This window comes from Giraffa tippelskirchi, chromosome 5 (genome assembly GCF_054371585.1).
Source record: "Giraffa tippelskirchi isolate mGirTip1 chromosome 5, T2T-mGirTip1v1.2.pri, whole genome shotgun sequence".
Lineage (NCBI taxonomy): Eukaryota > Metazoa > Chordata > Mammalia > Artiodactyla > Giraffidae > Giraffa > Giraffa tippelskirchi.
The window spans coordinates 73571228-73632727 of NC_137279.1; the positions used below are offsets into that span (position 1 = coordinate 73571228).

Sequence of the window (61500 nt, forward strand, 5' to 3'; positions counted from 1 at the left end):
ATCTTTTGATTTCATGGCTGAAATCACCATCTGCAGTGATTTTGGAGCCCAAAAAAATAAAGTCTGACACTGTTTCTACTGTTTCCCCATCTATTTTGAATAAAGTGATGGGACCAGATGCCATAATCTTAGTTTTCTGAATGTTGAGCTTTAAGCCAACTTTTTCACTCTCCTCTTGCACTTTCATCAAGAGGCTCTTTAGTTCTTCTTCACTTTCTGCCATAAGGGTGGTGTCATCTGCATATCTGAGGTTATTGATATTTCTCCCGGCAATCTTGATTCCAGCTTGTGTTTCTTCCAGCCCAGCGTTTCTCATGATGTACTCTGCATATAAGTTAAATAAGCTGGGTGACAGTATACAGCCTTGACGTACTCTGTTTCCTATTTGGAACCAGTCTGTTGTTCCATGTCCAGTTCTAACTGTTGCTTCCTGACCTGCATACAGGTTTCTCAAGAGACAGGTCAGATGGTCTGGTATTCCCGTCTCTTTCAGAATTTTCCACACTTTATTGTGATCCACACAGTCAAAGGCTTTGGCATAGTCAATAAAGCAGAAATAGATGTTTTTCTGGAACTCTCTTGCTTTTTCAATGATTCAGTGGATGTTGGCAATTTGATCTCTGGTTCCTCTGCCTTTTCTAAATCCAGCTTGAACATCTGGAAGTTCACGGTTCACACATTGTTGAAGCCTGGCTTGGAGAATTTTGAGCATTTCTTTACTAGTATGTGAGATGAGTGCAATTGTGCAGTAGTTTGAGCATTCTTTGAAATTGCCTTTCTTTGGGATTGGAATGAAAACTGACCTTTTCCAGTCCTGTGGCCACTGTTGAATTTTCCAGATTTGCTGGCATATTGAGTGCATCATTTTCACAGCATCATCTTTCAGGATTTGAAATAGCTCAACTAGAATTTCATCACCTCCACTAGCTTTGTTCATAGTGATGCTTTCTAAGGCCCACTTGACTTCACATTCCAGAATGTCTGGCTCTAGGTGAGTGATCACACCATTGTGATTATTTAGGTCATGAAGATCTTTTTTGTACAGCTCTTCTGTGTATTCTTGCCACCCTTCTTAATATCTTCTGCTTCTGTTAGGTCCATTCCATTTCTCTCCTTTATCGACCCTATCTTTGCATGAAATGTTCCTTTGGTATCTCTCATTTTCTTGAAGAAATCTCTAGTCTTTCCCATTCTGTTGTTTCCTCTATTTCTTTGCATTGATCGCTGAGGAAGGCTTTCTTATCTCTCCTTGCTATTCTTTGGAATTCTGCATTCAGATAGGAATATCTTTCCTTTTCTCCTTTGCTTTTCACTTCTCTTCTTTTCACAGCTATTTGTAAGGCCTCCTCAGAAAGCCGTTTTGCTTTTTTGCATTTCTTTTCCATGGGGATGGTCTTGATCCCTGTCTCCTGTACAATGTCACAAACCTCTGTCCATAGTTCATTAGGCACTCTATCAGATCTAGTCCCTTAAATCTATTTGTCACTTCCACTGTATAATCATAAGGGATGTGATTTAGGTCATACCTGAAAGGTCTAGTGGTTTTCCCTACTTTCTTCAATTTAAGTCTGAATTTGGCAATAACGAGTTCATGATCTGAGCCACAGTCTGCTCCCGGTCTTGTTTTTGCTGACTGTATAGAGCTTCTCCATCTTTGTCTGCAAAGAATATAATCAGTCTGATTTCATTGTTGACCATCTGGTGATGTTCATGTGTAGTCTTCTTTTGTGTTGTTGGAAGAGGGTGTTTGCTATGACAAGTGCGTTCTCTTGGCAAAACTCTATTAGCCTTTGCCCTGCTTCATTCTGTACTCCAAGGCCAAATTTGCCTGTTACGCCAGGTGATTCCTGACTTCCTACTTTTGCATTCCACTCCCCTATAATGAAAAAGGCATCTTTTTTGGGTGTTAGTTCTAATAGGTCTTGTAGGTCTTCATAGAGCTGTTCAAGTTCAGCTTCTTCAGCGTACTGGTCGGGGCATAGACTCCAGCCACTCAGCTTGTGATATTTTACAACAGCCCTAGAAAATTTTTTTTTCACTCACTGATCCCAATGATTAGCATCAATTGCTGAATAATCATACTACCGTACAGTTAGATAAAACAGCACAATTTATTTTCTCATGGTTTCCTTGGGTCAAGAGCCCCAGCAGGGGTTAGCTGAGATCTCTGCAAGGCTGCAGTCAAGGCATCAGCCAAGGCTGCGTTCTCATCTGAGAGCTCAGTTAGGGAAGAATCCACTTCCATGTTTGCCTAATTACTGGTATGATTCAGGTCCTTGAGGGTGCTGAACTGAGAGCCTCAGTTTCTTGCTGGCTGGAGGCCAAGTGAAAGTGTTAACCGCTCAGTCGTGTCCGACTCTCTGTGACCCCGTGGACTATAGCTTTCCAGTCTCCTCTGTCTGTGGAATTCTCCAGGCAAGAATACTGGACCAGGTAGCCATTCCCTTCTCCAGAGGATCTTTCTGACCCAGGGATCAAACCTGGGTCTTCTGCATTTTGCAGGCAGATTCTTTACCATTTGAGCCAAGGCTGCCCTCATTTCCTTGCCCCAACACCCTTTCCTCAGAGCAGCTCACAATAGGGCAACTGCCTTCAGCAAAGCCCTCAAAGAAAAAAGTCTCCTTACAGTCTTATGCATCTTAATCATAAAAGTGACCTCTCATCACCTATGTTCTTGGTTTAGGTAAGTCACAGACTACACTCACATTTGAGGAAAAATCATGAGCACCAGGAGGCAGGGATCTGGAAGCCACCTTTTAGTAAGACTGTGGACAACAAATTACTTGTAGATAAAATTTCCAGGCCAAACATCCAGGGTGTGAGTCCCTATAGCTCTCCCTAGCCCCTACCTTCCCAAAGTTCAGTTAAGTAACTCATTTGTGTCCAACTCTTTGTGACCCCATGGACTGCAGCACACCAGGCTTTTCTGTCCATCACCAGCACCCAGAGCTTGCTCAAACTCATGTCCATTGAGTTGCTGATGCCATCCAACCATCTCATCCTCTGTCGTCCCCTTCTCCTCCTGCCCTCAATCTTTCCCAGCATCAAGGTCTTTTCCAATGAGTCAGTTCTTCACATCAGGTGGCCAAAGTATTGGAGTTTCGACTTCAGCATCAGTCCTTCCAATTAATTTCAGGACTTATTTCCTTTAGGATGGACTGGTTGTATCGCCTTTCAGGCCAAGGGACTCTCAAGAGTCTTCTCTAACACCACAGCTCAAAAGCATCAGTTCTTCAGTGCTCAACCTTCTTTATGGTCCAACTCTCACATCTACACATGACTACTGGAAAAACCATAGCTTTGATTAGACAGACCTTTTTTGACAAAGTAATGTCTCTGCTTTTTAATATGCTGTCTAGGTTGGTCATAGCTTTTCTTCCAAGGAGCAAGCGTCTTTTAATTTCATGGCTTCAGTCACCATCTGCAGTGATTTGGAGCCCAAGAAAATAAAGTCTGTCACTGTTTCCATTGTTTCTCCATCTATTTGCCATGAAGTAATGGGGCCGGATGCCATGATCTTAGTTTTCTGAATGTTGAGCTTTAAGCCAGCTTTGTCACTCTCCTCTTTCACTTTCATCAAGAGGCTCTTTAGTTCCTCTTCACTTTCTGCCATAAGGTTGGTGTCATCTGCATATCTGAGGTTATTGGTATTTCTCCTGGCAATCTTGATTCCAGCTTGTGCTTCATCCAGCCCTAGCATTTTTCATGATGTACTCTGCATATAAGTTAAATAAGCAAGGTGACAATATACAGCCTTGATGTACTCCTTTCCCAATTTAGAACCAGTCTGTTGTTCCATCTCTGGTTCTAACTGTTGCTTCTTGACCTGCATATAGGTTTCTCAGGAGGCAGGTCAGGTGGTCTGGTATTTCCTTCTCTTTAAGACATGTGGGATACCTTCCCACATATCCAAACAATAAAGTGATTTTTCCCTCCCCATTCCCAAATTGAAAGCAACTTCTCACTGGTCTTTGGGGTGACTCCCTTCCCACACTTTCCGCTTCCTCTCTGCTGCCAACTGAACATGTCACAGGAGGCCCTTAAATCCTGGGACGGGGCAGAGATTGAAAGTGGAAAACAGTCTGATGCAAGGCAAGGAGAGACTGCATTCTCCCTGAGGCCAGTGGCTACTATCCTCTTTCAAGGATGAGTGAGCCCTGCTCACCCTCACTCGCTTCTGCCTTGCCTCCGGCTGGGCATGGGGTCAGTCCCACCTTATGGCAGAGACAGCATGTGCTCAGTGGTCCATGGCCTTATGCTTTCCCGTACTTCTTTGCCATTAGGCAGGGGCCATGTGACCGGCGCAGGCCCTGTATGTTTGGAGGGACACTCTTGTATGAAGAAATTTAAATCCAGTGTGTCTCCTCCATCCCTTTCTCCCTGGACTCAGCAAGCTTGGAGGCCTAGTGCTGAGAAGATGATGCCAAAAGATGGAGGGAGCTTAGTTCCTGAGACAGGGTTCTCCCTGCGGGAAAGCCCATGCTAACCCACTTGGGTATCACTTGATTGAGAAGTGAGGTTCGTTGCATTAAGCCACTTAGGTTTTGAAATTTGTCTATCACATCAGCTTAGTGATAAGTACCCTTCCTGATCACCTTCACTGGGGCTTCTTTATCAGCCTCAGGCAAAACAGTGCAAAAAGAAGCTCAGCCAGCCGTTCTGAAACCTCCAGAACCAGCGCCGGGCTTGACAGATCTGCCAGGGCCACTTGGGTAGTAACACTGACAACTGATTCTGTTCTATGCCACTTACAAGCTATGTGATTTTGGGCAAATTGCATAATCTCTGTGCATCTGTTTCCACACCTGTAAAATAGGCTCTACTCTCAAGGCTTTGGTAAAGAGTAAATAAATAAACATGCAAAGCAGGGGAGCAGCTCCAGGCTTATCATCTGTTCTACTGGCAGGGATACAGGTGTGCGCTCTGGGGCACCAAGGTGGTACTCGCTTTAACCTTATCCTCAACCTGCCAGCGCAGGTCCCTGGGGACATCTCCTTGGCCTAGGAAAAGGACTGGGCCTCCCATCTCCAAAGCAAGTCCTCACTTAAAATCTTTCTCCCTTCCCCAGCTCCCTCTCTCTCAGGCTATTACCTTCCTTTCCTTGACACTAGAAGGTTCTTCATGACTAGCACCATCCAAATCTCCAGTTCAGATCCTCACATAGTCCAGACAGCAACTGGCCAGGGCCAGACTTGACATTGGAGTACATCACTTTGAGCAAAAAGATGGGCTTCTCGTTCATCAGAGGGGCCAGCCGTCCTAAATGCTGCTAGTATGTAACTACAGGTGTTATAATTCTATAACATCCACTCCTCTCCAGACCTGTCCTGGACCACTTTCTTAGAGCCCTGTTCTTTTCCTTCTTAATGGTCATTCACATTTGTAATTATGTACTTGCTTCTATGCTGATGCTGATGGGTACCATGCCCTCCTCCCCAGACTCCGCTCTTTGAAGGAAGAGGCATACCTGCTTTTTCAGCTCTATTTCCAGCCCCCAGTGTAGTGTACTTGAGGAATCATTAAATTAATCCCCCTGTCTCTCCTCGTACTCTCCATCTGTCCACCTCCCCCCACATCACTGGATATCAACATAACCCCATGTGACTCATCACTGCCATCCCAACCTCATCACCTTTGATTTTACCAGACTTCCTAACAGGCTTTCATTTTTCCAAATATTTGCTCTCCAATACATTTTAAAAAATGCATTTCCATGTATTTATTTTCTTGGCCACCCCACACGGCTCGTGGGACCTTAGTTCCCTACCAACAATCGAATCCAGGCCCCCTGAAGTGAAAGCACCATGTTCTAACCACTGGACCATCAGGAAATTCCTTCCAGTACATTTTGTCCTCTCCTCTACCCTGCTCGAAAGACCATTATCCACAGGGTCAATTTCCAACTGCTTTCAAGACATACTAAAAAACATATCTAGAAAGGAGCAGTTTTGATAGTTGGCTTGGGAAGTAGAATGCTGAAATTCTCTGAATCTAAAAACTCTTGTCTATGTAGTGCAGATAGTAATACTGCCTTAAGGGTCACTGCAGCACTTAAATGAGACTGTGGTAGGCATGAGCACAAGCAGAAAATAGATATTTAATGAAGGATGCATTTTTGCATTGATAATATTCTATGATTTTAGTTCAAAGGAATGAGGACTGTTCAGGTGAGCAGACAGAAGACTCTAGTGGATGAGTTCAAAGGTTACTAAGGGAAGAGGAAGTAGATTTAATCTTATATTCCTCTTTCCAGAAGGTATAAGCATTACCAATAGGTAGGAATTAAAAGCAGTTAGAGTTTTCCCAATTAGAATTTCCTAAAAATTAGAGACATTTGAAAATGTGATGGCTTTGTGTGAGTTTCCTGTCACTGGGAGTAATCAAACTGAGGTGGAACGCCTCATTTTAAAATATGCCTTTGCAACTGAGTAGATGTTTTTTCAAAGAGGAAATGTAGATGGCCAACAGGTATATGAAAATGTGCTCAGCATCACTAATCATCAGGGAAATGCAAGACAAAACAATGAGTCAACCTCATACCTGTCAGCATGGCTATCATCAGAAAGAACACGACAAATATTTGGCAAGGATGTGGAGAAAAGGAAACCCTCATACATAGTTGATGGGAATGTAAACTGGTGCAGCCACTATGGAAAACAGCATGGAGATTTCTCAAAATACTAAAAATAAATGTGACCAACAATTCCACTCTTGGGTATATATCTGGAAAAAAAAAAACGCTAATTCAAAAAAATACATGCACCCCAATGTTCATAGCAGCACTATTTACAATTGTCAAGATGTGGAAACAACCTAAGTGTCCATGAACAGATAAATGGGTAAAGGTATGGTACATATATACTATAAAATATTACTCAGCCATAAAAAAGAATGAAATAGTGTCATTTGCAACAATATGAATGAACTTAGAGGAGCATACTAAGTGAAGTAAATCAGAAAGAGAAAGTCAATACCATCTGATATCACTTACATGTGGAATCTGAAAAATACAACAAACGAGTGAATATAACAAAAAAGAAGCAGACTCATAGATACAGAGAACAGGTGAGTGGTCACCAGTAGGGGGAGGCAATATAAGGGTGGGAGAGTGAGAGGTGCAAATTACTGGGATTCAGTAGAAGCAGTGCTAAGGGGAAGGTTCATAGCAATACAAGCTTACCTCAAAAAATAAGAGAAAAATCAAATAAATAACCTAACTTTACACCTAAAGCAACTAGAAAAAGAAGAAATGAAGAACCCCAGAGTTAGTAGAGGGAAAGAAATCATAAAAACTAGGGCAGAAATAAATGAAAAAGAAACAAAAGTGACTATAGCAAAAATCAACAAAACTAAAAGCTGGTTCTTTGAGAAGACAAATAAAATAGACAAACCATTAGCCAGACTCATCAAGAAAAAAAGGGAGAAGAATCAAATCAACAAAATTCAAGCTGAAAATGGAGAGATCACAAAAGACAGCACAGAAATACAAAGGATCATAAGAGACTACTATCAGCAACTATATGCCACTAAAATGGACAGCTTGGAAGAAATGGATGAATTATTAGAAAAGTATAACCTTCCAAAACTGAACCAGGAAGAAATAGAAAATCTTAACAGACCCATCACAAGCACGGGAATCAAAACTATAATAAAAAAATCTTCCAACAAACAAAAGCCCAAGACCAGATGGCTTCACAGGTGAATTCTACCAAAAATTTAGAGAAAAGCTAACACCTATCCTACTGAAACTCTTCCAGAAAATTGCAGAGGAAGGTAAACTGCCAAACTCATTTTATGAGGCCACCATCACCCTAATACCAAAACCAGACAAAGATGCCACAAAAAAAGAAAACTACAGACCAATATCACTGATGAACATAGATGCAAAAATCCTCAACAAAATTCTAGCAACCAGTCTTGCTTTTAGAGAGCAATGCTTCCAGGCTGAAGTAGAAGGGGCTGCAGGATTCCAGCCCCTTCTCTCCTTCAAGATAAATCTCAGCCTCAAAAATTGAACAGTTAGAAAGGAGACAACCTCAGGAACATTGAGGATCCTAAGTATCAGCTTCTGAAATGAAGACTGAGGCTTCAACATTTCCTTAGGCATCTTTGTAGAAGCCATTAAAAAAATTAAAAGGTTTTTAAAAGATGGAGGATTAAGGGCAATGATCTCTGAAGATAATCTCCCTTCTCAGATTAAGACATTTCGTTACTGTGGCGCTTACCAGATGAGAATGTGAACAAATAGGCTTTATTTAGCACTTAGAACTGAATGAATTGTTAATTACCAATCATTATGGAGCCTGCCCCATTGTAGCAAATCTGGATATGCTTCCATCTGCTGGTTTCAATAATTGGTGGGGAAACGGCCCTCAAGATCCTCCTATTATCAGCTGCTGTCGAATTTCAGAGCAAGTTGGGCAAGTAACATAGCATTCTCTCTGTAAAGGAAAGCTGAACCTGCCCTTTCTGTTCCCTACACTGAAGTCTAGAGAAGGGAGACATCTGCTAGGGAGATGGGGTCCTGGAGCTTGGGGTGGGACATCTGGTGCATGCTGCTGCTGCTGCTGCTAAGTCACTTCAGTCGTGTCCAACTCTGTTCAACCCCATAGACAGCAGCCCACCAGGCTCCCCTATCCCTGGGATTCTCCAGGCAAGAACACTGGAGTGGGTTGCCATTTCCTTCTCCAATGCATGCAAGTGAAAAGGGAAAGTGAAGTCGCTCAGTCATGTCCGACTCTTGGCGACCCCATGGACAGAAAATCCTCTGTCCATGGGATTTTCCAGGCAAGAGTACTGGAGTGGGGTGCCATTGCCTTCTCTGGTGCATGACACTTCCAAAATTTTAAGTCCCAGCTTCTTCTAAACTCTCAGAGCCTGCATAATTGGCCCACCTCTCCCTATGAAGAACAAGCACCACTCTCTCTAACCCCTGAACCCCACCACCCCATCTTGCTTGAAGACCCTGTAGAGACCTCTCCCCACCATCTACCTTCCTAGTAACTAAGCTTATGAAGTAGAAGTAAGTCCCAACAGCACCCAGTTGGTATGTGCTGGTCCTGATAATGGAAGAAAAGGAATAGACCTCAAATGAGCTGCAAGCTCTAGTCAGCGTGACTCAGCCAAAGTCAGAGGCGTTCATGTCAGAATAGATTCAGAAGGTCTGGACCAAGGAGGCTGAAATAGAAGATAGTGCCGGGAAGAGCTTTCCAAGGATATAAGATTTAACACCCTGGCAGGGACTTCAAGAAGTCCTCGCTATTCCCATGACTACTAGAAGCATGGAGAAAGTGATGGCCCAAGCTAGAGGCAAATGAAATGCCAGTGCTCCTCCAGCAGGCAGTGGAGGAAGAAATAAAAGGATTCAGGAAGGGATCATGCTAGAATGAATGTTCCATACATTTGGAACACCTACAAGATGATTTTGTTCCATGACAAAGCCTGGGGAATATATATTTACAAAAACTACAGGAAATGAGCCAGTATTACTAAAAAAGATAGACGGGGGCTCTCCATAAGCCAGGCTGCTGGTAGGAGAGGTAGGTGGAGAATTTGGCTCAGTGATACCACCAGTGATGAGAGGCCCAGAACCAGAGAGGCCAAGTGGATCCAATTATTCGATGACTAACAGGATTGGAGTGCAGACAAGGGCCCTGACTCCAGAGAGTTATAGAGATGGTTAAAAGAATCTGGTGTTCTTATAGGCAAAATAAATGGGGCTTCCCAGGTGGCACAGTGGTAAAAAAAAAAAAATCCACTTGCTGACACAGGAGATGTGAGTTTGATCCCTGGGTCGGGAAGATTCCCTGGAGAAAGAAATGGCAACCCACTCCAGTATTCTTGCAGGAAAAATCTCATGGACAGAGGAGCCTGGCAGGCTACAGTCTATAGGGTTGCAAAGTTGAACATGACTGAGGGACTGAGCACATACACACAGGCAAAATAAAAACCAACAAGATCATTTCTTAGATTCTACTATTAAAAGAAGTCAATGATGGATGGCAGTCTAAGGGCAGCAACCCCAATAAAATGTCAGACTCAGATTCAGCCAGGACCCAAAAAGAAAAGAAAAGAAAAGCCTACAACACCACACCTAACATACAGAGTCGTGATTCCATAAGTCCTTCCCAAAGGGACCCACAGTTGTTTGATTGGGTAACTGGGGGAAGAGGACCCCCAGTTGTTCTGAGGACTATTGGACACAGAATCTGAGCTGACATGATACCTAGAGAACCAGAGCATCACTCTGGTCCCTTGTTCTAACCAGTGGGGCATATGGGGGCCAGGTAATGACTAAAGTCCCTGCCAAGGTCTGGTTTACTGTGTGCCCACTGGGTCTACAGATATACCCAGTGGTAATTCCTCCAGACCCTGAAGGTGTAACTGGGCCTGACCTGCTTATTAGTTGAATCACTGGGTCTTAGGCTTGTGGGTAAGAGCTATCATAGTGAGGAAAGCCAGGTGGAAGCTTGTGAAAGTGCCCCATCTCCAGCAAAGATCGTAAATACAAAACAGTATCTCATGGTAGGGAGGAACTGTTAATATTTGCATCACCCCTAAGGATCTAAAGGATTCAAAGTGGCAATTCCCATAACGTGTCTATTCAACTCAACAGTTGGCCCCTACAGAAACCTAGTGGACTCCCAGTTCAGTTCAGTCGCTCAGTCGTGTCCGACTCTTTGCGACCCCATGAATTGCAGCACGCCAGGCCTCTCTGTCCATCACCAACTCCCGGAGTCTACCCAAACCCATGTTCATCAAGTCAGTGATGCCATCCAACCATCTCATCCTCTGTCATCCCCTTCTCCTCCCGCCCCCAATCCTACCCAGCATTAGGGTCTTTTCCAATGAGTCAACCCTTCCCATGAGGTGGCCAAAGTATTGGAGTTTCAGCTTCAACATCAGACCTTCCAATGAACACCCAGGATTGATCTCTTTTAGGATGGATTGATTGGATCTCCTTGCAGTCCACGGGACTCTCAAGAGTCTTCTCCAACACCACAGCTCAAAAGCATCAATTCTTCGGCGCTCAGCTTTCTTCACCGTCCAACTCTCACATCCATACATGACCACTGGAAAAACCATAGCCTTGACTAGACGGACTTTTTTGGCAAAGTAATGTCTCTGCTTTTAAATATGCTATCTAGGTTGGCCATAACCTTCCTTCCAAGGAGTAAGCGTCTCTTAATTTCATGGCTGCAGTCACCATCAGCAGTGATTCTGGAGCCCAAAAAAATAAAGTCTGACACTGTTACCACTGTTTCCCCATCTATTTCGCATGGAGTGATGGGACGAGATGCCTTGATCTTAGTTTTCTGAATGTTGAGCTTTAAGCCAACTTTTTCACTCTCCTCCTTCGCCTTCATCAAGAGGCTCTTTAGTTCTTCTTCACTCTCTGCCATAAGGGTGGTGTCATCCGCATATCTGAGGTTATTGATATTTCTCCCGGCAATCTTGATTCCAGCTTGTGTTTCTTCCAGCCCAGCGTTTCTCATGATGTACTCTGCATATAAGTTAAATAAGCAGGGTGACAATATACAGCCTTGACGTACTCCTTTTCCTATTTGGAACCAGTCTGTTTTTCCATGGCCAGTTCTAACCTTTGCTTCCTGACCTGCATACAGGTTTCTCAAGAGACAGGTCAGATGGTCTGGTATTCCCATCTCTTTAAGAATTTTCCACAGTTTATTGTGATCCACACAGTCAAAGGCTTTGGCATAGTCAATAAAGCAGAAATAGATGTTTTTCTGGAACTCTCTTGCTTTTTCGGTGATCCAGCGGATATTGGCAATTTGATCTCTGGTTCCTCTGCCTTTTCTAAAACCAGCTTGAACATCTGGAAGTTCATGGTTCACGTATTGCTGAAGCCTGGCTTGGAGAATTTTGAGCATTACTTTACTAGCATGTGAGATGAATGCTATTGTGCGGTAGTTTGAGCATTCTTTGGCATTGCCTTTCTTTGGGATTGGAACGAAAACTGACCTTTTCCAGTCCTGTGGCCACTGCTGAGTTTTCCAAATTTGCTGGCATATCGAGTGCAGCACTTTCACAGCATCACCTTTGAGGATTTGGAATAGCTCAACTGGAATTCCATCACTTCCACTAGCTTTGTTCGTAGTGATGCTTTCCAAGGCCCACTTGACTTCACATTCCAGGATGTCTGGCTCTAGGTGAGTGATCACACCATCGTGATTATCTGGGTCGTGAAGATCTTTTTTGTACAGTTCTTCTGTGTATTCTTGCCATCTCTTCTTAATATCTTCTGCTTCTGTTAGGTCCATACCATTTCTGTCCTTTATCGAGCCCATCTTTGTATGAAATGTTCCTTTGGTATCTCTCATTTTCTTGAAGAGATCTCTAGTCTTTCCCAATCTGTTGTTTTCCTCTATTTCTTTGCACTGATCGCTGAGGAAGGCTTTCTTATCTCTCCTTGCTATTCTTTGGAAATCTGCATTGAGATGGGAATATCTTTCCTTTTCTCCTTTGCTTTTTGCTTCTCTTCTCTTCCCAGCTATCTGTAAGGCCTCCTCAGACAGCCATTTTGCTTTCTTGCATTTCTTTTCCATGGGGATTTTCTTTATCCCTGTCTCTTGTACAATGTCACGAACCTCTGTCCATAGTTCGTCAGGCACTCTGTCTATCAGGTCTAGTCCCTTAAATCTATTTGTCACTTCCACTGTGTACTCATAAGGGATTTGATCTAGGTCATACCTGAATGGCCTAGTGGTTTTCCCTACTTTCTTCAATTTAAGTCTGAATTTGGCAACAAGCAGTTCATGATCTGAGCCACAGTCTGCTCCTGGTCTTGTTTTTGCTGACTGTATAGAGCTTCTCCATCTTTGGCTGCAAAGAATATAATCAATCTGATTTCGGTGTTGACCATCTGGTGATGTCCACATGTAGAGTCTTCTCTTGTGTTGTTGGAATAAGGTGTTTGCTATTACCAGTGCGTTCTCGTGGCAAAACTCTATTAGCCTTTGCCCTGCTTCATTCTGTACTCCAAGGCCAAACTTGCCTGTTACGCCAGGTGTTTCTTGACTTCCTACTTTTGCATTCCAGTCCCCTATAATGAAAAGGACATCTTTTTTGGGTGTTAGTTCTAGGAGGTCTTGTAGGTCTTCATAGAACCGTTCAAGTTCAACTTCTTCAGCGTTACTGGTCGGGGCATAGACTTGGATTACTGTGATATTGAATGGTTTGCCTTGGAAACGAACAGAGATCATTCTGTCGTTTTTGAGATTGCGTCCAAGTACTGCATTTCGGACTCTTTTGTTGACCATGATGGCTACTCCATTTCTTCTAAGGGATCTAGAGGATGACAGTAAACTACTGCAAACTCAACCAATTATTAACCCCTATTCTAGCTACCATATCTGTTTATCTACTATAGCAGATTTGACATGAGGCACATAATATGAAGCTTTAGTTTGGTGAATGCATTCTTTACTATTCCCTTCATTTGCATTTGTGTGGGTAAATAACAACATTTACTTACAATTTGGTCCCAAGGCTATGTTAACTCCCCTGCCCTATGTCACAATGCAGTCCAAAAGTATCTGACCATCTGGACACCCTGGAGAATGTTATATGGATCCATTATTTATTGATGGTATTATGCTAATCAGGCCATGTGCCCAAGAAGCAGTTAGCATGTTGGAGGCCCCAGTAAGACACACACAACTCAGAGGAAAACTTCATGGAAATTCTGGGGAGTGGTCACATCAGCAATATTTTTAGGGGTTCAGTGATCAGGGACCTGCCAGGGACTCTCATCTCAAGTGAAGAGCAAGACATCATATCCTGTATCTTCCACCCCAATGAAGAAAGCAGCATATTTGACAAGTCTCTGGCTCTGGAAGCAAGCGCATGGGAAACCTGCTCTAGGCCAGGCAGCAAGTGTCATGAAATGTTCTTCCCTTTGAGTGGGGCCCAGGTAAGGAAAAGGTTCAGCAGCAGGTCCAGGCTGAGATGGAAGCAGTCCTGCCACTTAATATGAGAAGCACAGGTGTTGGCAAAAGATGCTATGTGGAGCTTATGGTCGCACAGACCCCTGTGGTTCTTTGGAAAGGCCATACCATCGGCAAGGAAGAATCATGTGTCCTTTGAAAAACAACTGCTAGTGTGATACTGGGTCTGGTAGACGTAACACCTGAACACAGGACCCCAGATGAGTATGCATCTGGAGCTGCCCATCGTGAACTGAGAGCTACTAAACCTACGAAGTCATAAGGTCAAGTAGGCCAGCAGCAACTCAGCAGAAGTGGGACGTGCTGGGATTGAGGGCACACACAGGCTGCATGAGCCAGTAGGCGGCTGCCCCTCATCTCCATGACCATGGCTGCACCAGTGCCCCCTCCCACTCCACTCAAAAGGGGCCACACAGGAGCACATCTTAAAACCACAAGGCACAGGAACAAAACCCAGGCTTCATCTATGGATGAGTTGTGACTAAGCTGGTAAAGAACCCGCCTGCAATGTGGGAGACCTGGGTTGGATCCCTGGGTTGGGAAGATCCCCTGGGAAAGGGAAAAGCTACCCACTCCAGTATTCTGGCCTGGAGAATTCCATGGACTGTATAGTCCATGGGATTGCAAAGAGTCGGACAGGACTGAGTGAATTTCACTTTCACTTGTGTTCCATACGTGGGTTCAAGTTGAAAGGAAACGGTAGTTGTGCTACAATGAGGAGCCTTGAGAAACAGAGAAAGCAAGAGAATCCTTCCAATGAGCAGAACTTTAGGCAGTGCACCTGGTCATCTAATTCGTGTAAAAGGACAACTGTCCTGATGTTAGAGTATATTCAGAGGCCTGGATAGAGAAAGATTGGTTAGAGACATGTGGGTGAACGTGAGCGTGGTGTGGAGCATGAAGCTCTTTGTATCATAGGCTAATGCCCACTAGAAAGTGTCCACCATGGAAGAGGCACTAGATTAGCAAGCAGACAGGATGATTTAGCCACCTGACATCAGACAGTTTCAGGCATCAGCCCCCATGGTGCTGACACAATGGACACAAAAGAGAAGTGGTCAGGGTCAGAGGGAAGACCTCTGGGCTCCTGTGGGCAGCCTGGGCTCCCGCTAACCAAGACTGCATTTAGCACTGTTGCTAACGAGCATACAGTCTGCGAGCAATAGAGGCTGACCCAAGTCCCCTGTCCAGCACCATCCCTCGGGGACACCAGCTGCTCTTCCATGACAAAGTAGTTGTTTGGGGTCCCTTCCATCCTGCAAGGGCCAGCAGTTAGTCATCACAGGATAATGGCTATTCCAAATAGGATCCTAACCCAATAATCCCAACCAGTAAGAAATACATTTGTTTTAATCCCCAGACTCAAGTCACTCCAGAAAGCTTACGCTAAGAGCTGTGGAGCTTGTTTTCCCACAGTGATCTCCACCAGCACCCCGAGATGAGTATCAGCTAAGATCTTTGGCTGTGAGTACACTGCTATGAGCTATGGTATGATCTCCTGGGATTCTTTACTCTGTGCTCTTACCAGGAGGAAGTTAACCACCTCAGCACTCTCCTGGCTGCCTTTAGAATGTCTTCTGTGTTGGGAGGGTGTGAATATTGCTGGATCGTAATCTTTGCTATCAGCCCAATGATGATTGGGGTTGTAAAAGCTTGCTAATGGCATTATAGAATGACTATTTGTTCTATTCAAACACTTTCCTCTGTTATCATCTGGAGGAGTGACAAGTCTCATAGTTCACCTTCCTCTTTGAATTTTTAAGGAAGTCGTAAAAGACTTGTAGTAATCTAAATGACTATTTTTTCTGACTGCTCTGCGTCTTTGTTGCTGTGTGAAGGCTTTCTCTAGTCGCGGGGAGCAGGGGCTCCTCTCTAGTTGTACTTCTTATTCCAGTGACTACCTTTGTCATGGATCACGGGCCCTAGGCCAAGTGGGCTAAGTCATGGTGGCAAGGGGATGTAGTTGCCCCAAGGCATGTGGGGATCTTGGTGCCCAGAACAGGGATGGAACCCATGTCCCCTGCATTGGCAGGAAGAGTCTTAACCACTGGACCACCAGGGAAGTCCCTCCAAGTGTTTTTAAACAATGCTTTCTGCAGCCTTCAGTATTCTGACCAGAGCTTTGGTGAGGGAGGGGCAGGAGGGAAGTCTCTTCTGCAAATAACAAGGATAGAAAAAAAGCTTACATGTGTGGGTAGCTGCTGCTAAATCGCTTCAGTCATGTCTGACTCTGTGAGACCCCATAGATGGTAGCCCACCAGGCTCCGCCGTCCCTGGGATTCTCCAGGCAAGAACACTGGAGGGGGTTGCCGTTGCCTTCTCCCGTGTGGGTAGAGTAAGCAGGAAAATGTACAATGATGTGCAAAGAGGAATGTAAATCTTGCCCACTAGCAACATGCAAGCGTAAAATATCTCTATACATTGCTCTTAATTATTCATTAGAAAACATGTTTTAGAGAGGAGAGAGATCAATACAGATTCTTTCAGCACAAATAATTTTCTTTGCATTCTGTGTGCTTATTTTCACTCTAGTGTGTCTATTGAGCGAATAAGAGCCTTTGCTACAACTGGAATTGGGGTTGGAGATGGGGAGGTCAGGAAGTGAATAAAGCTCTTCCCAGATCTGACATTTGATCTAAGTATTATTTCGCCTTTTTCTGAAGCCTGGGCCCTGTAATCAGAAGGTCACAGTGTCATAAATCCATTTAAACAGGCCACCCACGCCTTTGTGCTGGGCATGAGAATTCAGTTATGCTCCCAAGAGAAGTAGCCAGCACAGTTTTTACCCCCGTAAAGTGTCAGAGGGGGACCACTTTGGCTTTGGACCAGCGCTCTGAAAACTAGCCCATGCTTTCCAAACTAACTGGACTTTGTAATTCACATATTTGTAATCAAAAAGCCTTTAAGGTGTTTCAAAAGAAGACATCATTTTTTTTGCAAAATGACCACATAAGTTATAAAATAATGAAAATTTGACAAGCATTTATTTTTAAATACAAGATCATTCCAGACATATCCTGAGTAAAACTGACTTTCCTTTAATCTTTCAAATGGCAAAATGAAAAAAAAAAAGAGGGATAAAGAGCAGCAGACCTCAGAAGAGGTGAAAACATTCAAAAAGGATTTTGGGGTAAGGTTTGATCACTGTAAGACACTTGCTCTCTGTTGCTATGTGTTAAGCTATTAACACTATCAGCTAATATTTACTGAGAATTCACTGCCTGTTAGGCACTTCAAGTTCCATGGATTATCACATTTAATTCACATAATAACTTTATGAGGTAGGTGCTACTATTCTCCTGTTTTAAAGATTAGGAAAATGAAGTTTCCAAAAGATAAGTAATCTGACTCACATCACTTTCCCAGCGAATAGTACAACTGGGATATCAGTTTAGGGGAGTCTAATTCCAAAGTCTTTGAGATCAACCGCAAGGCTATACTGCTTTCTGAGGAGCTGGGAGGGGAGAATCTAGCCAAGCATCAATCCTCTCTGCACTTGCACAGAGGTCATTCAAATCTGAGGATGAGCTTCTGAAGGCAGGACCGCCACGCACAGTTCTTCAGCCTGTACACTGCTCCAGGATGCCGCAGCTAAGGGGAGGCCATCCACATGATAGATGTATTCCAACTTACAAGGGGGGCTCTAGGTATTCATGAAGATCTGAAGGTCATGACCAAGTCCTGGGACAGCAGCACACACAGCTGTGCACAAATGAAATGGAGTAGGGCCCTATGGTCCTGGCCCCCCGGGTCCTCAGCCTGCCTTTTGTCTGCGGGAAAACTTTAGCCAAAGAATAAGTTTAATCAGAGAAGTGAGAAATGCAGAAACAAGGGAAAACAGTCAAAGGAAACCAAATAATAATAATGTGCTCATTAAGAACAGTCAAGGACATTTAGTTCCTTGTCAAGGGCTATAGATAATCTTCTGAGCCATATCCTGTGAGCTCTTATAGATACTGAAACCCCCAGCAGCTGAAGTTAAGTACATGATGACCAGACTGTAGCCATGGTATCAGCTGCCACAATTCTGAGAATAGGCCTCAAGAAATGGAAAAAAACAGATCCTGGAACAGAAGATTAACTGTACTTAATCAAGATGACACTGGCCAGATCACTGATGACCAATTTCAAGATGACTGTCAGAGCTGACTGTGCTGTTTCTGCAAATAGCCCCCTCCCTCTGTCTATAAAAGCTCTGACCCCCAATTGTCGGTGCAGGGGATTGGCCTTTGGACAGGTGTCCACCTTCCCCACCAATTGCCTGCCTCCAAAATAAAGCAAACTTTCCTTTCCACCAACCTGGCCTCTTTCATGGCTTTTGAGCAGCACGCAGCCAGACCTGGGTTCTGTAACACAAGGACACTGGCACGCATGACTGCGTGAGACAGTCTTGTCCCAGCCATACTCTAGGCATCCCCTGGAGGTATTGCTTTTCCTCTCCTAATGCCTTCAGTGACTCAGTTTCTATCCCTACTCTATCTGCACTCCAAGAACACTACCTGGTCTATCAGGGGTCCTGGTGAGAGTCTTCAACTGTAGCACTTGTATCCCCTGAAGCCCTTTCGTTGTTGAGTGCTTGGGCTATGCCTGCCATTTTAATGTCAGTTTAAAGCCAAAAGAGGCAGACGAAGTACGTCTTCTGCAAGATATTTCCATGAAATATCTTCCAAAGGGAAATATTGGGGTAATTTTGAAGTACGTCATCCACCTGGAACAGCTACACTTGCCAGTCTTCTCTCTCCATGGAGATCATCTCATTTACTGTATTGTCCTTTGTCCAGAGCATGAGTGGTAACTGCCAAGCGTGCAGTTGAACTGGAGTCAGGGCCTCAAACTGCCTCCCTGTGGAAGTCGAAGGGGACTGGTCAGCTAGTAGGCACCAGCTGCCAGCCAGACAGCAGGGGAATTCCTTTCCTGAATTTTCTCTTCTGCCCAAGTTGTTGCATCACTTACCCAGAAGAGTTCTGAATGGATTGGCTGATCTGGGGCATTCTGAAAACTCTGGGCCCTGGACTGGAGGGGAAATAAGAGATAGAAGGATGTGTGTCAGTGCATTTCCCTTGAAGCTAGTGTCATCATCCCTGGAAAAGTTCTGCAGGAATAAGGGGTGGTAAGAATGACAGGGGACCTGGACTGGCTCCCTGTTATAAGAAAGAAAAACCGAGGCCCAGCATGAGGTGACCTGATGGGAATGTAGAGAGGTGAGCAGCAGCTCTATGCCTCACCCCTCCAGTTTCCAGTGCTAACTCCAGCTGCCTTCCAGCGCATCGGTCAGCCAACTCAGCCTCAAGGTTTAAAGAAAAGAAACTAGAAGGTTTCCAATCACCAGCACGTCAAAAACAGAAAAGGAAAAGTCCAAGTGGATTTTATTTCTGGACTGAGATGGATCTAGAATCCCCAGCTAAGCCTGGAGATCCAAAGGTGAGACGAGGCTTTCCCCGAGAGGTTGGGGGCTTGTCTCCTGATGTGGGTGATGAGGGGCAACAGCAACTGTCCCAGGACAACCAGGCCTTGCTCCCAGGGACCAGGGAAGGATTCTGGAGGTCAGGCCAGCATTTCCCTCATATCATCCTACTCTTCTCTCACTCCCACTCTTCCTCCCACCAGAGTGCAGGACTCCTTACAGTCCCCTGAGTGACTTAGAACCAACTAACATTATGAAGGGCTTCCCAGGTGCTACTAGTGGCAAAGAACCCAGCCTGCTGATGCAGGAGACATGAGAGACACAGGTTCGATCCTGGGGTCAGGAAGATCCCCTGGAGGAGAGCATGGCAACCCAGTCCAGTATTCTTGTCTGGAGAATCCCACGGACAGAGGAGCCTGCGGGGTTACAGTCCTTAGGGTTGGAAAGAGTCGGACACAACTGAAGCGACTTAGCACAGATGCACATTAACATTAAGAAGGAGAAGGAAGCATGGAGCTCTTGCCCTCAAAGCTCTCGTGTGGCAGTGGAGAGGAGAGATGGTTTGCTCAAGGTCATTGCCATGGGCAACACGGAACCTCCTGAATCCTGGTTCTGTGCTCTTTCCTCTACATCTGCCTCCTTCCTTTCTCATCTGTTGCCACAGGTGGGAGGACAGGAGAGAAGCGGGCCTCAAGGAGGCAGCAAGGACTTGGGGAGTTACACACCAGCCTGGGCTGAAAATGGGGTAGAGCCCTTCCCAGTGGGACTGAGGAACAAGAGAATTCCCCAATGTGCCCTGTCCTCCAAAATGCAATGCACGATCCTAGAGGTATGTGGCCCCAAGCTACTGAGTTGGGGCTCTCTGTCTCCTGGAGAGAGGTTTCCTGAAGGTCACCGCCAGGTGGATGACTTGGAGGCTTTCCGTTGAATGTTATCCTCACAACCTCCAATCAAGGCTAATAACTCCTTGGAGGCATTTTATCTCACACCCTGTGCTTCCTCATTGCCCCACAGAGGCGGTTTTGCTCCTGCAGGTGAGAGATAGCTGCACCCACTGGTGCTTCAGAGAAGCCGGGCAGGGCCGTGCAGACTTTGGCCCCAGTGTGCGCTGTGTCAGCACTTAGCACTTGAGAAAAACCCGCCTAGGGGAACCTGGACAGCAGCCCCAGAAGTAGCCTGGGTCTGGTGGATATTAATCAAACAACAGATTAGGTGCAGACACACCTGGGAGAGCTTCCAGATGAGAGCAGAAAGCCAGCAGCTTAGAGGGCAGGGAGGGATTGATGCTGCCGTGATGGTGCCTGAGACAGGAGCAGAGGCTTGAGTGGACATGGCCAGGCAGAGCCATGCTGAGGCGACAAGGTGCATCACAGAGCCAACCACGGACTCCATCTCCTTCTCTCCTCTCTCTCTCCTTTCCTTCACCTCCTGCCTCACCCTTCCTTCCTCCTTCTACTGTTTCCTCTGCACCCCCCACTCCCACCTTGTTCCCTTTTCTCCTCCTTTAGCCCAAGCCCAGCCTGGCCAGTGGTCACGTGTGGTTTTGTCCATTTGGACAGGGAGTGGGGCGAGGGGACCAGATTATGACTGTATGAGCCTGTTCTCAACATGAGCAAGACAGGTATTAGCATGGGAAGGAGGAAACAATGGCTAACTTCGGTTTGATTTCTTTAGAAAAACTATCCACATGTCCCAGGAGCTGCAGGCAGTAGATATATTCAAAGAAGAGATTTTTAACCACTCAAAAAGCATCCATGAAAATCCTCTGGGGACTACAAAAGAAGCATAATGTATTAACACAATCCTTGCCTTTTTTCAATCAGCAAGCAACAAAGGGCCATTGATAATGGTCAGTATGGTGTTTGTCAAAAGAGTGAGAGGTTCTTGTTCATAACTTGTTTGGTTATGTTCAGTTATGTCCCTTTGGCACCTACACTGGGCTAGATCCCAATTCAGGGCCTGGAGGCTCAAAGTCCTACCTTCCAGGAGCTCCCAGGCCAGTGGGAGAGACCAGAGCAGGGGGAGATCAGTGAGGACCATGGGGCCGGGGAGGATTTCCAGAGCTTGAGGAGAAGAGACAGAACAGGACCCTCGGGGAGAAACGACTTGGCCTGAGAGATGATTTTTAGCTCCTGTTATTGCCTGGAGGCTCACACCAGTGAGAGAGATTTTTTTCCTTGAAGGAAGCGATTCTTCCGTGAAACAGAAGGGGAAGTGGGAGACTCAGCACCAGGCCCCCTGCGGACGCTTCTAACCCAGTTATTTAAGTGGCACAGCACCCTGTACTGAGTCTCATTCCCCAGGAGAGGAAGCTGATCTCCAACACTGAGTAACCTTTCCGGGGTCCCACAGTGCTAACTAAGGCTTAAACTTCTGGCTTGGAGAGTTTCCACTACATAGTGCTCCCTCAAATCTAGAGCCCCATGCTGGCAAGCGGGTGCTGGGGCTGGCACCATGGAGGGAGTTTTTCCAGGCTTGGTGGCAGTGAGCTAGGCCAAATGTGCATGTTTGGGGCCATGAGGATGGAGCCACACTTCTCTTGAAGGGCAGAGACATCCTGCTCTTAAATGGAGCTGATCCAGCCCCAGCGCTGAGCTCACCCCAATTCCAGAGTGAGAAGGTGATCACGCAGGTCCCAGGGCTACTGGACCGGCATCTCACTCGCCTGCTCTCAGGCCTCCTCGTTGACAGTGGTTTTTTCTTGCAGGTCACCAGCCAGAGGGCAGGATGGAGAATGCTCGTCTTCCTCCTGATGTGCCTGCTGCAGGGTGAGTCCCAAACAGCCAGATTCAGAGCTTGCACACCCAGACCCGAGCCTTCCAGGCTGCAGCCTGACGGGCACCTCAGTGGCCTTCAGCACCACCTCTGAAGTACAGGCATTCTCTGTGGCTTTGGAGTGAGCAAGTAATTGGATCTGGGCCCAGGGAGAGTGTGGGAGGTGAGAGCTCACACGAAAGGGTGTATGTCTGACCTGATGATCGCTGGAATATTCACTGTTTTGATCTGTCTCTGGCCTCTTCCATTCAAGTCGATGACTGAAAGTCGGCTGCATTTGCCAGATATGCGTTCCAGGATAGCACTGCTCTATTAGCACTCATTCTAAAATAGCTCAAGTGCCAGGCCCAGTACCAGGCATGTAAAGATGAAGACCTTGCCCTAAAGAGTGCAGGGTCTACAAAGAAACCAGATGGGTAAATAAAAACTACATCGATGCATTTACTTCTTTAGTCAACACCCACTTATGGAGGTCCTGCCCTGTGCCAGGCTCTAGGGACAGGTGGACGAAAGTCAAGTTGCAGGCTGGTGTGGTGGTCTGGCTCAGACAGTACAGCACGGTCCTGTCTCCCCGCTGTGGTGTCGGGTTTTATTCTGATGGTAACGGGGAGCCACTGAGGAAGGCAGTAAGTTTGTGCCCAGAGTATCCAAGTAGCTGCTTAATAAAAAATGTTGAAAGAGTAGATTAACAAATAAATGTTATGATATCACCCTGATGCTAGGAAAGATTGAAGGCAGGAGGAGAAGGGGACGACAGAGGATGAAATGGTTGGATGGCATCACCAACTCAATGGCCATGAGTTTGAGTAAGCTCCAGGAGATGGTGAAGGACAGGGAAACCTGGCATGCTGCAGTCCACAGGGTCACAAAGAGTCAGACATGATCTATTGACTGAACAAGTAACACCAAAAACAATTTTGTTTGGCTTATAAACAAATCAGATTTTAATGAATCAAAGGTAGCTAACATTGGAGCAAGAAACCTCTGTGATATAATCACACCACCTCTTTATTTTCATCTCTCACTGACCCCTTTAAAATTTTTCAGTAGGAGCAAGCTTCCTGGCCCCCAGATGAAAACTCAGGCAGGCCCATGATTTTTCAAGTCTCAAAAGTTCTAATGGATCATTTTAAGTATCCAGTTAAATATTTTGGTCGACCATTTCGTCTTCATTCAGAGATGTGCTCCCCCACCACCCCAGGCCTGCAGTCGGGAAGGCAGGGAGGGGTGTGAGGCAGCTTTCTCCCCTCCTCTGGTCCTTCTCCCCACTTGGAGGCAGCCGGCACCTGGGACCCCAGCAGGGTCCCAGTGGCAGGTGGGAGGGGAAGCAGGAGGCAGGCTGCTCATACCTGATGGAGTGGCCTGGAGCTCTCTGGCCTGGCAGGCTTCAGAGCTGGCTCTTCCTCTTGTGGATGCCTTTGTGGACCCTTCCAGGGCCCATCTCCCCTCTGTGGTCCCTGCACACAGAAGACCCCATCTCAGATGGCTGCAGGCTGGTTCTCTCCCCGCTGGGCCTCACCACTGGGCAAAGGGAGTGCCCAGACCTTTCTCATCCTGTTGCTGGGGCAGAAGTGAACCATCCCAGGCACAAGCCTCCTCTCCCTGCTCCTGCCACATGCCCCTTGCACCTCCTCACACCAAGTCAGGCTCCAGTCTGTGATCTCCAACTGCAGGCCTCACTTGCCCATCCCTGACTGAAGCCACACAGTAGACACTGCTGGGAGATGATGGGTGAATGACAGTAGGAGCACTTTACCTCCACCAAAGGGGCCCCTGGGAGCCATCACTGCTGCTGCTGCTGCTAAGTCGCTTCAGTCATGTCCAACTCTGTGCGACCCTATGGACAGCAGCCCACCAGGCTCCTCTGTCCACGAGATTCTCTAGGCAAGAATACTGGAGTGGGTTACCATTTCCTTCTCCAGGGAGCATCACACTGATCCTAAAATGCCAGCCCTTTCTTTAATTCTCACAGTCAACTAGTGCAAAATTCCCAAAATCTTTATCATATATAACTAAGAGCTTATATAAGAGTCAGGCTTCCTGGTGGCACTAGTGGTAAAGAACCCGCCTGCCAATGCAGGAGACATAAGAGACTCAGGTTCAATCCCTGGGTCAGGAAGATCCCCTGGAGGAGAGCATGGCAACCCACTCCACTATTCTTGCCTGGAGAATCCCATGAACAGAGGAACCTAGCAGGCTACAGTCCACGGGGTTGCAAAGAGTCAGACACGACTGAAGCAACTTGGCAAGCACACACACAAGAGCTACCAGTTATCCACGGAACACGTTCTTAAGGGTGCATGAAATTTGATATTGATAAAAGAAAAAAATGTGCATTGGGAAAGTTGATTAAGGATTCCTAATCAGCTCTTAACTGCAAAGTCAGAACACCCCATCCTGCTGATCAAAGGGGCTCATAAATCCTCTTGCTCTGCCCCCTCCCCACACACACACATGTAGATCACACACGGATTCCAGAAATCAGAGCATCATCACTGTTGTCCTGAGATAGTCCTTGCTTGTGATTACAAAGATTCTTGCTTTTGATGATAAGTTGCTATGTAACTTTATCAACAGTGGCATAGTTGCGGTGTGTCATTTAATTAAAACCACGGTTAGTATTGATTTATCTCTAACATTTATGGTCTTGACTCTTCCTATAATGAGACCTTAAGACATATGCAACAGGAAAGCCAGCTTTATGGAAATGTGCCCTGTGCAGTCACACAGGGCCCCATTTATAAGGTGCCTGGTTTAATGCTCTACTATTATTGCCTTATTGAACTCTTAGTAACTTTGGAAGGAGAGGTCCCCCATTTTTATTTTGCACTGGGCCTTGAAAATTATGTAGCCAATCCTGGCAACAGGGTTAAACTTTCTTGGGTTCAGAGGTACTAAACACATAGAGCTTCCCTGGTAGCTCAGTTGGTAAAGAATCCACCTGCAATGCAAGAGACCCCAGTTCGATTCCTGGGTTGGGAAGATCCACTGGAGAGGGGATAGGCTACCCACTCCAGTACTCTTGGGCTTCCCTCATGGCTCAGCTGGTAAAGAATCTGCCCGCAATGCGGGAGACCTGGTTTCGATCCCTGGGTTAAGCAGATCTCCCGGAGAAGGGAAAGGTTACCCACTCCAGTATTCTGGCCTGGAGAATTCCAGGTCACAAAGAGTCGGACACGACTGAGTGACTTTCACTTTCACTTTCAAAGACATAGAACAAACTGATAGATGCCAGGCACCTGCATCCTGAAGCAAGATGTTGAAGCACCTGGGCGGGACTGTGGAGAGAGATGGCAAAGCTGATTGTTCCAGAAACAGCCCCCCATGTTGTCCCCTGAAGAATCATCAGAGTCGGAAAGAAGAGCTCACAGTAAGAGCCTTCTGGAGAGAAGCAGTGTGATGTGCAGAGCACATCTGTCTATAAGGGACAGAGGGATCACCTCTTCCCCACTTTTAGAAGAGTAAGAGAAGGAACTTTTAGGAAGCCACTCAACAAGCTTGCTGTAATCCCAGCCATCTCCTGACAGCTTGGTTCCAGCAGGGACCAAATCTGGATCCCAGAGAAGGAGCTGCCCCAGGGCCTCCAGCAAGAGGGCCACCCACGGGGAACTGTGACTTCAACCAGAGGGGTATGTGGCCCCAAGTCACAGGCTTGATGGTGAAGGGGCCGTTAAAAGGCTAGCAGGAGAGGAGGCAGTTCTTGCCAGGAGGGAACTAACTGCAGCCAGAGGCTCCTGATAGGGGATCTGGGAGGCAAAGGGGAAGGACACAGAGCTGGACGCTGCCTTGCCGGGAGGGCGCCACCCGCTGCCAGGACTCCTCCTCCCCTCCCCTCTCCCCTTCACACCCAGCCCCAGAGGGGCCCCAACAGCAGTTCTGAGTAGAGAACAGGGTCCAGAAAAGCAAGAGACCCTGAGCTGTCCCACTCGCAAACATCAGGCCTCCAAGCACAGCTGGAAGAAAGGAAAAAGGCTTCAACTGGATAAGAGATTGGAATTGCAACAATCATTGGGCTGTGTGTTTTCTTATCCAAGCGAGACTACAAAAGCTACTGTACTTGAAATTATGTCTGAGATTTCGTCAAGGAGCAGAGACATCCCAAAGCCATTGTGAAGAGGCGGTCAGTGAAAGGGCCATAGACAGCTTCAGCTATGATCGCAGCCACTGCCAGAGCAGACGTATTCACAGTTCTGCTCTGCTTTGACAGCACTTGGTGGTTTCCATTTCCAGAGAAAAGTGAGCAGTGTTGCAAGCGCTGGTCTGAGGAGGTACTGCCAAGCAGGGCAGGATTCCTGTGCTTCCAGCACCCTCTCCTTCCAGCAGAAAGAATACTCTTCTGTTTTTACTATTTAAGATCTCTCTTTTTAAAAAAAAATTTATTGAAATATAGCTGATTCACAATGTTGCGTTAATTTCTGCTGTACCACAAAGTGATTCAGTTGTACATATATTTATTCTTTTTCATCTCCTTTTCCATTGTGGTTTACCTAAGAATACTGAATATAGTTCCCTCTGCTATACAGTAGGACCTTGTTGTTCTAATATCTCTCTTTTACATTCCATGCAAACAAATCACAGCCTTTTGCCAGGTGTTGCCTTGGCCCCCTTACAGGTACTTAAGTGGCAGCTTTTTCTGCATTTTTTTTAAAAACATCTGCATTGGAGCCCAGTGGCTAGAACCCAGGCTCTGGAAAGACTTGCACAAGATCAGCTGGCACATGGTAAGTTCTATAGCGGTTAGCTGAACCGTGGTAAGATCATTCTTGCATTTTCATCTCTCAGACGGGGCCTTTCACACAGCTCCATTCCATCCCTTGGGGCTACTCCTGATCTAGTGGCTAAACACTGCCATGTCTATATTGATTCTTTTTAGCTTCCCGGGTGGCTCAGTGGTGAAGAAGCCTCCTTATTATGCAGGAGGAACAGGTTCAATCCCTGGGTCAGGAAGTTCCCCCGGAAGAGGAAATGGCAACCCACTCCAGTACTCTTGCCTGGGAAACCCCATGGACAGGAGCCTGGCAGGGCCACAGTCTGTGGGGGATCACAAAAGAGGCAGACACAATTTTAGCAACTAAGCAGCTACAACAACGAAAGCTCTACTTTCACGGAGGCACTTTCTGACCTGTTCCCTAATTCTAACAGAGTCTGGAGCTCAGAGCTCCTCAAATGGTGACATATTCAGCACTCTTTCTCCATGGGCTTTTTTCTCCCTCTGCCTGCAGCCGCCAGTGCACTGAAGGGCCCACGCCTGGTGTCCGGGGCATCTGGGGGAGCTGTGACCATCCGGTGCCACTACCCCCGCTTGGCCATCAACAGCCACCAGAGGAAGTACTGGTGCCGCCTCGGGGCACCGGGGGGAGTCTGCCGCACCATCGTGTCCACCAACCACTACACGCACCTGCGCTACCACGGCCGCGCGGCCCTCGCAGACTTCCCCCAAAGAGGCTTCTTTGTGGTGAGGCTGTCCCAGCTGTCCCCGGAGGACGAGGGGCGCTACCGTTGCGGCCTCGGGAGCTCCAACAACGTGCTGTTCTTCAGCATGAACCTGACGGTCTCTCCAGGTCAGGGTCGACGGCTGGCAGGTCAGGTGTGGGGATGAGAATGCTAGGAAGGGGAATAGGCAACAGGAAGCTCAGAGGCCCAGGAGGGCTTTAAACGTGAGGACAGTGATGATGAAAGCTGGGATCACGCAAGGACTGAAGGTGCAGGCTTGTATTTCAGACAGAGGGAAGGTAGATACCAGGGAAAATGGCCCAGTTGCGCCCAACGGCCCAATACTAGGGAATCCTCGTAAGCTATCCCACCGTATTCCCCCTGAACGTTGTGGCGTGTGTATTTGAAGAGGGTTCCATGAAGCTGGCGGAGAAGGCAGTGGCACCCCACTCCGGTACTCTTGCCTGGAAAATCCCATGGACGGAGGAGCCTGGTAGGCTGCAGTCCATGGGGTCGCTGAAGGTCGGACATGACTGACTGACTTCACTTTCACTTTTCACTTTCATGCATTGGAGAAGGAAATGGCAACCCACTCCAGTGTTCTTGCCTGGAGAATCCCAGGGACAGGGTGCCTGGTGGGCTGCCGTCTATGGGGTCGCACAGAGTCGGACACAACTGAAGCAACTTAGCAGCAGCAGCAGCCATGAGCTGGTGAGTTAGATAGTGTGGCTTCTTATTGTCACGTCTCTTTGTTCAGCTATGCGGAGCAGGTAAGGTGGGCAGGTCTGAGCCCTTCCTAAGACTGAGCCTCTTAGCAGGCATCCAACGGTGGCCAGGCCAAATTCCTGTGTGGCCAGTTCTGGAGAGCTGTCCGGAGTCAGGTACCCAGAGTCCGGGGAAGGGCGTCCAGGCTGTGAGAGAAGGTGCAGGCAGGCAGGAGTCCAGAGAGAGGACTGTTCGATTAGAGGTTGCTATCTAAACATCTGAGGACACTGGCTACTCTGCTGTGACTGGAGTTTTTCTTTTTTTCTCATTTGCAGAGCAGTACGTGAAGGGCTGTGGGCCTCTGGGGAAGGGGACAGCATGGGGTCCTGGGGCAGTTGGATAAGAGAACATGTGGGCATAAAAGTAGACAGGAACATAAAGTGTCAATATTCGCAACAGACTGGAGAATACATCTGGTTTTCCCAATTTTCTGTTTTATCCAATATATTGGCCAAAGACCTCGCTGCTTAGGGAGGGTACATGCTATGCGGCAAACACCTCAAGCCTGATGTCCTTTGCTAAAGCCTGTAGGCAGCCTGGATAGCCTTCTTATTAGGCCTCCTTCTGCTGTTCACACAGGTCTTTCCAGAACCATCCCCACAGCCACTCTGGCCTATGGTGAGCTCATCACAGGATCCTTTGAAATAGCATCACCCCCAGCAGCCAAAAGATGCACACGAGGAAACACCCAGACAACGGGAAGACAGAGGACAGGATGGGATACAGTTGCCCTGACTCCAGGAGCCAGGGACACCACTGCTTCAGCCATGGGAAGGCAAACCCCAGGAGTAGCTGCAGTAGTGACTCCAAGGACAGGCAGCCAGGTAGAGGGCTCTGTCTGGGCAGCTATGCCCACTATGCAGAGTCCAGCTTCAACAGTCAGAGGCATGACCAGTGCAACAGAACAGGGTCTGGTGTGGAGCACCAGCGATTCAGAAGCAACCAGGACCAGCGCCAGCAAAAGAGAGAAAGAAACTACTACTGGGGCTCACAGGCCAAGAGAGGAGGAGACAGAGAGCACCAGCGCAAGCCCGGGCACCTCTGAGACAGCCACAGGGACTGTTAGGCCATCGACCCTGGGCTCAGAAAGATGGATGTGGGAACCCCTCCAAGAGGAGACATCGGCTTCTGAGCCACAGAGCCTGGGCTCCACTGAAGGGACCATCCCAGCTGCAGCTGTGTGGACCTCAGAGCCAACCCGCACAGAGATGGCATCTGCGGAGGGAAGCAGTGAAGGCGACCTGGACACCCCTGCCAGAGACAGTGGTCCCCAAGTGATGCCAAGCCAGGCCCTGGCAGCAGGGCCCCTTGTGCCCCCAGCCAAGGAGTCTTCTGTAAAGAGGTAACCCCCAGGGTCCCCCTCCCCTAGGGCTGCACCTCTGCCCCTTCCCTCAGTGAGCTCACCTTCATGTGCCCCTGTGTCTGCTCACTCCTCTCCTCCCCCTCTGTAACCTCAGGACAGTAAAGGGCAAGGGTCAAGGAGGGTCAGAATCCTGAATCCTTCAAGGGTCCTCGCTGGGAAAATGCCATCTGACTATTTTCATGTGACTGAGCAAAACTCTAAGCAACAGAATATTTAGAATATTTAGGTGGGACTGTTGGGACTTTTTGTTTCTTAAAGATGAGGAAACAAAGCTCCAGCAGGTGGCTAGGTGGGATGGTGGGGTGACTCACTGAAGCCACAAAGAGAGACTTTGCGGCCAAGCCAAATGCCTAGCGTGGATTCCCTGACCCTGACTCAGTTCTCTTGGCCCCTGCGGCCCGTTGGCAGGGACCCCACACAGGTGGTCGGGGAGGGACAGGACTGAGGACTTGGGAACCAGGAGGCAGGGGACCAAGTCCCAGGTCAGCGACTAACCTGCCAGCTGTGGAATGAGGGCAGCGGCCAGCCCAGGCCTCCGCGTCTCCTCTGTAAATGAGGGGTGAGGCCCCAGGGCCTCGGCCTCCAGAGCTGCTCCAGGCGCCCTCTCGTGTGCTTTTCTGACGCCCACTCCTGCTGCTTCCTCTGCAGCGCTTCTCTGGAAGAGAAGAACTTCTCCGGGATCCTGACTCCAGTCTCGTCAGTGCTGTGCCCGCTTCTGCTGGTGACCCTTGTTCTATGGAAAAGGAAGCTCCAGAGGAAGGGGAGCTGTGAGTGGGGTCTAACTCACCCCAAGCCCGCAGAGGGGAGGGCTGGTTCCCCTCTGACACCCTCAGAACTGGGACAGGTCAGGCCCAGGGCCAGGACTGCTGGATGTGGAAATGCTAAATGCTAGTCTGGGCCATGTTAGCCAAGCTTGGCCTTGGTTCCTTTATCTGTCAAATGGGAAAGTCATCTGTTTATTTATGTCCTGGTGGCATCCGAGAGCTTAGGGAGACGTTCTTCAGAGAACAGTGAGGCCGTTGCTCACTGTAGGCCTAGGAACCACGTAAACAATGCTGGCAGCAGACAGGAGTGCAGGGCCCAGAGGAGCAGCCAAACTATACCTGCACCCTCTGCAGACCTCTTACAGCACCAGGCCCAGGTTTAAACACATCTAAAGCGACTGCTCCATGGTGGTTAGATGTGGCAAAGAAAGGGGCTAAGCTTCCCAGACCCAGGGCCCTGAAGGCCTGGCCCAGTCTGCGGATCTAAGGGTCTGATTAGAGATCTTCTGGGTCAGGAAGTCCTGGAAGCTTGCAGTGGGTGAGGGTAGTTCTCGGGGAATCAGACCGGCGCCCAGGACCCTCACAGTGTCCTCTATGTCTGTGCAGCTCAGAAGACAGGAAGGTCATCAGGGGTCACCTTGATTCAGATGACACAGTTCCCGGAGCTGGGCCTCCAGCCAGGCCAGCCACCCCAGGTGGGAAGGAAGAGGCTCCAGGTTGATAATCTCCTCCTCTCCACGCCAGCCTGAGTCTCCCAGCAAGGGACCCAGGACCCTAAGGAATGGAAGGATAAGCCGCTCGGTCACTGTGAAAGAGGAACCAGGACCGAATACCATAGCCCAGCTTCTTCTCTCCCTTCCTCCACGTGTATGAGCCGGGGCAGAGGGAGCTGGGGGAGTGGGACTCCATCTAGGGAGACAAAGGGTGGGCCAAGGAAGGTCGAGCATTTTCCATGGCCATAGGTGACACTGTGACTCAAAGAAGGCTCCAAGAAAGAATCAATTCACTACTGGTGGAGGTCAGTGGACCTGGATGAGGCATGAAATTTCCATTCCTGGAGGTTTGAAAATATGCGAGGCTTCCAATCACAGTGCAATATTAACAAAATTTCAACCATCACCCCTAGCCCTTGTAGATGCTCCCTTTTCTGATGTCTGTTAGTACTCAGCCTACTGTACACATTTGATTCTATTCATTTCCAGTAGATTCTAAGCTCTGGGGGCAGTAATTGCATGTTATCCTTCTCATTACATCCCCGAAGAACTTCAGCTCAGTAGAACCCCCAATAAATAACTGTACTAAATGGCTGACTGGAGGTGCATGGTCTCTGTGGCCTCTGGTGACCCTGCCCATGAAGATGCTCTGGACCGCTTTCAATGAGGGGGGCCCATAGATGATCCTACATGTCCCTACATGGGGACCAAGAGGAAGGACACTTGTTCCCCATTCATCCCTCCCCATTTGGCCCCATGCTCATTATGCTGTAGACCTTTTGACCCAGTCAAGATTTTCTGGGATTTTCCTAAGTTCATGAAGGAGACGGGTATTTTTCAGTAGATTCTCATCTTCTTCATAAAGCTCCTCTTATTCAACTGCTTATAAATCCTTGATACCAAGGACTGTTGATAAAGCTGGAAAGTGGTTATGGTAAGAGGGACGGATAAGAAAGAAGATAGCCAAGAGGAATTTCATGTGGATTCTGCTTTGCAGCCATTTTATCACGTGCTTGTTGGGGATTTTGCTCTAACCCCAGGTGTCACATCTAGTCAGGTGTCACTTCTGCTCTTTTCCTTTGCCAGGTCTGTCAACAAGCTGTCTGAGCTTCACGTTTGGGCAGAGCAGCCCTTGAGCAATGGAAGAGAAGGGAAAGAAAGGCTCCAACATCAAGTCAGGAATTGTCAGGTAGATATTCCCAGAAGGCTGAGCCTGCCTCCTAAGGTGTCAGCAGCACCAGAAATCCTACCTTACTGCCTCTGCAAAGCTGGGGCTGAACCTAGACACTGTCCAGGGAACAGAAATATGATACAGTCTTCATGGTTTGGGAGAGAAAGACTCACTATTTTGGTGAGTCATGAAGTTGCCTGCACCTAACCAAACGGATTACAGAACTTCAGAGCTAATAGATCCTCAGAGATCAACCAATTTGAAACCCACCACCCAGGGTGAGATAATTGAGACCCTGTGGCAAGAAAACAGCTTGTTGAAAGTCACTCAGTTAACCCAGTTAGGAATAGCAGGATGAGGACTAGAAAAGGGAACTCATGACCTTGACCTAGTGCTTTCCTCACTTCACCTTTGCTAAACAACATATCAGAGCAAAACTCATCATCAAGAATCAAAGACACCACACCCCTGGCTCTAGACCATTTTCATTCACATGATCTCAGGGACCTGCCTGAAACACCTGTAAGAGAGCTAGAAGAGCCACCACCATCCTATCCAACCGATGTGGAAACAGGCCCTCAGGGGTATAGAGTTCAACCATGGTCCCTCAGCTCACTGCATGCAGGAATGGGAGCAAATCCAGACTGTATAGGATCACTCCAGCAGTGTTTTCCAGAGGCATCTGCAAAACGCTAGCTTCTGAGGACTGTTAAGAGCTATTCTAAGGAAAGGGTTTGGTAGATCAAAGAAGTTTGGGAAACGTGGCTTAAACCAAAAGCAGGTTTTGTGCAGGAATTTTGGAAGACTTTAATACACTAAGGTGCATTGTGAATAGCCCTGGTGGGAGGGTCAGGGGACATTGTATATGTTTCCGTGGGTTTTGGACTATTGTATTTAGCTTGAAGCAACCTCACAGGACTGGGCTCCTCAAATCACTCCTTGTTTGGGGAAGCCTGATGCACTGAATCCGGGGTCAGAAACCTTTTCTCTAAAGGGCCAGAGAGCAAATACTTCAGACTTTGCAGGCTGTAAAGCCTCTGTTGCAACTGCTCCACTCTGCCCTGGCAGCCCAGAAGTGGCCAAAATCCATCCTGAAGTGAATAACTTTTGGCTGTGTTCTAACAAAACTATTTACAGAAGCAGGCCACAGGCTGGATCTGGCTCAAGAGCAGTAATTAATTTACAGCCTTAATGCCAATCCCTGCATTAAACTGTAAAACCGACTGAGGCTCTCCACTTCCCACTCTGATATGAAGGATCTGACTCCAACCTCCTCTATAGCTTCCCTTGACCACCCTTTGCTGGAATCTTCCTCCTTCTGAGCCCCTGTAAGCCTCTGTCTGGGATGCAGCAGTTGGGCATTCTGCCTGACCACCTGCCTGGAGGAAGGAGGGCACCTGCTGGCCAGGGTGTTGTCCAGGGGGTTGAGGTCAAGGGCAGCTTCCAGAAGTAGGAGAGGCTGCCAGATCAGAGTGTTACAGGAAAAGCTGAGGTTCACCAGCAGGGAGAGCCAGTACAAGCTCAAAGGGATGGAGCAGAGCCAAGACCAAAGTCTTTGGAGCTGAGCAGAGATAAGATCTGAGTGAAATCTTGGCCAGGAAGGAAGTGGGGAAACCCCTAACGCTTAAGGCGCTCCTTTGTGGGCTTAAGGCGCTCATTTATGGGCTAACGGATACCTGGAGAGGGGCAGAGGCCTGGATTTAAAGGGCCAGAGGCAAAGGAGGCTAAGAAGGCCTTGGCCACTGCTGGGAACTGTCAGCACTCTGGTTTTTAATCTCATATCCCCAGCTAGCTTGATACCCACATCTCTGGGAGGAGGACCAAGGGGGCATCCATCTCTGAAGCTGAAATCAGCCAAGTGTCCATGGGAAGTATCCAAGATACAGGGAAGCACTCCCTTTCCTAAGATCAAGCATGTTCTCTAGGTTAGGGAGCAACCCTCCCAGTCTCACCTTGCTACATAACAATGCTGCTGCTGTTCATTGAGTGTATCTACCAAGCAGGCACACTCCCAGGTGTTTCCACATTCTGCGTTCACTTGATGCAACATTTCTATAAAGTAGGCAAGACAATCCCCATTTTACAGATGAGAAGATTGAGGAGACAGAAAGTAGCCAGGGGCCACTGAACACAAGGCAGCCACAGACAAAATCTTTGATCATGGCACTGCACCTCTCTGCTTGGACTTGTAGCCTGCTTATTTTGGTCACACCCTTCCCTGTTAAAGATTCTAGAGAAGTCCTTGTTTTCTTCTTTTAGGCCTGTGTGTAAAAAGTTTCATAACCATTTCCAGTAATTTGTTCTCTTCAGTCACTGAGCTGACCTATTCCTGTCCTGGCTAAGTGAAGTGGAAAAGTTCAGGGAGCTGGGACTAAGAGCGAAAAATTCACTGACCAGCACTGAGGTCCTTACTGGCATTTGCAAAAATCTGCTCAGATCTTCATCGCTTGCACGGGTGTCCATCTGTCACAGGTAACTCAAGACAAGCACTTGACGTGGCAGCCAACTTCTCATACTCTCCTCAAGGGTTTGGGGGATTTCCTCCTCTCCTCCAGGAGCCAGTGGGGTCTGGGAAGTACAGAATCAGCTCCCGTCAGATACAGAGAGGGAGGGATTTCCACAAAAGGACTTACAGTTCACTTCAGTCAAGTAGACATGGATTATGTGATTATTTTCCATTGGTGCAGATAATCCAGGGCTAAGAGCTTGACAAAGGTTGAATGGAGAACGGAGAGCCCATACTAAAGGAAGTGCCCTCTCTGTGGGTGGTGCTGCATGCCAAGTCCAGGGCCACCAAGCCCTCCATTTTTCTTGAAGTGACACAGCGTGACTTATAGGCACTGGCCCTCCCAGGCCAAACTGCTCCCCTCACTGTCTACAAGGGGCTGAGCCATCACCCCACGGCCCGCCCTCCAAGGGGGCAGCTGAAACCCAGATGGGCAGCAGAGAGGTGCCAGCTGCCGGAACGGACCCGATGCCACACTCCTAGAGGCCCGTAGACATCACGAGCACTGAAGCACTGGGTCAGGGGGCCACCATTCACCTCCTGGTCCTGTTTGGTTGAAACATTCCGTGATTAGCATCTGGGGATTTCTGTGTTCTGCCTCTTCGAGCCTCTGACCAAGTTCCCATCCTTTGCCTGTTTGTTGCCTTGATCTAGACCTACCAGTTTTGCTCTGAGCATGCTGCTGCTGCTACTGCTAAGTCGCTTCAGTCGTGTCCGACTCTGTGCGACCCCATAGATGGCAGCCCACCACCTCCGCCGTCCCTGGGATTCTCCAGGCAAGATTACTGGAGTGGGTTGCCATTTCCTTCTCCAAAGAGGTTCAATTAACAAGGGCCACTTCTTTCCCTAACGTTACAGATTCCTGGTTCCCCAACCTTGAGTATCTTAGGAGGAAGAGAGCCACGATGACCGTGACCGAAAGCATTTTCCAAGTTGTCCCATAATTTGACAATGTTGCACTTCAGACAAGAGTTCAGGAAGAGGGCACTGGGGAGTTCGCTTCTTTAAATCCTGGCATGGGAAGGACAGACTGGTTAGGAGATACAACTCTCCTCCACCCGTGTAGCACAGACAACTGAAAATTAACTACAGTATATGTCACTGGAAAGAAGCAGATTGTACACCATTGTACAGATGGGAATGTTGAGGCTCGGATGGGCACAGGTTGCAGGGGATCACAGATGTTTTTTAAATGGCTGCCACCAGGCAAAGCTCGGGCTAAAGGCCAGGCTCAGACCAGGAACAAGGAAGCAGCAAGTTTTCAGGGGGACCCCAGTGGCTTATGAGAGGGGCTGGGCCCTGTCACCTGACACTCCACCTATTGACTTTGGATGTCTGCTCTGAAAATCTTCCTTCTTCCGCCCCTCCTTGGCCAGGCAATGGAGGCAGTAGAGGGCAAGAGAGTGGTTTGGTAACTTCAGAAAAGATTTGCTCGTTTGTTCCTGCCTCACGGAATCAGAGGATAAAAGCTCTCTGGGGTCCCAGAACTGGCCTAGGGGAAATTGAGGGAGCCTGGGAACTGAAGCCAACTTTCCGTTTACAGAATCTTTCACATTCAGTTTGGGCACTTCTAGCCTCCTCGGGGCAAGACACGGCTCAGGCATGCCCACTGCCGTCTCTGCCGTCACACCCCCACCAGTCACAATGATGGAGTACAGATAACCCCCCCTCCCCACCCCACTCCAGAAGGCTTAGAAGAAATGTCATTTTCACTTTCTAACTAGGAATCAACAGAGCTAGGAAAACAGTGAGGGACTGGACATCTGGGCAGCGACACAGGGAGGCAGGTTGTCAGGAAGAAGGAGGTGACTCAGTGAGTTCATGGAGACAGAAGAAAAGATCTGAGGCCCCGGGGCACACACGTGGCCAGGAAGTCACTCCGTGCGACACATCCAGTGACCTGAGCCATGAACCTGGTCGCAGCCCCCCTCCCTTCTCACACTCCCCACATGCCTGCCACCCAGCGTGGCACTGACTTTCCCCTCATTGCGGTTGTTCTTGGCATGGACACGAAGTTGCCAGATCATAGACGCTCTGCTCCGAGCCCCCTAAGGAGGGCCCTGTGGAGCACCTATAAAATCACCCACCAGCCAGGCAAACATTTATAAGGAAGTTTCCTCCTACCTACTTCCTAACGGGGAGGTTCACCAGAAGGCCTCTGAACATAAGTCTGGGCTCAGAGATGCCTCCAAAATCTGACCCGAGCTAAGCCAGGCCAACTGGACTGTTCCAGTCTGGGGCTCCAGGCAGTGCCAGTAGGGACTACACTGCCAAGACCACACTAGGGACCACACTGCCAAGCAGCAGCACTCAGCTGAGCAAAAGTGCAGTCATCCACATCCCAGGCCCTCTCTCAAGCCCCAAAGGTGAAATTAAAACCGCAAGAGCCAACGCTGTGCTCCTGCCAGTTGATGACCGCTGGGCCAGGAAATACTAGATCATTATTTGCTGATGGCAAGGGCAGGCAACCTGGGCATAAATAATCCCAAATGGTCCACTTCCTTAAAAAACAGGGTGGGGGAGAGAGGGGCTTGGTATTTAGCTCTTGCAGATTCACGGTCACAATTCTATTTTCCAGTGATTGTACTAAAATGCTCTATAAATGCTTACCAAGAAATGCTCAATTTCAGGGCTGGCTGGCCTGGGATTAAACATTGACTGCAGACAAGAGTTAAACATTGACTCAGCTGAAGATCTGCACAGGGGAGTAGAGAGCTGGCAGCAAACAGCAGTGGTAGGCATTTCCTCTGTTCACTCTTATCCCACTTGTCCCGCAAAGCTGCATTCGTGAGGACTGTCCACAGTGAGTGATGCTGAAAGGGCAGTGGAGATCTGGGGAAGGACCAGATAGCATAGGCCTCCCCTTCTCTGTTGGTGGCTGCGTCAGCCCAGGGTCTGGGAGCCTCACACTGGTAGTGCCAACCTGGGGGGCCTGTGGACCAGGCCCCTCCAGTCTTGGTGGAATCAATTCAGGGTGCAAATGGGGGCCCATGGCTTCCTGGGAAAACAGACTTCAGAAGATTCATCTGGGGGAGTAAAGGCTTTGGGAAGTGGAGGAAAGTGTTCAATGCTGGGAGACCTTGGTTCTTGAATCATCCATGCCATCAACTCATTGTGCAAACCCGGCCAAGTCCTTCCACTTCCTTGCCCTTGGTTCCTCATGGGTCAGTGGGGGAATCAGTCCATTCCAAAAGCCTATGCTGTCCCTATGCTGAACCATCAACATCTTTTAGATGCCAGCCACTGTCCATATTATACTTAATCTTCATACCATAATAATGGGGTAAGTATAATTAGCTCCATTTTATAAATGAGAAAACCACGGTCCAGAGACATTAAATAACTTGTCAAGGGGCCCCCTGCTAGGAGGTGGCAGGGCTTGGATGTGAACCCAGGGAGTTGAGGTCTGGAGTGTGGGAGCTTTCCCAAGGCTGCACTGCCTGGCTGGTGTGTGGGGCTGATGACTCTTCAGTTAGACAAGAAGCCCTTGGGGAACAGGGATGCACACCCCTGCATGTCTCAAATTTCCCTGGACCTCAAACTTGCTGCGGGCGTAGTATTGCAGTAGACTGATTGAACTGGTCATGGGCACAGCAGAAGTCTGTGGTAGGCTGAAACATGGCCCCCCAAAGACAGGTCCACCTCTGACCCCTAGAGTGTGTAAGTGTTACCTTATTTGAGAAAAGGGTCTTGGCAGATGTAATTCAGTTCAGGATCTTGAGATGAGATCACCCTGGATTATCTAGACAGACCCCAAATGCCATCACAAGTGTCCTTATAAGAGAGGCAGAGAAACATTGAGACACACAGAAGACAATGTGAGCCAAGGACACAGATCAGAGTGGTGTGGCTACAAGGCAAAGAGGGCCAAGGAATGCCAGCAGCCACCAGGAGCTGGAAGAAACCAATGTCCGGCTCTTCCCCTGAGCTTCCGAGGGACCACTGAGCCCACACCCTGATTTCTGATGTTTCCTTCCAAGAAATCATTCACTTCAGTTGTTTTAGGCCACCCAGGTTGTGGTCATTTGTTGCAGCCACCACAGGAAACTAATGCGATGCTCAATCAAAACACAGAGTCCTAGAACCGGGAAAGCCTTGGAGGCCGTTTGGTCCAGCGCCCCCATTTAAGAGATGAAACGCCTGCAGCCCTGAAGGGGGAAGTGATTTGGCAAAGGTCACTCAGTAAGTCAGAGGCGGGCACAGGCTCGCTGACCCCAGGCCAGCGCTCCCCAGCTGACTCGCGCAGAGACCCAGAGTCATGAAAGGCAAACGAGGAGCCTTTCTCATTATTATATTCCTCTCTGATTATTATTTTAAGAGGGAGCGGGAGCTCTTAAACAGATGAAGCGCTGTCCGTCTTGGAGGTGTGACCCCTGCTTTTACCGTCATCACTATTGAGTCAGGCGGCCAGTCTCTCCTCCCCCAGGACTGGGAGGCACGACCAGTGGGTTCCCGGTGGGGAAACCGCAGCCAAAGACGGGAAGCTGGGGGACTCCAGTCACACCGCTAGCACGTGGCTGAGCCCAAAATAGGACGCAGGGTTCTGACTTCATGACTCTTCCCTGGTTCTGCTTCTCATTTGCTTCTTTCCCTAAGCTGGGTCAGTAGGCAAGGTGGACTTGGGGTACATGTGAGGGCCTGGGCACCATCAGCTAAGATGGTTTTGGGGACTCCTGGGAACACACCAGGACATGATCCAGGAAATGTCCCGTCATCACAGACTGTAGGGCTGGGAGAGGAGCCCTGGGCCCCCCAGGCAGCCTGAGAAGCAGCTGTTTCCTGGACGGGCTTCCCTCCCTCCCCACAGGCCCGTATCTCATCAAGGTTGTGTCCTAGGGCTCAATGGGTCCCCCTTAAGCCAGACTCCAGAAAACTAGACACAAGGTAGCCCTGCTTTGGGGAAAGTGGGTTAATGAGAATAAGAGAACAAAATCTACAAAGAGCTTGATGATCGAATTCCAAAGAAGAGAGACATAAGCAGGAAAAACCTTTGAAAGGAGCCCTACAACCTGACAGAACTAGAATTTTCCCCTCATTATCCCCAAGCCATCACCTCCCCTCACACTCTCCCACTTCATATTGACCCTGGAGCTAGGGAAGGAGAATGATGGCTGAGGGGGGAAGAAAGATGGCTCAGCTACCGATGAGTCTCTGTGCCTGTCATCCCTCCATCACCACGGGGCTTAGTCCAGGGCTGCAGCTGGAGAGGAGACTGACTTCAATGGAGAGATCCCAAGGGTTTGGGGATGCCAGACCCAAAGGAGCTGCACCTTGCTTGTCGTGTATGGAGCTCTGAGGGCCGGCATCTTATCAATGTCCACTGAAACCCCAGTTATGTGGGGTAGGTGAGTGCAGAAAGCTACAGGGATGTTGGGGAGAATGAGGCTCTGCAGCACGGGATCTGAAAGTACCAGAAAAATGTGAGTGAGCCACATTTGCCCTGCACACACTGGAGGTCCTACCTGAAGGAGCCTAGACAGAGAGACAAGGAGACCCGGGGTGGACAACAGACCTCTCAGAATAGGCCGGCATAAAGGCCACCAACCAGCAGGACGTGTCACACCTCAGTGGACGGGACTATTTCCTTCTAGAGCATGAGGCCAACTTAGAGCCAGCTTGAGGGGGCTCCTTCCCTGGGTCTTGACAGTCACACTGGGGCAAGCTACCCCCTCACCCAGACCCACTCCCCAGGGTTCACAGAAATGCCAGAGGAGACAGGGGGCCGAAAGGAAAGCAAACCCAGGAGACTGAGTCTTAAATCGGAAGGAAGGTGAACAAGATATCACTGAACTGGACCAACTTTACGTATAAGTGACTAGGTAACTTTTTTCCAACATCAGTCAGATTATGGGTTTAAGGTCTGAAAAAAAGCTGCATAATAGAAAACAAGGTTTATTTTCTGACCATCCAAAACCATGACCTCAGGCTGATAGCCCACTGTGACTGAGTGGCTAGCTAAAATAAGACCCGGGTTCTGGCTGCCTTGTGTTTTTTCCGGGACTCTATTTCCCCTTTCCTTCTTCCCCTTCTGGGGTTCGGCCTGTAGGACGCTGTAGACAGAGCCTGGGCCAGCCCTGCACAGGTAGGATGGGGTGGGATTCTTGCATGGGGTATGAGGGGTGGGGGAGCACATGGGTGTTGGGGAGGGGGCTCCACTTGTATGACTCGGACGAAGATCATTTGGGGAACTCCTGGGAGTCCTAACCAGGTCAGGTCAGGGAAACCACCAAGGACTAACCGAGTCAGGGAGGGAGGCTTCTACCCCAGCTCAGATGGTCAGCACTCACTTTGCTGAGTGAGACATCAAGCCCAGGTCCCAACAAGACCCTGAGCTCTGCCATTCCTGGGAGCCCAGGGCAGCCAGAGTCTCCAGCTCCTCTAGCATGTGAGAGAGGAAAAACATGGTCCCCCAGATCCTGGGAGCTCTGAGACTAATGAAAGGGGCTCTGCAAGAGATGCAGAAAGAGTGGACTTAATCCAGGGAGTAGGGGCATGTCCCTAGGTGCGTGGAGATGTGAGGCTATTCCTGCCACCTGTACCCCTTCAAATGCATATCAACTCTGCACCATGCCCTGGGCCAGGTGTCTCACATCTAATATCTGGTGCTAGCCTCAGCTCGTAGGTTTGGTATCACTCTCTATTTTCCAGCTAAAAAGAAATAATGAAGGTGACTTGCTTAAGATCTTGCAGCTGGAAAGCAAACAGAACAGGCTCTCCATGCTTGATACCCTGTCTCCCATCCTGCAGCTGCAGTAATGGGGGACTCCCAAGTAACAGAGCCTCCCCAAGGTCAAGGAGAAGCAAGTGGAGCCAGTCAGGAAGGCGGAAAGGAAAGGAAAGTAAGGGCTCTGTGGGAGTCACGTGCCGCTGGCCAGCCGCCATGCCCATGGGAGAGTGTCCCTTTAAGAGCCCAGGTGTGGGTCAAGCACCACACAGTTTCAGTTTTGCCAGCAGCATCCAGTGTCCTGCCAGAGGCTTCTAGAAAAGCTGGGGCTGTGGACTGGTCAGCAGGCGGTGCTCCCCAAACTGACCGGATAGGAGGAAGGAGCTCAAAGTAAGTGGGGCTGCTCTGGGGTCCCTGAAAGGATGTCATCTGGGAAGGGCCCTCTGCACACACTACCACAAGTCCCCAAGGAGTGGGACGAGGGGAACGTGGCCACCACCTGCTTGCCCAAGCGTGTCGTGGGGGAGCTGATGGGCACAAACCTGGGCACATCCTAGAGAGACGAGTGAGGACCAGGGGTGAACACTCAGCAGGTGGGAAGAAGGGATGTCTGGGCTTGGCATGTGGCGTTCTGCTCGAAATTTGGTCTCTGAGTTCCCTCCTAACTCCTCCATAATTTAACCGTGACCTTAGGCAAGTCACCTAATTGCTCTCTCGGCCTCTGTTTCCTAATGTGCAAAATGGGGATAAAAATAAGGCCAATCTCTTATGGTTGATGTGAGATTCAAATGAAAAAAGATGTGCAAAATTGCTTTGAAAACTCGAGAGCAAAATAACAGTTGTTTTGGTGTTTCCCAATTCAGTTCAGTTATTCCAGGACTTTTGAGCACCAGACTGACCCAGATAGGATAATGCCTATGCAGGTCCTGGTACAAGGCAGATACCCTTCTGCTGCTGCTAAGTCGCTTCAGTCGTGTCCGACTCTGTGCGACCCCATAGACGGCAGCCCATCAGGCTCCGCCGTCCCTGGGATTCTCCAGGCAAGAATACTGGAGTGGATTGCCATTTCCTTCTCCAGTGCATGAAAGGGAAAAGCGAAAGTGAAGTCGCTCAGTCGTGTCCGACTCTTAGCAACCCCATGGACTGTAGCCTACCAGGCTCCTCCATCCATGGGATTTTCCAGGCAAGAGTACTGGAGTGGGGTGCCATTGCCTTCTCCGAGATACCCTTCTAGTCCTTGAATATTTCTCCCTTCAGCTTTCTGGTGGAGGCACATGCAGTCCATTTTTCTGGGCTTCAAAGATACCCTGAGATCCTTTCCAACTCCAACCCAGCTTTGCTCTCACAGATCCCTGCCACCTCAAGGTATAATGTTCATCACCGTTTCATCCTGTACCTGCTGAGGTGGGAAAAATGAAGTCCTTCCTGGGAAAGTGAGTTAGGCGGGCAGAGCCCCCTACCAGGCGCAGGCAGCATTCTTCAGTCCTCAGGCTCCTCCTGCCTCTGCAGCCAGGAGACCTCAGACACCAGCTCTCTTATCCTGACAGCGTCCCAGGCCAGCCAGGGGACTCCTCAGCACAAGCGCAGCTGCTCTGCAAGCTCCATCCCTCACTTCCCCCACTGCGTGCCACTGCCCCAGGGCACCCATGCTGCCGATGCTGTGGTTTGCACCACAGCCTTCACTATCACTCTCCCCCTTCACTAGGGGAATTACAAGTCCCTGAACATCTGGAGTTGGGATGTGTCAATTCGTGGCTTAGTGTAGAAGGCAACTGTCTATGCTCAGAGCCAGTTTTGAAACTCTCCATCCATCCCTCGCCCTGCCCTTGGGTGTGGTGATGTGGCAGACGGAGCAACGAACCAGGAGCCAGGAGAGCAGCTGGCTCTGTTATCTCTGCCTGTCTCTTAGAACCTCTGGACTCTGTGGCTTTATTTTACAAATAGTGTAATAGCAGCAGCTTCCAGGTAGAAAACACACTTACCCTTGTCTTTCACAGCTTCCATCTTCTTCCTACCTGAAACAAATCCAGTGGGAGGCAGGGTAGATGTCATAAACCCATTTTACAGTTGAGGAAACTGTGGCTGTGAATCAATGTGAGTGGTGTAAGGTCACACAGCAGGTATAAATGACAACATTTGGGTACAGTCATTTTGGTATAGTCATGGGGATACTTTGACATCACCTAAAAAAACACGATACACAACTTTTTTAAAAAGTAGCACACGCATGTGCTCAGCAGAGACCCTCTCACCTATGTCTTGCCCCCTCTCTGGGTGGGCTGGGGCTGGGATCCCAAAGACCCTGGCATTGACACAGTGTGATGGACTGGAAAGAAGTTTTGGAGGCCATGGGTCTGGTTACAGGAAACGAATGTAACCTACAGTACATATGGTAAGCGCTGAATAAATAGCAGCCATTATTATTTTTCAGGAAGAAATTTTTTTGTTGGCACTTACCTCTGAGTTCAAATAGAGTCTTTTCACAGGAACCACTTTTCCTGTGAAAAGCAGAGAGGAGAGAATTGGACTAACTTCTCCTCTAAGACTGGATTTCCTGCTCCTGCCCCTTCTGACTGCTTCCTCTCACCTTTAAGACCCTCTGTTGGACAGCACAGTAACTAAAATCTTGTATGCTTCATCCAGAGTGCCTGAATCTGAACCTTATCCCAATCACTCATCTGCTGTGTAACTTTGGGCAAGCATCTTACTTCTCTGGACCTCAACTGTCTCATTTGTGAAATGAGTTTACCCATTGTATCCTACCTCCTAGGGTGGCTGTGAGGACTAAATGAGTTAACACAGGTAAAGCACCTGAAAATGACTCCATTGTGCCAGCTATAGTTACGATCCCTCACTTGTAACCTAGTCCCTGGCACACGTCTGCTCTTTCAGGCCATGCTAGTCCAATCTGAACAGCTTGCCCCCAGTCTTCAAAGGATGCTCAGCAAACAGACATCTGTTCTCTCACTCTGAGACAGGAAAAAGAGAAGACTGTGTTGATTTTAAAGAGGATATGGGAAAAGAACTGTTATTTTTAAGCCCGATACCCTACTTAGGACTTGACATATGTTGCCTCATTTAATCCTTATGGCGACTCACTAGACTAGATGCAATTATCTCCAGTTTACAGATGAACAGTGGGGCTCAATGGATTTAAATAGTCTGCCCCAAGTCACACAATCCCCAAGTGAGAGAGCCGACAGCCAACCTGAGGAGTCCATACGCTGGGCTACTTTCTACGTGCACAGCACCTGTGAAAATCAAGTGCCTAAGCCCCTCAGCCTCCTGTGCTAACAAGTAATGGCAGCCTCTTACAGTGGAAGAGCACTTTACACTATTGAGAATGCCTCTCTATATATTAACCATAGTCCCCCATCCCAAGGTAGTCCCTCAACTAGCAGAGTCGGGGACGATAATAGCCATTTTACAGATGGCAGAGTTGAGCCAGCTCATTTTGCCCAAGTGGGAGAGCTCTTCTGGTAGCCTGTGACAGAGCAGGACTCTGGACCTCTGAGTTCTCTTCCACCCTCCCTCAAGCTACTGTCCCATGAGCACCCAGAACACAGAAGGCATTGGGCAAAGTGAGAGAAATCAGTGCTGACTTTGTCCTTCTCAGAGAGGGAATGTGGCCATAACCATTCCCAGCCTGATCGGTCTTTTCTGAACAGCTGGTCCTTGCCAGGCACTCTCTTGAGAGCAAGGCCTCTGGAGATGGGGAGATTGATCTCAGTTGACCCTGCTTTCCAGGAGCTTGCCATCTGGTAGAGTGGGTGAGATAAATACCTACACATCAAAGTAGAATGGGATAGAGTCAAAAACAGAGGTTCTCAGTCTCTGTTGAAAGGCCATCTGAAAATCGACAAGGCTTATTCCCAAGCTTCGTGGAGCTTGGATTCCAAATGCTGAATTTCTGCTGAAGCCTTATATCCCTACTTTTGACTGGGATGGGACCAGAAAGTCTTGGGTCATCCTAGCTCACGCCTTCTTTGAAACCTGTGGCTTCTCTCTGCATCTCCCTGCTCTCTTGAGCTTCAATTCCTTTTCTCCAACACTGCCTGTGCTTGGAGATTATCCCATACTCCAGGGCTTACATAAACTATATAACCTCTCCTACTGTCATCACAAGCCTGAGGCCCTTCCAAACTACACGGACTGCGCTCCCTCCCCTAGTAGTGCTGTGGTTTCCAGGTTTGCTGCTGTGCATGCTCAGCCTCTGCATCCATGGGAGAAGAGAGTGATAGAGCCATTCAGTCCAGGCCAAGGAAAGCCCCTTCCCCAGCCAGGCCAGCTGCTCCCTGCTTCTCTGAGCCCCAAGCTCCCTGCTGCCCCAAGTTCACACTCACAGGAAGTCAGAAACTGCCAACATGGCTTCAAGCCCCCCATGGTTCCTGCTCGCTGTTCCCCCCAAAGCCCCTAGGACCGTGAGAGCCTTAATTGTCCCTCTGCTGTGAACCAAGCCGGTGACGAGCCCAGAGCTACTGAAGGCCATGTGCTCACCAGCAGCCATGCCAGGACCTGGTGCAGAAGAGCCTCTCCCTCTGATAGAGGAGGGTACCTGAACTGAGATGGACAAACATGTGACCTCAAGCTGCAGATCAGTCACTCCAACTGAAGGCGAGCTAGCTAGAGCAGTTTCATAAGATGGTAGACTCTATTCTTCAACAGGGCCTACACCAAGTCCAACCTGCAATTGTGGAGACATACTTTACAAATCGGAGAAGGCAATGGCACCCCACTCCAGTATTCTTGCCTGGAAAAATCCCATGGACAGAGGAGCCTGGTAGGCTGCAGTCCATGGGGTCTCCAAGAGTCGGACACGACTGAGCGACTTCACTTTCACTTTTCCCTTTCATGCACTGGAGAAGGAAATGGCAATCCACTCCAGTATTCTTGCCTGGAGAATCCCAGGGATGGCAGAGCCTGGTGGGCTGCTGTCTATGGGGTCGCACAGAGTCGGACACGACTGAAGCGACTTAGCAGCAGCAGCAGCAACTTTACGAATATATGAGGGGTAGTAACTTGGTAAAATGAGGATGATCTAGAATATCCCAGCCTGACTAGTGAAAATACAACTCCTATTTTAAGAGCCAGAAAAGGTGCCTTCATGCATGATATACCAGCCTATGTATATCTGAGAGAATAGGTAGGTCCCTCTGAGCATCCAAGGAGTGATAATAGGGTACCAATTTGATCCCATTTTGTTGTAAGACTTGCAGCCAGAATCTCTCTAACCCTTAGATTTCCTATCTGCCCATGAAGATATTATCTATCCCTTGGGTTGCTGTGATGGTGGATAAAGTCATAAAGAAGGTAGCAGAGCATCTGGTGCCCAATAAATATTATGCTCTTTCTTTCCTTCCTAAAGCAAATCCTTTGAATCCAGCTGCAACCACCATGGAACTGTGGCCTCCCTGACACCCGAATTTCCCAGGTTTGGGAACAAGTATGGTTTTAAGACTTTGAGAGGAAGGGATTTCTAATGTTTTGCAAAGCCCTGGGTCTTTCAGCTGAGAGCAGAGAAACTGTGCTTTAAGTGAAATTTTGAACACAGATTTCCTGCTCCTGAGAACATGGGGGCGTGGGGAGAGGCCAGTGGGGACTGGACTGTGTGCTTCCTACCAAGGTCAGCTTCCACAAAACTTGCCCTCTAGCTCTGCATACCTGGTGATCTCATCCCTGGTGGGAGGTTATGCAAAGGGTAATTGGGTACATGTGAGCATCCTCCCCCTACACGGAACTTCACCGCTAGCCAAGCAGGTCACAAATGAGAAGAGTCTGGGGAGAAAGCTGGGACCACTGCTTTGGAAAATGTGGCCTCTGTCTGCAGCAAGCCAGGGCAAGTGGCTGTTACCAGTCCAGACCAGGGACTGTCTCCTCTACCTCAGCCTATGGGAAGACCCACTGCAGCCCAGAGAAATACCAGGACGCTTGCTGATGTCAAGGGAGAACAGAGCCCAGAACCAGAGAGCCCCTATTGGTTGGGGCTCCTTAAAGCAGATGGCATGGTGTCCTTCCACCGGCCACTGCACCCAAGCCCAGTGCAAATGGCAGGTGGCGGGACTCTGCACAGAGCCCATCCCAAGGTTCCAGACAAGAGAGACTTCCCAGCCCTCTGACCCCTGCTGCCACCTGGGAGTCAGTCCCACGTCCACTCGGGTGGTCCTGCAGCCAGCTTCATCCTGAGCACATTCGAGCTGGAGCTGACGCTGGCGTTTGGCTAAGGTTGCACTCCAGAGGTTAATCATTGGCCTGGTATGAAAAAGTCCAGGGCAATTAACCAGAATCAAGAGAGGTTTGAGCTGCCACCCGACACCCATATTTGTCCTACCTCCCCAGACCAGCTCCCCCAACTCTTCCAAAGAACTGGAGAAACAGAATACCTTTATCTCCACAAGGAAATAAAGAGGTGCTTTGCTGGGAAATTCCCTCACGGAAAAGAAGGAACCAAGATAAACAGTTCTATTGCCTTTGGCTCAAGCTAGCGAAGGGCGTCTCTGGGAGCAGGAGCGAGGCCAAGGCAGGAAGGGGGGCCTGGGAGATGTGTGCCCTCGCTCCCTGCTGTCTTGAGCCCCCTTATCTTTCTGGGTGTTCGTCACTGCCCAGCAAGTGTTAACACAGCTTTCTCCTTCCCCCCTCTCATCGTCAAGTCTGTTCCAAAACTGAAAGCCTGGCAAGGTCTGTGGGAGAGTGGGGACTCCCCTCTTCACCTCTGTCCTCCTTCAGACTGCGGTTAGCGTCCAGAGGACAGCATCAGTCAGGCCGGGCCCTGGGGTTCTCAACCCTTCCCAGCCCTGGGCTGTGTCCCCAGATATGACAAGGTCTACATGTGCAACACCCTCTGTGTGGCCTCACCTCGAATTTTCCATCTTTGTCCATCAATCTCACCAAGCAAGAGGCAGTCACACCTACATGTTTAACCTGACCCCATAATGGAGTCTCTGGGAAATCCTGGGCATGTCACTCAGCATCTCACGATCTTGATTTTCTTATCCAGGAAGTGGTTGTAATTATATCTGTCCTGTCTCGTTTAAAGGAAACTTCTAGAGCTCCAGTGAAGTGGTATAAATGACGACGTTTGAAAAGCAAAGAGTGCTCCACAGATAACAAGAATAAGCATGAAGGACAAGCACCTCACTCGATTTGAGATGGAATACAGGCAGTGAGACAGACTCAGAGCTTGGACTCTGGGGGTCAGATAAAGCAGGGTTCAGTCTTCCCCTCCACCTCTACCCCCACCCTACCTATCCCCACATTTAATCCCTGTGTGGCCTTAAGGAAAGCCCTTAACCTTTAAGCTTTCATTTCCGCCTCTGTCAAGTGTAGGTAAGACTGCTTGCCTCTTAGGAGTGATGCCAAGTTTAAATGAGATACTAGAGGTACATTGTTTCATGGGTACATCATGGAACATGGTACGAGGACCGTTGGCAGTGGTTGTGACCATCATCAACACTTTAATCCTTATGAGGCTGCCCCTATGCATCTCTATTTACTCATGTGACAGGCCATAAAATATGCCAGCCCCCCTCCACCTCCCAGGGATGTAGGGAGGGCAGCTGGAACAGAGAGGTGGAGACACTTCTCGGTAGTAACCAATGATCCGGGGAGCTGTCCCTGAGATCTTACGGATCTTGCCCAGGACGATGCCTACCCCCAACCCCACGCGGGTGGGGAAACAGAGGAAATGACGCGTGTGTGTGTCCCTATCCCAAAGGAACTGGCAGCATAGCTGAGAGGATAAAAGTCTACCTATCCCTATTAAAGAACAAAAGGCATTGTGGGACGACGGGACTTTGAGCTGTGACGGGAAAGGCGGGGCCATTCATTCTTTGACAGGTTTTATGTCCGTTACTGGAGACACAGAATTGAACAGGTGTTACAGGGGCCGGAAGGTCAGCTAGTCTTGGACGACAAAGGCGTTTCATCCCCTCGTGCCGCTGTGTTTCAGCAACCACGCAGGACGGTGGCTTGGTGGCAGAGACCCGCAGGAGCCCCCAGCGATGTCGCGCCTGTTCCTCGCCTGTCTGCTGGCCGTCTTCCCAGGTGCGTCAGCCAGGCCCCAGCCCGCTCCATCCTAGTTCCCTGGGGACCAGGGGTCGAGCCCATTCCCAGGGACGTCCTGGCAAGGCTGGCACCCCCTCAGGGAGCAACCACAGAAAGTGCAGGGAAGATGGGTGAGCCAGCGCCGGGGCGTCAGGACTAGAAATGGCACTCTCTCATGTCTGGCCAAGGGTCTTCACTGGGAATAAGGAAAACAAGACCTTGACCTTGAACCAAGCATCACTCTGAGTTGCTTTGGGGTTTGGGAGAAATGACTTATATTTGTGCCTGTTGGCATTTTTATCTGAAAAAAAAAAAGAAGAAAAGAATCTACAAAGTGTTTTAGAAATACAGGGAAATAGCAGATAACAAATGAAATAATGTAGCACTCCAAAAGGATGGTTTTAAAAATATATATATATAATATATACATATGTTAATATATATTTAAATGTATATAAATATATATATATATATATTTCAGTTCAGTTCAGTTCAGTTCAGTCGCTCAGTCGTGTCTGACTCTGCGACCCCATGAATCGCAGCACACCAGGCCTCCCTGTCCATCACCAACTCCCAGAGTTTACCCAAACTCATGTCCATCGAGTCGGTGATGCCATCCAGCCATCTGGGACTGCCAGTCCCCAGCCATCTGTCATCCCCTTCTCCTCCTGCCCCCAATCCTTCCCAGCATCAGGGTCTTTTCCAATGAGTCAACTCTTCGCATGAGGTGGCCAAAGTATTGGAGTTTCAGCTTCAACATCAGTCCTTCCAATGAATATTGGAATATATATTTAAATATATATAAATATATGTATATATGCAAGAAATATATATAAATATATGTATATATGCAAGGGATATCACTAAATAAGTTTGCCATTTGTTTTCTTAATGTGGCTATCATTAATGAATTACAATTAAAATCTTAGAATTGTTTAATAATTGTGCAATGTAGCAATTGCTTAGCTGCAGCGCCTGGTAACTAACCCACAGAAGACACATGTGTCAGGAGGAAAAGTTCATGTCCTCAGCATGGACTGTCTAGACCCCTTCAGGAGGCTCTCCCTCCAACAGCTTCAGAAAGCCCCTGTCTCCATCCCCACAGTGGTCTCCATGAAGAGTCCCATCTTCGGCCCCGAGGAGGTGACCACTGTGGAAGGCCGCTCAGTGTCCATCAAGTGCCACTACCCGGCCACCTCCGTCAACCGGCACACACGCAAGTACTGGTGCCGGCAGGGAGCCAATGGCCGCTGCACGACCCTCATCTCCTCGGAGGGCTATGTCTCCAGCAACTACGAGGGCAGAGCCAACCTCACCAACTTCCCAGAGAGTGGCACGTTTGTGGTGGACATCAGCCGTCTCACCCAGAGCGACTCGGGGCGCTACAAGTGTGGCCTGGGCATTAGCAGCCGTGGCCTGAACTTCGACGTGAGCCTGGAGGTCAGCCAAGGTGAGGGCTCAGGCTCCTTAGATTTCTGGGGAAAGCGAGAGGGAGGAAGGATTTCTCGAGAGGGCAGGGTGTCCTGGCGTGGGGAAGGCTGTGGGTCCACCCAGAGCCTTCCATTTGCACAGTAGAAGGTGGGAATGAGACAGATGGGACCTACTTGGGTAGGGGGAGGGCGGATGGGCCACTCTAGGTCTTAGGGGCCTGAAACAGTTCTGGTTTTACTAAAGCTCTAGCTTAGAAGAGCGTGAGGAGAACAAGTTCTCTCCTTGTATTTGTTGCAGGTAGGACCAGAGATCCATGAGCAGGGGGAGATTTGTAGGCATCCTTAAATTCCTGCTGTTAGAGCACCCTTCCAATCAAGACCTTGGGCCACCAGACTTCTTTTAACATATATTCTCTTATCTGATCTCCAATAGTCCCTCAAAAGTCTCTGCATAAACTAAATGATCAGTTCTTGTCCAAAGACCACAAGATAGGATGTAACAAATAATATAGGCATAGGTATCAAGAGAGAACAGAGCAGGGAGAGATGAGTGCCAGCTTGGGAAGGCTTCCTGGAGGCAGCAGCAGTAAAGCTGGGCTTTGGAAGACAGATTCTGACACTGACTCTCTGGGAAAGAGGGCCCTCCGGGTGATAAGCACACCCAGCCCTCATCAGAAACACTGAGGAGGTGAACCATGTGGAAGGCAGCTCTGCATCCTATGATGCAAGAAAGTAAAACCACAACTTGTTTCCCACCCTTCACCTTGCAGATCCTGGACAGACAAGTGATGTCCACGTCTACCCTGTAGACCTGGGCAGGACTGTGACCATCAACTGCCCTTTCACGAGTGTGAATTCTCAGAAGAAAAAATCCTTATGCAAGAAGACAGGCCAGGACTGTTTCCAAGTCATTGACTCCAACGAGTATGTGAACCCCAGCTATGCCGACAGAGTACATCTCAGTATCCAGGGTACGGACAAATTAGTGTTCAGCGTTGTCATCAACCGAATCCAGCTCAGTGATGCTGGGATGTATGTCTGCCAGGCTGGGGATGATGCCAAAGCCGATAAGAGCAACGCTGACCTCCAGGTGCTGGAGCCAGAGCCTGAGCTGGTTTACGGAGACTTGAGGAGCTCGGTGACCTTTGACTGTGCCCTGGGCCCTGAGGTGGCAAATATGGCCAAATTTCTGTGCCGGAAGAAAAATGGGGAGGCTTGCGATGTGGTCATCAACACGTTGGGGAAGAAGGCTCAGGACTTCCAGGGCAGGATCCTGTTCATGCCCAAGGACAACGGCGTCTTCAGTGTGCACATTACCAGCCTGAGGAAAGAGGATGCGGGGCGCTACGTGTGCGGAGCCCAGCCTGAGGGTCAGCCCCAGGACGGCTGGCCTGTGCAGGTTTGGCAACTCTTCGTCAATGAAGGTGAGACCTGAGAGGCGGAGAGGGGAGAGGTGGGCAGTCTGCAGGTGAGAGCCCCGCTCGGCCCCTCTGAGTCTATGTGACAGCATCTGTCCGTTGACAGAATGTGCTCACTGACGAGCCCTGGACCAGATGTTCTGGGGGCAGCACAAGAGCTCCAAGGCTGTGCATGATGGCCTCTGCCTTATGCAATCTTTTAACTCTTCTCTGTTACCAAAGGCCTTTGATGGCCGCCCCTGATCCTTAGGAATGAGGGGAGTGAAGATCCTGACTGTCTGGGTTTCAGAGAGCCCTGGTAAAGACTCAACGTGGAGTCTCCCTGACCCAGGAACAGGATGGCAGCTCATCCATCACATTCCGGTGGAAGAAGCCTTGGCTTGTGCTGGTCTCATAGCTTTCCCAAGTCAACGCCCCGCCTTCTAAAATCTCCCCTCCAACATCTCTTAGGGCTACTTGTTATTCAGCATGGTCTGGTTGAATCCCTGCCCCTTCCCACTCTGGGAGCACTCTGTAGAGAGTTACCCTCTTGAGAAACAGTGAGCCAGTACTTGAAGTTCATGGTCACTACCCTTGTGGCTTTTCCCATTCCCTATCCTTCTTTCTCCTTCCAGCTCAGTCCTCACCACCTCCCGCAGCATCTATGGTCGCCTGGAACTCTCCCAGAACCTCAGCTTTACTTTCTTAAAGATAGACCATGCTTCTCTTGGACATGGCCTTTGTGGCCCTCAATAATTAAATTTATCTGTGCTACATAGTGTATATTTTAAATCAAACTGTTCTAAATATATTTTCTTAATTTGGAGAAAAAAACCACCTGGCCATCTTGTGGGACTAGCTAACAATAAAAAGACAAAAACTCCCTGGAGGGAGATTTTATAAGAAGCCCACGATGAAAGACTGATGGTCGCTCTTTAAATGCCTTATGTTCTCTGCTCAGAATCAGGCGGGGAGGCAATAGTCGGGGAGGTCCCTGGAGACAGGGTGAAGGCTCCTGCGCTAGGCTCTGTGATGTTCGGAAAGTCTTTTTCACTTTCTGAGGCCAGTAAGGGGATTGCTCTAAACCTCACTCTCCACCCTGGCTGAGTCCACAGGGAGGAGGCTGCCCAGCCCAAGCTGAGCTCTCCCATCCCATCTCTGTCTGTGCTTCCAGAGACAGCGATCCCCGCCAGTCCCTCCGTGGTGAAAGGTGTGAGGGGAGGCTCTGTGACTGTATCTTGCCCCTACAACCCGAAGGACACCAACAGCCTGAAGTACTGGTGTCGCTGGGAAGAGTCGCAAAACGGCCGCTGCCCGCAGCTGGTGCAGAGCCAGGGGCTGATTAAGGAGCAGTACGAGGGCAGGCTGGCGCTGCTTGCAGAGCCGGGCAATGGCACCTACACCGTCATCCTCAACCAGCTCACCACCCAGGACGCCGGCTTCTACTGGTGCGTGACCGACGGCGACACGCGCTGGACGTCCACAGTGGAGCTCAAGGTCGTTGAAGGTAAGAGTTGAACTTGGGCAAGAGGGAAGGGAGGCAGCTCCGGGACCCCTCCAATCAACCACAGCATCACCCCCAGCCACTCTGCCTCACGCCTCCCCCACCTCCAAGCTGCTGGAGAGAGCCTACCCATTCATCCCGTAACCAGCACCCTTCCCCCACCTGTTCATACCAGCCACAAACACCTTTTCCTGGCCCCACACTCTTCAAATCACCACACATAGCAACTCCTGTGATCAAGAGCATCAGCTTCTTTGACAGTCTGTATGGCATCAGCTGAAGCAGAGTTCAGTTCTTTGTACTGAGTCTTGTTGCTGTTGTTCAGTTGCTAAGTCACGTTCAGTTCATTGTGACCCCATGGACTACTGCACACCAGGATTCCCTGTCCATCAGCAACTCCGGGAGCTTGCTCAAACTCATGTCCATTGAGTCGGTGATGCCATACAACCATCTCATCCTGTGTCGTCCCCTTCTCCTCCTGCCCTCAATCTTTCCCAACATCAGGGTCTTTTCCAATGAGTTGGCTCTTTGCATCAGGTGGCCAAAGTACTGGAGCTTCAGCTTTAGCATCAGTCCTTCCAATGAGTATTCAGAGTTGATTTCCTTTAGGATTGACTGGTTTCATCTTGCTGTCTAAGGGACTCTCAAGAGTATTCTCCAGCACCATAGTACTGAGTCCAGGAGAGCAGATAACAGCAAGGAAACACACAGAAGCCCTTGGCAAAGCCCGTGGTCTGTGACAGACTGGAATAACTCACAGTGGTCACCAATAATCTATTACATGGGCACATAATTATAAGTGCTTTTTGTTCAGCATAGTGTATTTATTTAGCACGCTGTCCAAAATGAACCGGACTATGGACAAAGCACGCCCGCCCCGGCCGCCAGCCACTTGCCTGCAGCATCACTGGTGCTAACTTCTGTACCTGTTTCTCCCTCCCTGCTCCAGGAGAGCCAAGCCTCAAGGTACCCAAGAACGTCACGGCTTGGCTGGGAGAGACCTTCAAGCTCTCCTGCCACTTTCCCTGCAAATTTTACTCCTTTGAGAAGTACTGGTGTAAGTGGAGCAACAAAGGCTGCAGCGCCCTGCCCACCCAGGATGACGGCCCCAGCCAGGCCTTTGTGAACTGCGACCAGAACAGCCAGATCGTCTCCCTGAACCTGAACACGGTCACCAAGGAGGATGAAGGCTGGTACTGGTGCGGAGTAAAGGAGGGCCACCGATACGGAGAGACGGTGGCTGTCTATGTGGCAGTGGAGAATAGGGTGAAGGGTGAGTCTCCGAGGGCCAGGCCCATGTGTCCCAGGGGACTCCAGAGAAAACTGCCTAAGAACATCTCCATCAAGGGTGGCCCCAGGTTTGACTATAAGAGGCAGGGGCGGAGGACGGGGGGAGGGCTTATGCCCTTCCCTGGTGTCATTTATACTTCCAAAAAGGGCATCCCAAATAAACATACAAACTCATCAAAAATAGTGGATTTGTCAATTAACCTCAGTCTCAAGACAAATCCCATAGTTACCCTTTCAGGCCACGATGAAGCCCGTTCTCTATGGAGAGGTCTTCTACATGTAGACATTTCTAAGGCACTGTTATATGCATCATACTCTGCCAAAGTCAGCTCAAGAGGGCCAGATAACCTTCATGCACAAGGTCTGGTAAGGAAAACCCAGGCAATCTCTTCCAGTAAGATTGCATTTCAAACTGCTTCTAAAAATATCACATGAAATGTCTTACCCCTAATGAGAGGGTATTTTTGTGTGCATGCATGCTCAGTGGTTAAATCGTGTCCAACTCTTTGTGACCCCATGGACTGTAGCCCACCAGGCTCCTCTGTCCATGGGATTCTCCAGGAAAGAATACTGGAGTGGGTTGCCATGCTCTCCTCCAGGGGATCTTCCCAACCCAGGGATCAAACAGGTGTCTCCTGTGTTGGCAGGCAGATTCTTTACTGTTGAGCCACCAGGGAAGCCCAGGAGGTATGTTTAGTGCCTCTAGAAGTGAGGTTATGGCAGCTTCCAGTTGTCAGGCTCACTGAGGAAACCCCTCGCCAAGCTGCCACCAGGGGGCAGCCCTGTAATCAAGAAGCAAAGTGAAGTGAAGTCGCTTAGCCGACTCTGTGATTCCATAGACTGTAGCCCACCAGGCTCCTCCATCCATGGGATTTTCCAGGCAAGAATACTGGAGTAGGTTGCCATTTCCTTGTAGTCAAGAGGCCCTGGGCAAACCCTGTGAAGAATCTCCCGGTCAGTCCTTGTGCATAGCTGGATCTAAGCATGCAGCCTTACAATGGAAGTGAATTTGGTATGAATAGGACAGAGATTGTCTTTGACAGGCTGGAGAAGAGCATTACTCCCCTGCTTCTAGTGTTCTCTGAGACCCTGTCCAAAAAGGCTTAAGATCTCCCCACGACCCTGGGATTCCTAATGAAGCCCCGCTCCGCAGACTCCCTAAACTCAAGCCCGTCTCTGCTCTCCCCAGGGTCCCAAGGCGCCAAGCAAGTGAATGCTGCTCCTGGGAGGGCGGCAATAGAGTCAAGGGCTGGGGAGATCCAGAACAAAGCCATTCTGGACCCCAGCTTTTTCGCAAAGGAAGGCGACGTGAAAGACGCTGCTGGTGGGCCCGGAGCACCTGCAGATCCCGGCCGGTAAGGAGGGGCCTGGTGAGGAGGGGCCTGGGGACCCCCCACCTGGAGAATATTCAAGAGGCCAAGGACCTGAGGCTGGGTCACCAGGTCCCAGAAAGAGAGCCTGTCCGCCTCTTGACAGTGGGTGCACCCACGCCACCTTGGCCTGTGGTCTCTACCCTTCTCCTGAGGCCAGGGCGGTGTCCAGCATTCAGCTCCATCTCCCAGTCCTGGGATGCAGCGAAGGCCCAGTGCTTGCTTTTGTCCTGTCTGGGAGGGCTTCTTAGAAGGATGGAGCCAGGGGGCTGTCTCCGGAGGAGGGAGTGGATAAGCCTGGGAAGCAGAACTGGCTGGAACCAACCTGCCAGCCCCTCCTGGGACCGCAGTGTCCCCTGCAGGGACTAAGTTAACCCTTCCCCCAGCCCTGCAGGACATGGCGGGAGCTCCAAAGCGCTGGTCTCCACCCTGGTGCCCCTGGGCCTGGTGCTGGCCGCAGGGGCCGTGGCGATCGGGGTGGTCCGAGCCCGGCACAGGAAGAACGTCGGTGAGTCCCAGGTGCTCCCTGCCCACTGCCTGCAGCCTCCAGCCCTCAGTCCTGACCCCGCAGCTCCAAGGGGAGCTGCCGGGGCTCATCCTCTCTCGTTCGCTCGGAGGAAGGGTCCGGGCAAAGTGAGGTGGGGGACGGCCAATGCACATGTGCCCGAAACTTCCATTAAGTGCTGCCATCCAAATGCCATCTCTGGAAGCCCATCTTCAATCACTAGGGGGTCTAAGCTCACAGGGAGGGGCTCCCAGGAAGAGGAGGGCAGGGTCCTGGAAACCTGGGCTTCCAGCCTGGTGGTGAGGACCAATCAGCTGGGTGGCGCTGGGCATCCCCTTCATACCTCTGGTATCTATACGGCTCAAGACAGAGATGAGGATAATCACCTCCAAGGGCTGGTGTGAGGGCAAAACGAGATCCTGTGCACCAGAAGGTCCCAGAGTGATGAACAGAGGTCAGGGGCTGCTGAGTCTAGGTTGTCTGTGGACAGGGCCTGGCGGGGAGGCTGGGATCATTTTCGTTCTGCTTCAGGTCCTCATCAGAGACAACCGTCAGAGACCCTGCCCGCTCCAGTTCTCCTGCAGGGATCCCTCAGGGACTTTCTGCCCCCAGCCTTGCACCAACCCCCCTCTCTCCCCGACAGACCGGATTTCAATCAGGAGCTACCAGACGGATATCAGCATGTCAGACTTTGAGAACTCCAGGGATTTTGAAGGACGAGACAACATGGGAGCCTCTCCAGAGGCCCAAGAGACGTCTCTTGGAGGGAAGGATGGTATGTCCCTCCTAGGAGGATGCCCAGGTCCCGGGGGACAAGCGCGAGCCCCGACTCTGCACCTGGAGTGGGAATGGGGGCCAGGGAGAGCTGATCCCCCCTCTCCTGCTCTTCATACAGAGTTTGCCACCACTACCAAGGACACCGTGGAAAGTGAAGAACCCAAGAAGGCGAAGAGGGTGAGGGCAAGGAGGGCGAAGGAGGCCTTGTGAGGGTGATGAGGAAAGGCAGCACGAAGAACTGCAGTTAGACACCGGGAGAAATCGTCTCCAATGGGGGCTGGTGCCAGGGCAGGGAAGGGGTGCGTCTTTCTGGATGCGGGATTGATGTGGCTGAAATCCAGGCAGGAAGTGAGCTGCATTGATGGGCTATCAACAGAAGGAGGAAGGGAGGTGGTGCAATGGGGTGGGGAGGAGAATTGGGGGAATGAGAACGGTGATCACATTAAAGATTCTGGCCACAGGGTGGGCAGGTCAAATGGCATTTGCTGGGGATCAGGTAGGTGCTCTTCCCAGGCTGTGGGACCCATAGACTTAGCTCAGCACCCTCGCTGGAAGATTTCTGGGGACCGGCGTTTCCCCTGGGCCTGGAAGACTTTTGCTAATGGGGGGCCCCTTCCCACCCCAGCCAAGATCCATGTCACTTGAAATCCTACCTGCCTTTGGGTCACAGGTTATCCTCTTTGTGCTTCCCTGATCCCAAGGCACTAATGCGTATTATCAGTGATGCTTATTATCACCTCCACACCTCCTGGCCACAGTAGAGACCCCAGCATCTGGAACAGTGAGGGGAACAGGTTGGTCCTGGAGACAGCCGTCCCCTCCAGCCTGGTGGTGTGTCTCTGAGCTGGTAGAGGAAGAAGCTGTGGACCTCTGTGGCTAATGCCAGCCTGAGCCACCTTGGCCACGACTGTGGGCAAGGCTTCCGGGGATGGGCCCTAGACCGCAGAGGTGGTTCCACTCCACGTGTTGGAAGGAGGTAGTGAGACCGAGGGAGGTATTTTTAGAAGCTGCAACTTTCCGTTTCTCAAGATCAGTCCCTCTAGGTGAGCATGGTGGCTGGGATGAGAAGGGTGGGCGGACGCAGGCTTGAGCTACTTACAACAAGATGGTGAATTTAGGACACTTAGTGCGTCCCCTCCCCCCGACCCTCACTGTCCCAGAGCCATGGCCCCAAACACTGACTCCTCTCCTGTCACCCCCCAGTCATCCAAGGAGGAAGCCGACGAGGCCTTCACCACCTTCCTGCTCCAGGCCAACAACCTGGCCTCTGCCGCGACCCAGGACGGCCCAAGAGAAGCCTAGAAGGAGCTCTGGGCGCCCCTTCCCTCCGCACGTGGCAATCACGCTCAGAATCACGCTGATCCTCAGGGCCCTCAGCTTGGGGGGCTCCACTGCCTGCACTCACACCCCTCCCCTAGGCTTCTCCTACCTGTCCTCAGAGGGTGTGCTGGTCCCTTCTTGGTGGCATCCAAGCCTGGCTTACTTGTTCCTATTGGGGGTGAGGTGGTACGAGGAGTTCCCACCTGCAGCTTATTCGAACGAGAGAACTAAAGGTGTGGAGGAGAATTAAGATCGCAGAGGGGCCTCTTAGAAAGAAAAGGGACCAGAGTGGGTGGGGAGGCAACCGCAGAAGGGGAGCCATTCAGTGCTTCCCTGTCCCCTTATTTGGGGAAGTCAGTGGGAGTCACCCTTCCACCCCAAGTCTGCACCCCTCCATCCCCACTCCATTCCATCTTCTCTTCTTCTTTCACTCATTAAAAATGTGCATTTGGTTACTCACTAGATTCCAGGCACTCTGCTAGACACGGGGATAGATAGGCCACAAGCCCGGCTAGCAGCCTTCTGCAAACATTGCGGAACCCCTGGAAGCCACAGCATCTCTTTATGTGTACACTCACTAACATCCTCATCAGGTTTCTTCATCTCTGCCTGTATTGGGAGAAATCATAAAATGTCTGCAGCTCTGAGGCCTTAGGGATTATGTAATACGGGCATACCCACAAGGCATCATCAACACATTCTTACCATTTTACAGGTGAGAAAACTGAGGTCCTAAGAGGTGAAGAGGTTTGCTCGCAGGCAGCAAGTGAGATGTACTAGTGTCAAAGCTAGATTTGACACCTGCCGTCTCTACAGGAGAGCCTCTGCTCTCCAGATGAGACAATTCCATAGGAAGGAGAAGAAAAATGTAAATAAAGACTGGTCTTTCACAGGCCCCATCTCAAGGAAGATACCCGTTTCCCTGTCTGTCACTCACAGAGACCTAATAGGAAAAGAGAATGGTCAAACACTCAAAACCCCCATATTTGAAGACTTCTGAGTGGAAAGGGAGAAAAAAGAGGGGATTTGATGGTGCCAGGGAGGGGCTGATCTCCAAAGAACTAAGGTTTAAGTTTTTTTTCCTTTTAAGCTCTGCACTTCAACTAGCATCTATGAGCTGGCACTTGCTAACAAATCAAAAATGTGAATTAATTAATAATTAAAGACCATGATTTCCTCCAAAGAGGCTCAGACTGTATTTGTCCCCATACCGTCTGTTCCCCAGGCAACCCTTTCAGAGCAGTTTGCTGTGGTCCCACTTTTAAGCACCCCAGGACACAAGTCTAAACCACCTTTCCCCAACATCCAGTGCTGGGCTGAGAGCGGCTAGCAGGTGGCCTGCAAGTGGGACCAAGATTATCTTCAACAAAAGGATAGTTTAGGGTCTATATCAGTGGTCAAGACCCCAAAGCTCTCTGTTATAGAAGATAATTAAGACTGAAAACAGGTGTAACCAGCGCTCCTTTTAGGCATTAAAAAATACCTTGGTATAGCATCTGTGGAACACTTGACCTTAAGTCTCATACCTCCCTGGGGTATCTGCTAAGATCAAGAGGCTATTAATCAAAACTCAGGTAACTAAATGAATAAACTCCCTCCACAGACTATCAACTAGAGGCCAGTTAGATGATAAGTGTTAGGGTTTTAGAACAGTTGACCCAAAGTCTCTTGGAGGACAAAGATTAGATAAAGGATCCCCTTGTTGCCTAAGGCCATTCCGAGGTTCTGGTGCTAAACCTTGTCATATCCTATAAGCACTCATGTCACCGCTAGACTCTTCCCCAGTGTGTCTGTGTGTGGAGAGTTCTCTGTGGGAGAGTTCTTCCTGACCTTCCATCCCACCTGATGTGGGGCAGAACCTGGTCTTGAACATAATGTTTTCCATGCTATGTGCTTTCCCAGTCTGAGATCTAAGCATTTGGGGAGAATTAAAGCTGCAAGATATGTCATAAGCTATCACTGTTTTACCCTCAGGAAGCTGATCTCTGACCCACCAGAGAGTCATGCCTGGGGCAGAGGGCTAAGATACAACTTCTGTGTTAATGTGATAACCTACACACCAGTGCTGAGCTCAGGCAGCCTATCCTGATCCCTAGAATCAAAAGCCAAGAAATGTCCCTAAAGCTGCAATCTTCTATTGTTCTGAACTGACACTGTCAATAGCTGACAGCAACTTGAACACTATGTCCTGCCCCCAGTCCACCTGCTCCTTGTGCAGCATGCTGGACAGAGAGACCCTTCTATGAAGAAGGAAGCTGGTCTATGGCCTCAGTTCAGTTCAATTCCGTGGCTCAGTTGTGTCCGACTCTTTGCGACCCCATGAACAGCAGCACACCAGACCT

At 49.3% G+C, this 61500-nt stretch overlaps 2 protein-coding genes and 1 long non-coding RNA gene across 3 annotated transcripts; 2 read left to right on the plus strand and 1 right to left on the minus strand.

The window, feature by feature from the left end:
* Window positions 1-19349: 19349 nt before the first annotated feature.
* Window positions 19350-31220, plus strand: FCAMR (Fc alpha and mu receptor). Its single transcript, XM_081486974.1, has 6 exons — window positions 19350-19412; window positions 21983-22139; window positions 27369-27707; window positions 28924-29686; window positions 30356-30474; window positions 31078-31220. Exons 1-6 carry the CDS (start codon window positions 19350-19352, stop codon window positions 31218-31220), a joined length of 1584 nt encoding a protein of 527 aa, XP_081343100.1.
* A 9690-nt stretch (window positions 31221-40910) lies between these two features.
* PIGR (polymeric immunoglobulin receptor) lies at window positions 40911-60341 on the plus strand. The gene is made up of 11 exons (XM_081490644.1): window positions 40911-40943; window positions 49471-49565; window positions 50671-51015; window positions 51766-52419; window positions 53567-53899; window positions 54846-55169; window positions 56376-56541; window positions 56943-57064; window positions 57705-57836; window positions 57957-58015; window positions 59042-60341. The coding sequence occupies exons 2-11, from the start codon at window positions 49523-49525 to the stop codon at window positions 59138-59140; spliced, it is 2277 nt and encodes a 758-aa protein (XP_081346770.1). The 5' UTR covers window positions 40911-40943; window positions 49471-49522; the 3' UTR covers window positions 59141-60341.
* Window positions 49348-54219, minus strand: LOC145506318 (uncharacterized). Its single transcript, XR_014053750.1, has 3 exons — window positions 54069-54219; window positions 51759-52426; window positions 49348-49866 (listed from the first exon to the last, which is right to left on the minus strand). It is a non-coding gene; the product is annotated as an uncharacterized LOC145506318 (long non-coding RNA).
* Window positions 60342-61500: the final 1159 nt, after the last annotated feature.

What these genes read in the sequence shown, in the direction of transcription:
- FCAMR (XM_081486974.1), top strand. Translation starts at nt 19,350, where the DNA reads ATGGATCTAGAATCCCCAGCTAAGCCTGGAGATCCAAAGGTGAGACGA. An exon ending in GACGAGGCTTTCCCCGAGAG is followed by an intron (nt 19,413 to 21,982) that starts GTTGGGGGCTTG and finishes CCCCAATTCCAG; the next exon opens with AGTGAGAAGGTGATCACGCA. An exon ending in GAACCTGACGGTCTCTCCAG is followed by an intron (nt 27,708 to 28,923) that starts GTCAGGGTCGAC and finishes CTGTTCACACAG; the next exon opens with GTCTTTCCAGAACCATCCCC.
- PIGR (XM_081490644.1), top strand. Translation starts at nt 49,523, where the DNA reads ATGTCGCGCCTGTTCCTCGCCTGTCTGCTGGCCGTCTTCCCAG. An exon ending in GAGCCTGGAGGTCAGCCAAG is followed by an intron (nt 51,016 to 51,765) that starts GTGAGGGCTCAG and finishes TTCACCTTGCAG; the next exon opens with ATCCTGGACAGACAAGTGAT. An exon ending in GCAACTCTTCGTCAATGAAG is followed by an intron (nt 52,420 to 53,566) that starts GTGAGACCTGAG and finishes CTGTGCTTCCAG; the next exon opens with AGACAGCGATCCCCGCCAGT.